Genomic DNA, 69,913 nt, shown 5'->3' on the forward strand with positions numbered 1-69,913 from the left:
TCTTCTTCTTCTTCTTCTTCTTTGGTGTTTTATGGCGGTTGGTATCCAAGTGTTACATTAACGTCACCCACTGTAGTTATCATTATTTAGATTTAGATTGTTTAAAGGTATGTACAATTTGTAGTTCAAATTTCATCATAAAGAATTCAGAATTCCAGATCCTAAACGACTAATGGTTTAAACTTGTGTGTGCTCTCTCTGCTCTTAATGGTCACTACTTAAAGCCCAGCACATACAACATTAATGAAACAGTGCACATGCATCTGGAGCTCAGTGAGGGAACCTGAAAGTTAATACAAAGACAAGGTTCAATTATGTATTTGCACAACATTTTTAGGGTAAATATGTTTTTTGCAAAGAAGAATGGTGGATATGCCTGGGCTTGTTTTTATCTCTCAGTGAACCAAGTGCGTAAAACAGTCTGGAAGCACAGTTAAAGATATACATGGGACATAAAAATTGTGACATGACAATTATGCACCAAAGAAAATAAGTTATAGTAAATACTGCTGATCACATTGTAGTTATTGTACATGTTCTGCTTTGGCCAGGTGCATCCTTTATTCTAAAGTGACTTGTGAGGCACTTTTGTTGCGCGCAGCTATTGATTTTTCACTTTTTCACTTTCAATTGTTGCACAGACTTGGGCACAAAAGGGCCCTGATGGCAGTGTCCACACAGTTCCATCTGCTGTCTGTCAGCTTTTCTCCTGAAGGGCCAAACTGCTGAACTCAGGGGATGTGAAAGGTCCATATCAGCTGATGTCACACAAACAAACAAAGCTGTGTTTTTTCCTTGTAACACAGACACAAAAGATGACTACACAAAAGTCACACAGACAAAATACACACATTTGTATCCATTGGCATATTGGCAGCATAATAGATTATTTCCTCTGTTCACAATCTTAAATAAGACATTTTACACTTGTTAATAATCCATCCCAAATGTAGAGCCATATGGCAAATGTCCATGTCAAACTCACCATTGTATTTATTCGGAAAAATTCAACTGGTTACAACCATGCAATAGATGACAATTCCATTAGGCTCAATTATTTTTAAATGCATCTATTTCTTTTGTCCCCAGTATCTCAAATAATTGTTAACCCCAGTAACCTCAACACATTCACTCAGAAGCACTTACTGTGGAATATGTTGCCTATATCCTTAAAATCCTTATAATCTTTCAGCTAATTTAAGTCTTATTTGATTTAATACCTTAAAACCACTTGCTTATGCTTCAGTTTAGATGAGCTCTCGACAATCGAATTTGCTAAAAAATGTATTTGTTTGTTATTTTTTTGTTTTTAGACAGTTCTGGGAAGTAACTCCAATAGAAAATATCTCTTTGCAGTGTGAAAATGTGTAGGGGTCTTCCCCATTCCTGTTTGTGTGTAATGGGGGAGTTTGAAATGTTTCACTTGGACAATATTTTAAAAATCATGTCTAAATGAACTTCCAGTTTGGACTATTGAAGGTCTACTACATCAACGTACATTCATATGTAACTTTGTCTAATAAACCCTGCTATACAAAGTACTCTGATGGGACGGAGAGGAATTAATGGGAGCAAGTCTGCCCTGTCTGTGTCTTATAAACTGTGTAAGTTCTGTATACTGTCGACTCTACTGTACTGTATGTGTAACAATGTGTTTTGGACCCCTCAAAAATGAGCTGGACCATCTCAAGGGGCTTTTCCACTACATAAAGTAGTAAAGCAGTAATAATTCCTAATTTGCTTCAAACGTGGCACAATTTATGTTGACACATTAAATATTAACTTAGTGATTTTTTGGTCTTGTGTGGGCAAAATCTAAAAAAAACATTATAAGCTCCTGTTTGTGGCAAAGTATGATACTATTTATCTACTTATTAACCTTTCTTGCCTTTATTACAGGGGGAAACCCGTTGAGAGGCACGCCCACTTTCACAACGGAGCCCTGTCCACACAAAAAGTAAAAAAAAAACATTTACAATTTAATTAACAATAAAAGACATATAGAAGAAAAAACATGTACATTTGTGAATAAATACATCTTTCAAAAGACATTTATAATTTGATATTTGGAGCATACACTTGGCAGCAAGGAAAACGGCCATCACAAACAAAATAGACTGAACAATGGACATAGGGAAGATTTATACTTATTTAAAACGAAAAAAGTGCATCTTCAATTCATGTCTGAAGTACAGTGGGTATAATGGTGTACAACTCTTCATGTCAATTAGATGTGATGGGAAAATGCACACACAGACTTAATGGAGATACTCATTGTAGCATTCTTCAATGTAGTGTTTTTAATTTTTCAAACATTAAACATTTTATAGGCAAAACAAGGTTTAAAATAAAATGACCAATCCAAGGACCCTTTTCCTTGGACATATTGCATCTGTTGATTCAAATTACTGTGTCACATTATAAATGTATGAAATGATCTAGCTTGAGATTTTGTTGCCTAGACTTCCTGTTCAGAACTGCACCAAGTGAATCTCCTCATCAGAATCAGAATCAGAAAAGTTGTATTGCCATTGTCAATGAACACAATTCACAACATAGGAACTTGCTTTGTGATTTGTTCTTATTATTCTTATATAGAATAAATAGGGCATGCATTGAAGAAAAACAATTTAAATTTACTATAAGACAAAATTGACCAGTAAATGTATTTTATTTATTTTTATTTTATTGTAACAAGCATCAGATTTTCATGTAAATATACAGTCTATTTTTTGAAAAGTACACATACAATGTGTGTGTCTGTCTGAATTTTCTTAATTAAGTTGAAATTTAAATGAAATTGCATACTATTTGAAACCACTGTTGCAGGTAATTATACAATTCCAGCATGGTTAATCTTCTTGAACACCAGTCAGACAGTCTGTGTTTGTCTGAGATACATGTTTCTAATCCACGGCCCAGACAGCCAAGTGAGAAGCATCTTTGTGTGTTGATGACCATCATTTATCATTCATCACATCAATACATGTATTTGTCGTGATTATTAACCATGTCTCTTAAAATTGGTTGCACAGATGGCACAGTGGGAGTTCTGGGATTAGGATTATAGATAGCAGACCATAGCCCTCCCCTCGTTCTTCTGAATGAATCATCATGAAGCATGCAAGAAAGGCTGAAAAGTTCTTTTGTACCCCATCTTATTTGACCAAATAAACAGATGACACGGATTGTCTTTGTGACGATAGTCACCTTGCTACACTGAACAGAAGGTTGCAGTGGGTGCATTTTTGTTCAGTCTTTATGAAATCCTATACACTCTCTTCAAAAGACATGTCTCGAGACCGTGTTGGGGTAAGTGTCCCGCTTGGCCGTCAGGGTGAGACCATGTCCCTGTTGGGCGTCACTGAGGGGCTATGAATAGACTCTGGCGTACGCTGCAAGCAGTCAGCTGGGCATTGGCACGTATGGCTCATGTCAGCATGGCCACGGCACAGCACTCCTCACTAGCGTCACCAAGCCGACAGCAAACCCGGGTCACCATGGAAACAAAGATGAGCACTTTAACTCTCTCTGTCCTGGCACACGCTGCATGTGTCACAAAATCAGGTCTTATCCTGGCCTCCATGTCTTTTATTGTAGTGGGATTTAAGTTCATGTTCAAGGGACTTGAAAGGTTTATATCCAGTAGGCACTTAGATGTAAAGAAGACCGCCGCACCCTTTAATCCAACAAAAAATGCATACAAAGATGCAATACATTACAATATACTCGGATGTATCACATTAGTGAATAAGACAATTTAGCTTCCATTGATAATGTATTTATTTATTTTACAAAAAACATAAAACAACTAAAACAAACAAGACAGGAGAGGAAAAAATTGGGTAAAATTGAAAGTAAGAATTTAGGATAGTAAGGAATCCAAAGAAAAACAAAGTTAAGGCACTAACCATAATCAGAGATTCCAGGTGATAATAATTATCTACTGTTTAATACTGCAAGTGTGATGTTATAAGTGACCTAAGAGATATCCAGGTCACTAGAGTTTACGGCGGTCCTATGCACACATGGGCTTCTGCTCCATTTACCACTTTGAGTTTAGGCTCATATTATTGACTGTGTCCTGGCAGGCTGTCAGGGAGCCAGATGGAAGGAGGCACCAGGTACTTAATAAAGAAAACACAACCAAGGCTGTGTGACAACTAAAGCTCTTGGTAAATGTTGTGGATCATCAGTGCTATTTTAAACTATAATCACCTTAATATGCATTAAATTGACTGGTTACTATCAGTTTGACTTAACACCTAGTTAAATTTTCTTAAATTGTTTTTCATTCCCCCTGGAAGAAAAGGAAGTGCTCAATATTATAGACTATATGAGGCCATACTTAGTATATTAGTTGCATCATTGTTGACTGACAGAACAGCTGTGGAATGTGTTTGGGTAAAGAAGTCAGCAGTATAATATATGCAACTAAATATAATCTTGGATCATCCTGACATCAACACGTGTCAACTTTTACGATCATAATACAAAACAAGAGGTGTATCAGTCAAAACATGAGGGTGGGTAAACTCAAATGTAACGTTTGAGAGAGTAAACGGACGGCTTTGCACTGCCCTGCAATTAATGTGCCATGACCCATTGCAATTCCTCACTAAACAATACAAACAACCAAAAATATATAAATCACATTAGCCAACATCTGAAGACCACAATTTCAACTGAAATAAACAAAACTTTCTTTCTTAATCCTTTCAACTCAACCATGGACGAGATCCACAGATTGAGAATGACTTTTGGATGAAAGTCGAAGCGTCTTGTCCAGATGACTACAACCGAATCTCTTTCTACGATGAACATTCCTGAACGAATGATTGCACCAACCCATAAACTAAATCTTAGTTTGAACTGAGTATATGATTTATTAAACAAATAAATACATCTAATACAGCCATTATTTAACAAAACAATTTAAATGAGTTTAGATTGAGAACTGCACCCATCATGAGCAGTGCCATCTGTGCCAATAGCCACACAGATATAAAGCGCACGTCAGTACATCCACGTCATGCAGTCCAAACAGAAGATGGATGCTAAGCAACCGTGCAATCTCAGTTGCAGATGGTAAGGTCTGATCATGTTTATTTTACACTAATGCACCTAAATCCCATTGCAGCTCCACGCCTATGAGATGATGGCACTAAGAATATGAAGACGCGTCTGGGCACCAAGTACAAACCCATACAACCTCTCCTACCTGGTGAAAACATTTGGGTAATATATCATATTACATTAATCATTACTAAAACACTGGTCTCAGCAGTCCCCGAGATCAAAGTTATTTTAAAACAGTAAGCCTAACCTTGGTAGAAATATATCAATACCAATAAACCTAACATGATTAGTACAAACTAAAGCTTGTATTATGCCCCATTCTTGTTTTTCTGTGTTAAAATGATAAAACTCCACAAAACATTTTTGATGATGTGATGAAAGGAGAAAATCATAAAACTATATTATGTACTATATCATAACTTTTCAGGAGTTGAAGACACATCTTAAAAAGGAAAAACAAATGCATGCAGCTATACCATTACCATTGATTGGACTTGTGATTTACAAACTGTGAATGTATAGAATAGTAAAGAATCTAGGTGTAATGTAAATTTTCATTTGACACCTATGGTATGTTTTTGAGGGACGCAATTAAGTCAAAGGAATTTCAAAATCCTACATCATTATTTGCATTTTCTCTCTGTAAATTGTATATAGGTAATTGTCATCATATGGATAGTGAGAGAGTCAGTCAGGCAGCTTTTCAAAAGATAACATAACATAGCACTATATAGATCTGCAATGGAACATGCTGAATATATATGAAATTGGTTGCAGGCCTACTGCGGATCCTGTGCAGAAAGGACTTGCCTTGGTTTTGATGTGCAGATTGTACTATATCATATTCATCAATCATCATTATGAATATCACACCCAATTGAAAGACTTAACCGTGCACATCCAATTCAAAAAAATAATATATAATATACCGGTAAGTATTGGAATTTTCAGTAATGGGTGTTATTTGTTCAGCAAGAATATTCAAAAATCTTGACAGACAAGATGGTACTTACAGTATGTCATGAGGGCGTTATTGCTGGTCTGCCTGTCTTGTGCCTGATTGTGCATAAGTCTGTCTCAATTTAGTTTGTAGTTGTTATAAAGTACAAAAATTTCCACCGTGTGGCTACAGACCATATAAGATTATTATCCTCATCCCACTTGGTGAGGCTGTCATAGCAAGCTTTATGTCAGACAAGCAACTGTCACTAGACTGGACAGCCTATGGATAAATTGTAGCTGACTATAACAAAACTCACATTACAGTACCAAGGCCAACCAAGGCCTACACTTACAGTCTAATGTTCTAAATTATGCTTGAATAAATCTAACAGTGTCCTTTTTGGTATAAGACCACATCCACATCCTGAGCCTTTTTCAGGCTGTACTAAAAGAACAACAGGTAGACTTTTTTAGGTTTACCTCTATTTTATTCCTTGGAGTAGATCTGGGTGCTAAATTAAACTTGGATTTAGTCCATGATACTTGTTTGTACCGTTTGAGGAATGTCCTGATTGAAAAAATCTCTGAGCGAATTACGTAATCTCATTCATACTTTTAAAATTGTAGCTACCACTAATAGTGTGTCATACCACCTTGAGAATGTCTAGACTGATTCAGAAGCTGAGCATGGTCAGGCCTGGTTAGGACTTGGAAGGGAAACTACTGGGAACACCAGGTGCCGCAATGAGGCGGCAGTGTTCTTGTGTCCTTGGGCTAAACACTTCACCCACCTTGCCTCCATTTATCTACACTGAAATTTGTGAGAGCAACATGTGGAAATTCATGTTCATAACACTGTCCCGATGAAATAAAATAATAATAACTTATCAAGTATAGGATCCGCCACCTGCTTCTTTCCGCAGGATGCTTTTCCTTTGCCTGGAATGTTCCATAGTATTTAACATTCTGTCTCCAAAGAGAAAAGCAGGTGATGCCACAATAGCCCAAGTTACAGGTCAGATCTGTAGAGAAGTTAGCCCGCTCACAGTAAGCATGATTTGGGTATTTAAAAAGGTATTTTTAGCAATAAGTTCACCTTTAATTGAATAAATGCAATATTGATAGGTTTGAGGACACACTAATTCCAGACAAATCAATAACATATCATTGACAAGCAGGTGGCAGCCTTGCCACCATGAAAGTTAGAGCAAGTTTAACTTAGGACTTCAACTTTCTTTCTTTGCGTTGCCTGGATCACAAAAAACATAAAATTAAAAAAAAAAAAACATCCTCTTTCCATGCCTGTATGGGCAAAACAACGGAATCAACCAAATTGAGATTATGCAATATGTCGTGTGTGGGCTCAAAACAGCCTTGTCAAATGATGTTATGTGATCAGTGTTGACTGCAAACCTGCAAAGCTCAGGGCCAAGGGATTTAATGCTTAGCCCCACTGATAAACAAGACGCCTCACTGACCTGGATCATCTAGCGTGTCAAAAGGTGGAGCATGATTTCACTGTTGGTAAACTTCTGAACTCATTTGACCAAGTATGAGTGGGCTGTCTACAACTGCTGAGTAAGCAGATTTATTGTTGAAGCATTTTTTTTTAAGAATCATTCTCATATCTCATGTAAGTACTTATTAACGTGGAGAGACGACCTCAGTTTTGACGTTTTGATTTTAGTACAAGGCCCGGAGAGATCATAAAACCCATTCACAAGTGACCCTGCCTTTACTGGGCCTGACATGCATCGCCATCTGGTGGCAATAAAGTAATGGGGCTTTTCAGCGCACTACTCAACTCACAAGATTTCTAGTGAAGGCTTTTAATGTGACTCTGGATTCAAGATACACATTTTGAAAATTGTATTGATAAATTAAACATTTCATAAAAGTTTTCACATTTTTGATGAATATTAACTATGCCAGCTTGATAACAAAAATAAAACATACACATTAATTCTTGATGTTACACATAATGATTAAAGGTTGAATGTATGAAGAAATCATTATGCATTGATTTAATATTATAGTTATGAACAAGTAAACATGGTTAAATAAAGTATTTTACAAAACGGAAGTAGTCAACTATCGCTAACAATACTTAGCATCATTTTGTTTTAAAGGCCAGACAGGTAAAGAGGTTTTAACAGGCCTATAAATGCCATCTTTTGCTTTTAGGACTGGTCCACACATGACTAACATGTTGTAATACAGTGAACACAAATGATCACAAGAGCTCGTTTTATGTCTGTGTGTAGCGGATAATTTCACCTAGGTCGTAGCCAGTTACTGCAAAGGCATAACCATCATCGTCACAGAACCGGGCACCACAGATTTGTGTATCTGTCACACATTCATTATGTAAGTGAGCCACCTTTAAAAGAGAAAGGTTGTGATAAAAAACACATAAAAATAAAATAATAAGACTTTTTGAAACAAGATTTACCTCAACACTGTTGGTTTCAGGAGTTAAAGACATGTGCCACACTCGCACTAGAGAATCTTCGGCAGCAGATAAAAGCTTTGCAGCAGAGGGAGCAAGTATTTAGGAATTATATTTTGAATTTAAAACAATGTTGTTATAAAAAGTATTTTGCAACTTACTAAGCCAGAAAATGGAGCAATGTCCAGAGAGTTAATCCAGCGAGCATGCGCATTAATTTCCACATGCAGTATTCCAGTCACAGCCTCATACAGACGGATTTGGCCTGTGCCATAACCTGCAGCTACAGTGCCCTTCCATAACTTCACAGATGAGCAGGTCATACTGGAATGGGGATAGAGAATAAATTATTATTATTAGAGAACAAGAACAACATTTTTCTTCTAACCACTAATAGCTACATCTGAAAAAAATCATACTCAAAACCAGGTATCTTGTTGAGTAAATGAAACTCCTCGCCAGCTTTCCACACACACATGTTGCCTCCGTCATCAGCACTGACCATGTCAGCTATGCACTCCTGGTGTAACAATATATGGTTGGATGTTAGATTTGTTTTGTTACATGTTAGATTCAAAATAAAAGATCTTTGCACTTGAGACTTACTTGGCTACCAGAGCACTCTGAAGCAATGTCAGTGATAGACTCCTTATGCTCTTCCAGGACCTCAGATAATGTGATGTTACTGCCTTTACTTGGAATGTCAAATACCAAAATAGATCCTGAAGACACACCTGGATAAGAGCAGTGTAAGTTAAGGTAATCAGGTAATAATTTTTTTGTTTTTGTTGACAGATTGACAGGCGGATCAGTGCAGTGTCTACAGTGATGACCTCGCTGTATCGGACTGTTGTGGTGAAGAAGGAGCTGAGTCGAAAGGCAAAGCTCTTGATTTACCGGTCACTCTACGTTCTGACCTCACCTATGGTCATGAGCTTTGGGTAATGACCAAAAGGACAAGATCAAGCGGTCAAAATGAGCTTCCTCCACCGTGTGGCTGGGCACTCCAATAGATAGGATGAGGAGCTCAGTCACACGGGGGGAGCTCGGAGTAGAGCCGCTGCTCCTCCACGTGGAGAGAAGCCAGCTGAGGTGGCTCGGGCATCTGTTCCGGATGCCTCCTGGGCACCTCCCTGGGGAGGTGTTTCGGGCATGTTGCACCGGAAGAGGCCCCGTGGAAGACCCAGGACATGCTGGAGAGACTATGTCTCTCGGCTGGCCTAGGAACGCCTCGGGATCCCCCCGGAGGAGTTCAGGAAGTGTCTGGGGGAGTAGGAAGTCTAGGAGTCCCTGTTAAGACTGCTGCCCCGGATAAGCGGAAGAAGGTGGATTACCTGCCTGTGCTCACGAATTACACTGTCCAAACTGTACAACAGTCAGTTTGGGTCAAATGTTATCCATCTAAATTAAAAAGCAGATTGTTGCATTTAGAGGAAGGATTAAGTCAAGCATGTTTCTACTACAGGAAAATGCAGTTCAGAACTCAATAACTTGTCTAGGCAGGTGTTTGTTTTTCCATGTGGGGCCCAGGCAGCCACGGCAGCAGCTGGCTCAGATGTCTCAGAGCATTTCAGGAGTCAGGGGCAACATGCACTGTGCTAAGATCCTCACGCTCTAGCTCGTCTCAAACGAGCTTTGACCAGGTATGTTAAAAAATACTTACCCACACAGATGTAATTATCCCACACTGCTGATATTCCTCTGGCAAAGACTGCTTGGGCTATGAAAAAATAACTATTAAGGACCGCTATTATTGTTCATTTAATATCATAGGTGGATAGAAGTTTCTTGCTTACCTGTGGGTGTTTCAGGTGTGTCAAGGGCATGCCAATATACCATTATTGAACCATCAGATTCATACATCTGAATTAATGCAGCAAAACAACAGCAGTGCACAATCAAAAACAAGAGCATGGAATAATTTAACAAAAATTAAGCCCATTACCTGAATGCCTTTTTGGGAAGTCACTACAAGCAAATCACGTGAAGGTAAACCACAGAATGAAGCCTGAAATATATTTATATATAATATAAATAGTCATAATAATGATTACAAATAAATAGTAATAACGGCTGTGTAATAATCAAACCTGCATAATGAGTGATGTGCTTGTTGCCACATTAGGCTCCTTGGACTGTAGTTGACGGTGGGAATAATTCAGTCCGTCCCAGGATGCACTCACCATGTTCACCACATTTGCATGAACCACTGTGAAATATGTCAGTTTTCGTGGAGCGATGCGCAGCACACTCAGGTTGTTGTACAACGCCGAGGCGCTGTTTTTGATTTGGATACTCTTCTCTTTGTGATACATCTGACAGGCTTCTGTGTTCCCGAATGACTTCTTTGTCTTAGTATGGCCACTAAAATATACGATTGTATAGCACGTTTAAGATCAAAACAATTATTATACACAGAGCAAACAACAGCACGAAGTTAACGCGTTATGGTTCGTGTTTTCCTAGCTGCTAACTGCTATTCTTCTGCACTGGATCGCCGCTGCTGATCAGTGACTTCACTGCAAACTAATTCACGTTCAAGCTGTACTTGTCCAACATTGGGTTCGCCCCTTCTATTAGTTAACAATGTTAACTGATACTTAACCTGCCAAAAACAAGAGTTAGCTGCAGAGTATTTCGCCCCGGATTATCAGAGCGTCCGACGCAGCCATAGAAACCAGCGTGAACGTGTACGTCCTAAACACCGAGGGTGGTTGGTTTCGGCGTCAGCCAATCAGAGTTCGCTGCTCTAAAACAGGAATCACGAATAAAAGGATTACTTTGACTTGGCGTCATGTTGCTCATGGGAACGGTTGAAGTTGCCTGTTCTAAATTTGACCACATAATAATAATGATAGTAATGTATTGATACATCCATCATGGTTTATTATCTGGGGGTTGTGTGTGCTCGCGGTCATACGTATATCGTGATTGCACATGCAACCAAACTATCAGTAATGACGAAACATGGTGACCAATCACATGGAGCTTTTCCCTTTCCAACCAATCAGGGGCTACCTTTTGTAACAGCACGTTTGATAGACCCTTTCCGCGTGTGCGAAACAGAAGAAGCAGAGCAAATGAAATGTTTTGTAAACTATGATCATAAACGCAAGTAAGACTACTACAACCATGAAAAATGAACTAAAAGACGAGAGTGCTGCACACGAGGTAAGAAGACGCGTAATTATTCTTATTTAAGCTTAGGCTGTTTTCTGTAACAAATATTGTATCGGCTACAGCACAATATTACCATTATAAACTAAAACACTTTATCTAAAACACACATGAGTAGTTATTTTATAAGTTGGTTATCTCTAAATAACTATCTGGATATGTTTTGTACATTTGAGTAAAGTCTCAATTTGACAGTAAAGTTCAGATCTGCTTCTCCATCTCTTTGCATTCGTGAACCTTTACAAAACACGAAACCATATTTTTATTATACAAAATGTATTTTTCGTAGATGTCAACACCGGTCTCATCTGACAATGAAAACGAAGACAAGGGTTTATCTAAAACCAAACGATCTGCTCCTGATGAAGACAGTGATGATGATAAGGAGGTGAAATATCATCCTGTGAAGATGTCCAGAAGTGACCTGTACAGACCTCCAACAGCAGAAGAACTCAAACAACTGAAAGAAGCTGAGAGCTTGTTTCATTGTAGTTTACTTAAAATGCAGGTAAAAAAGTGACCGCACTCTGAACAATGTTAGTGCACACTGTTTCTCCTCTCTGTAACTGTTCAATTATTTCCCGTCTGTAATCTTAATCCCCAGATGGAGGAGCTCTTGAAGGAAGTTTTCATAAGTGACCGAAAGAAACTGCAAATTGATTCATTTGTTCATACTGTCACAAGCCTGCTCCAATGTGTACCAAAAACTGAAAAAGTTGAGGTAAGTCGTTAAATATGTAGCTTACACATTTTCTTTGGTTTAACAATGGTCTTTGGTCTAAATTTGGGTGTCTTTCAGATGACTGATCTGTCATGGTTGACGGGAGCTAAGGTTCCCTTTATTCTTGTTCCTCAAACAACAAAGGGCAAGTTTCACATGGAACCTCCATCTTCTGTTGATCTCATTGGGAGCTATCCACTTGGCACCTGTACTAAACCGCATGTCATGGTTGACCTGCTGGTTATAATCCCATCTGTAAATTCAGTCTTTTGATGTCATCATAATTTCATATGTGAAGTAGCACTAAAAAAAGTAAACCAAGCAATGTCACTTCTAGGATGTCCTCCAAGAAAAAGATGCCTTAAATCAGAGGTATCCCAGGAAAAGAGCTCTGTATCTGGCAGGTCTGGCCCAGCACCTCGCAACCTCGTCTGAAATTGGAACATTACTTTACTCCTGTCTACATGGCAATCGGCTTCGCCCTGTTCTACTGATAAAACCACCAGGTTGTTTTTATAACTCTACTTCTATGTATGTATAATTTGATACCAAGTTTGACAGAATGTGTTTCTATTTCTCTACAGGCAAGGAAGTGTCTAGCTTTAGTGTACGTATTCATGCCAGTCCACCTGCTGGCTTCTTCAAACCAAGCCGTTTCCATCCTCAGAGAAACAATATTAGGACAGAGTGGTACACTGGGATCTCTCATTCTGGTAATAATATAAAAAGGATGGAGACAATGTTTAGTTTTCATGTTTGATTTTATCTTTTTGATTTTTGTTCCTATAATATGTGTGGTTATGTTATGTTATGTGTGTTTCTGCAGAGCCTAATGAACCCCCGACGCCACATTACAACAGCACCCTTCTTGGGGATCTTCTGCCCAGCGCTCATCTTCAGTTCCTGTCTGCCATCCAGTCTCAGTGCTCAGCGTTTGCAGATGCAGTAGCCTTACTTAAAGTCTGGCTTCGTCAAAGAGAACTTGACAAGGTAGTAGATCAGATACGTTATATCTACTTTCTTTTTTTACTTTGCTGTTCCATTATTTCAGTGTAAGAAGTCATTTGTCTGTTATGATTCATTCTCAGGGCCCTGGTTGCTTTAACGGATTTCTGGCCTCGATGCTTCTGGCCTATTTGCTGAACGCTCACAGAATCAGTAACAGCATGTCAGCCTATCAGTTGCTCCGTAACAGTTTAAACTTTCTTGGTAAGTTTTACCTTTTTATGTGTAATTTATATTCTAAATGTTGCAATACTCATAGTCTTATTTTTGTCTATTCACAGCATCCACAGACCTGACTGTGAATGGAATTAGCCTGGCAAAAAATACAGATTCCACAGCTGTGAGTGTTAAGGACAAAAAAAAATGTGTTTGATGCAATAATAATAATAATAATAATATGTTATATTTCTATGTAGCCATCACTTGAAGAGTTCCACAAGGCTTTTCAGGTTGTCTTTGTTGATCCATCAGGTCATCTTAACTTATGCGCCGACATGACTGCTTGCTCCTACAAACAGGTATTTAAAAATAAAATGTGTTCAGAAAAGATGTTGATCGTGTCATGTAAACAAAAAAATATTTGCTTTTGCCTAGTTGCAGCATGAAGCGTCTGTTTCAATGGAGTTTTGGGATAACGCAACTGTAGATGGATTTCAGAGCCTTCTAATGACCCCAAAACCAATGATAAGGACAAGTGATCATGTTTTTCAGTAAGTCTTTATTTATAAGCTGCAATGCTGTATATTTTGATAGCAGAATTGACAAAACAGACAATGTATAGGATTTGGTAATTGTAATAATCTTTTATTTGCAGACTATGTGAGCTAGTAAAGCTGCAGTCTAGCTGTAAGAAGCTAAATCTACTAAATGAGCTGATGGACTTCAGTGGAAACTACATCTATGCTTCACTTCCTTATATTTTATCACTGATTCAACGAGGACTGGGTCAGAGACTAATGCTTCTCACACACTCTCGGGCTCCTGACCCAGAGGTAGGTGAAATTTGAGTGACAGGTTGGACAGCTTTAATAATACAGTTCAACATGCACAACTAAATGAATACATGAATTACACTCAGTAAAATAATCAATCGTCCCATCCAGTGGTCTGTACAGAACGAACCGCCAAAGTATAGAGACCAACCACCTCTATCTTTTGGCCTGCTCTTGAACCCAGAACTAGCAGCCTCGGTTCTAGAAAGAGGCCCACCTGCAGACAGCCACAAGGTTAGTGGCATTGCTCAGATCAGAGTTTGCACTAAAAACATTAAAATTATAGTCACTTGTCTGCATTTTATTTTGTTTTAGGCTGCAGAGTTTCGTCAGCTCTGGGGTTCTCGCTCTGAGCTGCGTCGGTTTCAGGATGGTGCAATCACAGAAGCGGTTTTGTGGGATGGAGAGACCATCTGCCAGAAAAGATTGGTGCCCAAACAAATCATCACACACCTCCTACAGCTGTATGTATTAACAGACACACATCAATAACGACAACAACTTACTAGCAACTAGACAATAACTTAAAAAAAACAACAAGTACATGTACAAATATTTCTGTCACTACCAGAGACAAAAACGATAAGTTTGATTGGTATTGAAAATCCTTAATGAGTCACATTCCTGTTTAAAAAGATGAGCATATTCACATGCTCAGGATCCAATCTTGTGCGCATTGTTGCAAATGTTTGTCCACCCTCAGATGATAATGGTAGTGCTACACCAGGCACACATAGGTAGTGACGTGCCAGAACAGCCAGCTTGGGGAAGCGTGGTTCATTTGCTCTCCACCAGTTAAGAGGGTTGATGTCCAGAGAGGGGGCTATGTCTCTCAAATAGTAGTCCACCTGAGCCTCACAGTCTGTGGTATCTGGGCTACTATAGTTATCTCCCAGCAACAACATCATAGTATTTTTCCTGTCACCTTTTAATTGACTGGGTATTATTCCTTGCGAACTACTAGGTGCATCAAAAGTCTTGTGCTCTTCTTTGTTGGTGGTCACTGCTGTGCCTGTTGCATCTAACTTTGACACAAGTTCATGCAGTTTCACCTTTGCAGCTAGTCTTACTGTTGGGGACAGGAAGTTGAGGTGTTTGTGGCGAGGGTCAAGCATGGAAGAAATCAAGGCAGGTTTGGATGCGAGCTCAGCCAAGTCAACCTGTAAACAAATATTAATTGTAAGAAAAAATTTTGAACATCAGTAGCCGGTGGTAAATTATGCTTACCTCCATTCGTTTTCTTAGTGATGTTTGCACTGCTAGTTTAAATGAAACAACTTGTTCAACATCATTTTCCTTAGGCTCTAGATGTGCCTGTATGAGGCTGAAGGTTATTGGATATATGTTTGACATGGATACCTCAGTCTCGGCTGATATAGCGGTTGTTGCCCACTTTAGTGTTGCTAGCACAGTAGCAAAGTTCTCAATAATTTGCCAGTAGTCATCTTCAATCTCAAGGGCTTGGGCTTCCTGTCTGTTGAAAACTGTGCGGTCTGAGAGTACAGCTTTAATAGCCCACCGCTGCTCCAGCAGACTTTCAAACATGTCACAAATAGTGTCCCATCTGGTTTTGTTTGACTGGATTAACTTTAGTTGTGGCAAACACATCTGATGCTGCTTTTGCTCCAAAGCTTCATTTGCCAGCGAGTTACTGTTAAAGTGTTTGACAAGTTTCCCCGCAGCGGTTATAATGCAAAGGAGATCTTCAGACAGTCCATCATTAACTGCTAACTGCAATGTTGTAGCAAAGCAGGCAACATAGTCCCAAGTAATCTTGGCACAGTCCCGAGTTGGCAAGATGTCCACTGTGTTCTGGACACATGCAGTAACCTTTCGAACAAGACCCCACTCCTCAACAACTTTAAGAAGCCTCTCTGAGATACATTTTGCTGTCATGCTTTTGTCCGATGGGAGCTTTTCAGTTTGCAGTACAATCCACCTTCCCTGCCAGTCTTCAGTTATGAAAGAACATGAAACGGTCACATATTTCTGTGATGGAAGACCCGTCCAAAAATCTGCAATTATTGCCACTTTGTCCACTTTTGTCAACAGTACTTGGAGTTCTTCTACTTTCTCATGGAAACGTCCCTCAATAAGACGTGTGATATCAAATGGAGTTGGCATTTTAAAATTCTGGACTGTAAATGTAAGAAGCTCACGAAAGCCTTCCCCACATACCACGCTGACAGGAAGCAGATCTTTCTCTATCATTTTACAAATAAGTTCATTCACCTCCGCATGTGTGGGCAGCGCTTCAGAGTGCTTGTTTTTGATGTGGTAAATCATGCTGGTTGTGCTGCTTTTGTATTTCAGTTTGGTGTCGCACATGGTGCAGTAGACCTCATCCCCTGATCTAATAAACACATCCCAAACAGAACTTCGCTTTAGACGCTTTCTATCGATGTTTTGGGGCAGATCTGTTGAGGGGATGGGAGACTGCAAAAACGCTTGAGACATAATTTGTCCAGAAGTGCCTTCCTCCTCATCGGCGGAGACAACGGTGCAGATGATGGGCTTTTCGTCAACCTCTTCCGTGTTGTTGATTATCGGCTCTGTATATGGAGCCGCGGCGTGCTTCTTCATATGGTGCATCATTGTGCTCGTTGCCCCGCCACAATACTTCAGTGTGGCGTTACATCGCATGCATTGTACATAGTTCCCTACTTGCCTAAAGCAGTCCCAAACAGAGCTGCTTCTCTTTCTACCCGAGCGCCCCATCATCGCGGATACCGGAGTATGACCAGCTGCGTTTCATTTATCCAGGGTCAAAACATCGTCATGGTTTACATTACTCTACAAACAAAAACACAACAACCCGATTCGCTGCCAATGCACATCCTTAAATAAATATGTTTTTCCAGGCACGCGAATGTCCCAGAATCCTCCATCCGATATGTTGGTGCGATGGTTGATGATGTCATCATCATGCGCCGCGAGGTAAACTATATTTTTTGTCATGTTTCCTATAACTATTGTTATTCTCATTGTTTACTGTAGTACAACACTACATATATGTTGTGGATATTTCACATTATTGTTCCGTTCTACAGTGATAAATGTTCTCAATTAAAAAATATTGTATTACTTCATGTTTACCACTAAGAGGCGCCATTTCACTGTATCTCCAAAAGGAAGTCTAGTTGTTTCTGTTTTCCTGTCAGGTGCCCAGCACTGGAGAGGAGGAGAGTTTATTGGTGGTTCAATCCTTTGATGATTTGAGTAGAAAGTTATGGCAACTAGAAGGTCTGCCTTTGGCCATAACGTCAGTGCAAGGAGCCCATCCAGCACTCCGATGCACACAGGTAAAAAAGTGAACGGTGCCCTTATTGTTTACTGGTATAATGTACAGCTGTATTCTGAAATGATTTAATCATTATTTGCAGGTATTCCCCCCACAAGTCACCAAAACGGATTATTCATTTTTTGATAAGGAAAAAAATTCCAGATCTCTTTTACCAAAAGAAGACAAATCCTGCCCTAGCTATATAACTCCTATTACAGGTAAGGCATATTGTAATTATCAATGTTACACATTGGATACCTTTTGTAATAAAATAACTTTTTGGTATGCTTTATCAGTTATTTGCCACATGGAGGGAAGTGGAAAATGGCCTCATGATCGTCTTGCTATCCGTCACATCAGAGCTGCATTCCACATTCGTCTGGGAGAATTATTGAAACGGCATCATAATTATGCGTTCAGAGCCTGCCCTTCTCATTTGGACCTGTGGAAGGTGATTTTTCCAATGTGGTGTTCTAGGGATTGTTTGTTACTGTTTCGCAGTCTTTTTAAACAGTTAATGCATGCCCCCTTGAAATATCTTTGTCTTCTAGGATGGACTGGTGTTCCGCATCCAGATAGCGTACCATCGTGAGCCACAGGTTTTGAGGGAAAGTATTGGTGCAGATGGAATGTTGGTTGTAAGAGATACTGAGGAGGCTCAAGCTTTGGAAAAGGCCACTATACACAAGCCTCTTCTCACAAGCACGCTGCATGGGTAAACATATTTGCCTTTTTATTAATTCAATATACAAGCTTGTGTTCAAACCATTCACTTTTTTTTTACAGGCTTCAGCAGCAACACACTTGCTTTGGCGCAGTGTGTCGTTTGGCTAAGCGATGGCTGGCTGCCCAACTCTTTAGTTGTGAAATCACAGATGACACAGCAGACTTACTGGTAGCATGGCTGTTTCTCCAGCCAGCGCCCTTCACTTCACCAGGGTAACTAGTCCCTGTAGTCTGTAGATGTCTGACCTCCTTGTTAGTCACATATACACAGCAAGCCTCGAAAAAACGGGTCGGACACGTTCAATGACCGACGGAAAAATCAGTTTTGACCGACTCAAAAATAATGTCTCGACATACTGACCGACGCTAATTTTTCGGCGCGTGTCTGATGGCCCATTCACTCCGCGGCGTCAAAGCATTCAAATGTGGACGCATGTTTTTGCGGCTTGTATCCTGCGTTTTGAGCGTCGGACACCTCTGACTGCGCTGGAGCGCAAAGCACTTGCTCTGTGCAGCTTGCAAAGTGGAGCCCCGGAACGCGCAAGCTCAAAGGAGGAGAGGGAGGGAAAGAGAGAAGAGGAGACGGGTAGTTCCAGAGCGTAATCTTACCTGGAAATGCTTTTTTCTTCTTCACAAATCTGTTTGTTGTTGGCGTGAGCCAAAGGAAAGTCCCTCCCCCGAGAGTTACCATGGAGATCATCTCACTAATAAATTATATAATGCTTAAAAGAGCTACAGCGAGGGGCCAGTGAACATAATTTCATAATATTTAATCCATTTATGGCCATTTTATTTTTAAATTAATACGCTGTATTAAAGAGTAGGGAAGTTAATTGTTTGAATTTAAAAAAATATATATACAATATAAATGTTTCCTTACTTTTTTTCTGATAATTGTGACTAATCGTAAAATCGTGATATTTTAAAATGAATATTTTGACATCCCTTATAACGAAACAAACAAAAGTCTCCCAAAAACTAATAAGACGAGTAAATATGAGGAAGCGTATGTAACACTTGGCTTCACTGTGACTGAGGCGGTAGACGAGGAAAGACCGCCATGTCTACTGTGTCTTCAAATGTTGGCTGTGACAGCTTGCAGCCAAATAAATTACACATCAATAAAACACACACTTGTGACTGATTCAGAATTAGCCATGACAGGTACCAAATGATTGGTACCTGTCATGTTGACAGCGATGTAAAAATAATGATGTCAAGGCTTGCACAGTATACACTCCTTTGTTCATTCAGAAGGTCATGTTGCAAATAAAACTCTCTGTCAGTTCTCCTCAGGTGGGCTTCTTGCGTTTCCTTCATCTGCTTGCATCTTTTGATTGGAAGAACAACCCCTTGATAGTCAACCTTAACAACCAGCTTACAGGCAAGAACAATAATATTACTAATCGTTTGGGCGCAATCAAAATGCACACTGACCTTGCTCTATTTACACCAATACTATTATCAATTACCAATACTATTTCCTTGTATTTGTTATTTCTAACTTTTCTTGTGTGCTTCTATGTCACATGAAGTGGCCGACTATACTGAGATCAAGAACGACTTCATGGCCTCCAGAGAGTCTCTGCCTGTCATGTTCATAGCCACGCCTAAGGACAAAAAAATGTCTTTGTGGACCAAACAAGCACCAAGTGTTCAGGTCAGTATCAAGAAATAGTATAGGCAGTTGAGAGACACAACAACAAACATAATTTTAAATTAAAAATGCAAGTTGAATACAAATCAAAGCAAAATGTATTTATTGTTAGTTTTTTCAAGCTTAAACACTAAAAACAATGTTATAAGAAAGAATTACCGGTACATGTTTGTGGCATCAGGTTTCCAATCCTGGAGCCTTTTCACAATGTACACTGGTCTCCTGGCTCACACAGAAAGTAGTTTAAGTATTTAATATGAATTCTTATCTAGAGCGAAATAATAAATAAAATAGTAGTGCTTTTACAATTCACAATATAGGTAGATAACCTTGCTTTTATGGAGATGGAAATCTATTATTTTGGAGTTGTCACAGCACGTCATGTAAATAATTAATCTGCAACAAGAAAAATATTCTAGTTTTTATGACAAAAATAAACAAATCTGTAAATAGTAATTAATTCTTTTTTCGGTCTTTGTTAAATAACTGGCTTGTAATCTTTGGTTTGGTGGTCATTGTGCCACGACACCAGCTGTACACTGTACGGTAATACACAGAGAAGGTGAAGGTGTGATGCTCATGGTCCGTATTTGACCCAAATTCACTTGTTTACCGTGGTCTTGATGCTCAACTCTGTTCTGCTGAGAGATCCATTTATATCCAGCAGCAGCCAAAGACCCTACACCACTGGCCACCTGGTTACTGACTTATGCGTATTGTATAATGAAGATCTTTATTGACATATCTGTGCCATACATACATACAATACAAATATGGTCAAAACTATTTTCCTCCAGTCAGCAGCTGCTTTCTTGGCCCTTGAATACCTTTAGGAGGACACTATACTGCCACATGGTGGATGGACAGTCATAGGTCTTTTCCATCGTCCCCTAACTTGCTGGAAGACTTGTTTATCTCGAGTGGATAGGAATATTTAAAGATGACTATAAATGCTGGATAAATGGAATATTTGAAGGCGTTTTTATTGACAAATATATTTGTTAATGTCCCGTGTAAGAAAAGGTTTTGTGCAAAAATATCTTGCCACATTTTCAGAACTCTTTCTCTTTCTCAGGTGCTTCAGCGTGTTATAATGGTCGCTGCCGAAAGTCTGAAAGTACTGGAACGTCAACTGATGTGCAGTGAGGAGACACAGGACGTGAGGGTCAGTTCAGCCCTCCCTCTGTAGTTCAATAGTTTGAGTGTAACATTTAATTCTATTATAATTTTTTTCAGGTGGTCATGCGCCCCCCTTTGGAGGTCTATGATGTTTTGATTTACCTAAACCCAAAGCAGGTTCCTCTTCTGAGCCAGGCTGTGGATCCTTCTGCTGTCACCTTCACGAGGGGCACTACAGTAGGTTCTGTGGGACAGGCAGGAGGGGCCATGCCTGTGGTTGACTACAATCCTGTCTCCCTGTACCTGAATGAGCTCAGGGTAAGTCTTCACTATAGTGAGACTTGTTTGTTATTTCTTGACTCTCAAGGACACTTTATGAATGGGTTAAAGACGGACAAATACAATTGGTAACACATAAAATAGCAATACAGAAAAATGAAAAAAATCTGAGAGACAAGTTTATTCTTGATTTGAACATGGAAATATAATCTATGTAGATGGTAGGGAGTTCCAATGCTGAGGAGCAGAGCAGCTGAAAGCCCCCCATAGTGACGAGATGGACTGAGGGGACAGAAGTGGAGTAAGGAGGAGGAGGAGCGGAGGGAGTGAGGAGGAGGAGCGGAGTGAGTGAGGAGGAGTGGTTATGTAGTGCAGATCTGAGCGGTAAAGAGGAGCAAGATTGTGGATAGCCTTGAAGGTAGACAGGAGAAATTGAAGGGGAGCCAGTACAAAACCGGGGTGATGTGGAGGAGGGGGTTGTGCAAACTATGCTGGACCTGCTGAAGTTTATGAAGATTTGAGAGGGAGACCAGTATGGAGAGGGAGTTACACTAGTCGAGACGGGAATCGACAAGGCTGTTGACATGGACAGAAGTAGAGTGGGCTGTGAGAGAGGCGCTGAGGCGGTTCATGTTGGATGGAAATGGGCAGTCAGAGGGATGTCATTGATATGTGACTGAAATTATAGACCGCTGTCGGGGATGATATTGTTAGCTTTGGAAAGGGTGGATTTGGTACCAACAAGAAGAAAGAGGTGGGGGTCAGGGACAGACCCTGTATGTGAAAGGTACTGGAACATTTGCCAAAAATGTAATAGTAATGTAAAATTGTATCCCAATTGAAGTACACTTAATATCTTTTATAATCCTTCTGGAGGTAACATCACTCTTCACTGGGATTGGTTAAATCCATCTGTCACTCACTCATGAGGGGCTGATCAATCGGAGGAGTGGGTTGGTAAAACCCTGTATTAATCTGAACACCACTGAATAATTGTATGATTTTACCAAAATGCTGTAGTCTCTAGAATCAGATGTATATGTTTATATCCAAAAACATGATACGGGAAGGATCACAGTGCTCTGTGACATGAATGCCTGCTGAACAGTTTGACAAATTATATAAGTGCAATACAAGGAAAAGGGGAGTGTAGGTACATTGTTTGCGACACATCAAGGGCTATAGATGACTTCCTAGAATTCATGCTGGCCCAAGTTACGACTAGAGTGTCGTTAAGGCAATGAATCAACAGAACAGCTTATGGTGCAAAACAGTTTGGAGTTTCTTGGAACTGAATAATACTTTGTACAGACCTTTTGTTTAGAAAAGTGTTATGTTTTCTAAAACCGGTACTCTTAATTCATCCGTAGGAATCTTTTGGAGATATGGCCCTATTTTTCTGTGATCCTTTTGGTGGGACAGTGGTTGCTGTTTTGTGGAAACCAAAAGCCTTCACGCCACTTCAGTTCAAGGTGAAGTTGAATGCAATATGTAGTGATTTTATAACAATCCAGTAATGTGTTTGAAACTGAACATCTTTCTGTTTGAATATAATTCAGACCTCACAGATGTCCGCCCGAACTATTGAAGTTAATGGAGAAGACGTAAAAACAGTTCCAAATGTTGAAGCAATTCTGGAGGACTTCAAGATCATGGGATATGGTTTGGTCAAATCTATTGAGGCCAGAACAGAGAGATGGACCTTTTAGCCAGATGTATATCTTCACTCACCATTTTGATGTAATATTTGACATATTCTACAAGAGATTATAGTGTGTATCTACTTATAAGAACGTTTGCCAACAGAAATACTCTAAACATCCTTGTACCGTCACAATAAATCATTTCTCACTGCTTTTTACATGTTTTGTTGTCATCTGTACTCTCAGTTATGAAATGTTATATGTAAAATATATTTCTGAGGTGTTATTAAGGAACAAAATAGACATCTGCAATTGTTTTGATATTAAGTATATGACATGTGTAGACACGCTGGCAAATTTGGTTCGTTGTAGATTCCTGGTAGAGCACTTTCTTGGAGTTTGACTTTCAACAAAAATCTTTATCCTTGACTTGAACCTTTTTTCAAATGGAGGATGTGTTGGGCATTTAAAAAATTAGAATCCACTCTGTTGGTACTTGTTTATGTTTTCCAAATTACCTAAACTGTAGGCAAAGAATCATTTAACTGGTTACCTGGCTCAAAAAGGCAAGTTATTTATCAGATATTAGTATAAACTCTGCACTGGTCTGTTTAAAATAAAATGTATCTTGATAGTCTTTGCTACGTCAGGAAACAAATTCTGGTGTCTGTAAAGTCAATCTAATTTCATAATGCTTTGCTATACAATATACCATGGTAATTTTTAGGTGAAAGTCATATTTTTCTCATTCAGTATTGCATAGTGTTTGATGTGGCAAGGCAAGTTTATTTGTAGAGCGCAATTTGTACACGAGGCAAAAACACAACTGGAAAAAGGCTTAATATCTCAAAACGGATAAAGACTTAAAAGAGAAGAGTGTAAATAAAATGCTTCTAGTCATATGCAAAACAGTTTTTTAGCTTAGATTTGAACATTGCTAGAGTAGAGGCCTGTATCACAGATTTTAGCTGCATAAAACTGAAACGCACATTTCCCATGTTTAGTCCTGAATGGCACCAGCAGGAGGCTGGTCCATGTTAAGTCCTGACTCTGGCACCAGCAGGAGGCCGGTCCATGTTTAGTCCTGACTCTGGCACCAGCAGGAGGCCGGTCCATGTTTAGTCCTGACTCTGGCACCAGCAGGAGGCCGGTCCATGTTTAGTCCTGACTCTGGCACCAGCAGGAGGCCGGTCCATGTTTAGTCCTGACTCTGGCACCAGCAGGAGGCCGGTCCATGTTTAGTCCTGACTCTGGCACCAGCAGGAGGCCGGTCCATGTTTAGTCCTGACTCTGGGCACCAGCAGGAGGCCGGTCCATGTTTAGTCCTGACTCTGGCACCAGCAGGAGGCCGGTCCATGTTTAGTCCTGACTCTGGCACCAGCAGGAGGCCGGTCCATGTTTAGTCCTGACTCTGGCACCAGCAGGAGGCCGGTCCATGTTTAGTCCTGAATGGCACCAGCAGGAGGCTGGTCCATGTTTAGTCCTGACTCTGGGCACCAGCAGGAGGCCAGTCCATGTTTAGTCCTGACTCTGGCACCAGCAGGAGGCCGGTCCATGTTTAGTCCTGACTCTGGGCACCAGCAGGAGGCCGGTCCATGTTTAGTCCTGACTCTGGGCACCAGCAGGAGGCCGGTCCATGTTTAGTCCTGACTCTGGCACCAGCAGGAGGCCGGTCCATGTTTAGTCCTGACTCTGGCACCAGCAGGAGGCCGGTCCATGTTTAGTCCTGACTCTGGGCACCAGCAGGAGGCCGGTCCATGTTTAGTCCTGACTCTGGGCACCAGCAGGAGGCCGGTCCATGTTTAGTCCTGACTCTGGCACCAGCAGGAGGCCGGTCCATGTTTAGTCCTGACTCTGGCACCAGCAGGAGGCCGGTCCATGTTTAGTCCTGACTCTGGCACCAGCAGGAGGCCGGTCCATGTTTAGTCCTGACTCTGGCACCAGCAGGAGGCCGGTCCATGTTTAGTCCTGACTCTGGCACCAGCAGGAGGCCGGTCCATGTTTAGTCCTGACTCTGGCACCAGCAGGAGGCCGGTCCATGTTTAGTCCTGACTCTGGCACCAGCAGGAGGCCGGTCCATGTTTAGCCCTGACTCTGGGCACCAGCAGGAGGCTGGTCCATGTTAAGTCCTGACTCTGGCACCAGCAGGAGGCCGGTCTGTTCACTCTGTCACTGCATCTGTTGGATGAGTGAATCCACTGATCCATATTTACCTGCCGACAGTGAAACATAGACCTGTGTCGTCTGCATAATTGTGGTAGAATACATTTTCGCTGCGTATCAATTGACCTAAAGGCAGCATGTAAAGGTTGAACAGAAGGAGACCCAGGATTGACCCTGCTTGAGGCCTACCCAGTCGTCTAGTCTCTTTAAGAGGATCCCATGATCGACAGTATCAAAAGCAGCACTCAGATCTAACATAATTAAGACTGAGGCTTTGCCTGTGTCTGTGTTCAGGCGGATGTCATTTGTCACCTTGACAAGAGCAGTCTCAGTGCTGTGATGAGGTCTAAAACCTGACTGAAAAATCATCAGTCTGAAAAATTCAGACTGATGATGATCTCATGGACAGTTTTGTCAGTTACAGGTGCAAAGCAAGTCAGTACTAAGTGTCCAGCTGGTTTTAGGGTTATTACTTAAGTTGTGGAATTGAAAATAATTTGTCATTAAAGAATAACGTGTGGCAATTATCGAGTTAATATCTACATTTCTGTTCATTACCGGCCTACTACTTTATCCAGAGTATTAAGTATTGGCAGAACACCTTCATTCATGTAGTAGTAGATCCAATGAAAATGGTAATATCCTGTTTTAACGAGAAAGATTTGAAAGATTCTAAGGGCCCAGAAGGATCAGAGCACTTTTCTGCAGGTGGGAAGCTGGTCTAGTCCTGTCATGTTGTAGGATGCACTTAAAACTAACAAACTAACAGATGCTGGATCCGAGATGTATTTAGTTTAGTTTGTAATTTAATGAAAGTAAAGCGGTGGTCACAGAAAGGATGTGGACACAGATGACAGAATAGAAAAAATAGCGGTCAACAAAAGTTACATGGCTACCCAGAACTGACCTCTCTCTACTCTGCGTCTCGGGTGAGTTCCACACCCATGCCCACTTATACACACAGGGCCGAATTCCACAAACTGTTTCCTATAATGAGTTATTATTACATGGCATAAAGCAAATACAAAGAGCATGGTTTTAAAACGATATTTCTATCAAATATGAATGAATGAATGTTTAGAAGTGTTTGCTCACACAATAAAGGAATATCTTATCTTATCTTATCTTATCTTATTACAGAACCAGTGCTACTCTGGTGTAATGACTTTAGGCACCACCAGATGGCACTTCATTGTCTTAAAGTTTGTTGATGTTCTGGACTCTGGACTCTAGCATCATCTGTGGGACAAAAGCATCATCTGTGGGACAAAAGCATCATCTGTGGGACAAAAGCATCAACTGTGGGACAAAAGCATCATCTGTGGGACAAAAGCATCATCTGTGGGACAAAAGCATCATATGTGGGACAAAAGCATCATCTGTGGGACAAAAGCATCAACTGTGGGACAAAAGCATCAACTGTGGGACAAAAGCATCAACTGTGGGACAAAAGCATCATCTGTGGTGCAAAGCAAAGAGAAGATGGATCCGTTTGGGCTGTGAACCTTTCATTTGGACTAATGATGGGATTTATTTCCAAAGAGGAGCAGTTTGTGTTGGCTCATGTTGTCCTGAAACTTGGGCCACTACAAAGAACTGGGCTAATGCAAATACCAAATGATTTATTTTGAGCTCACGGAGAACAGGATGAATGGACAATTGGACAACACACGACACGAAACACGATGGCCTGCCTGACATGTGCCAGAAGTGTAGATACACTTCTCATTTGGTGAGACTGAAGTGTAATCACGGATGTGCATTTGGCTATGATGTATGTGCAGTGGTTACTAAGATTAAGCTGATGACCATTCATTCATTCATTTTCTACCGTTAGGGGTCCCGGGAAACTGGAGCCTATCCCAGGGACTTTGGGCCTTAGGCGGGGTTCACCCTGGACAGCTCTTTGCTAGTGAGTAATGGCATACAGACTACACACTACAGCTGTGTGTGACTGCGCTCCCTGGCTTGTGTGTGTGGTTGTATCATCTGCAGATGGATGCTGTGGTTGGTGGAGACAAGCGGAGCATCTGACTCTAATCTGTGGCCAGTGTTGGACTTCGGCCCAAGGCGAAATGGAATTGTTTTTGATTCATCCTTTGTTCTGCATTCATTTATAAGGTAAGAGTTTTTAGCAGTGGCCCTGATCCGCCTGTGATCTGCTCGTAAAGGGGTGCACCCCGCAGGCCCAAAGTTTCTGGGATAGGCTCCAGTCACCCGCGACCCCCAACAAGTGGTAGAAAAGGAATGAATGTTAATTTAGTATTAAAAGCACCTGTGGACACGGTGTCCGTACTTCGCACACTGCAAATAAATCAAAAAATGAATGAGTTTGCTGTATAGAATCTTGCTGATCTGCCAGTGACGTACTGTAAATGTAAGGATTCTACCCAGGGCCGCTGCACGCCATTTGGGTTTTATGTCTGTAATACAAGTTATTATTATTCATTTTTTTATTTAATAAATATGGCATAAATCAATCCTAAGTGGGATCTGGGGGGCTCCCAACCCAGAAGTTTTCAACAAAAATCAAAACATTTTCTGTATTTTGTTGCATTTTAGTCATTACTCATTACATTTTAGTCATTAGTCATTACGTTCTGCAGATCAGTTCTAGGCTCTAGAGAACACTTTCTGTTGCATTTATAAAAACATGATTTAGACATTTGTCAGAAGTTGAACCACTTCGGCTTTGTGTCAGCTGCAGCCAGCAGCACCAGCTGACGCATCACATGTCTTGTTTCATTCACTTTTCTAATTGAATGTGACTAATTTTCATCATCCAAAAACATTATTTGTCGACACTTGACTCCTACTTTGAATCAACACAAATTAAAGACAGACTATGCCCACTGAAGGCTCCTTGTTTAATTGTAAATTAACAGTGCAGCTGCAGCACAAATAACCTATTGTGTTAGTCCAAATTGCCTGGTCAGGTTGGTGTCCTTCAGAGCGCTCGATGTGCGTTATGTGCGTAATGCGTGCACGTCCCCACCAGTCTTACATAAGTTCCGCTTGAAACTAGAGCAGCCTCGGCAGGTTGCCTCCCACTCAGTACTCTGAAACTATTTTTTTTGGGACTATGCTTTTTCATTTACTGTGAAACTGAGAGAATAGCAAGTGTTTCGGCCTTTGTTCCAATGATAACTAGGGGGCTCAAGGCTAAATCAGTTGCTGCCCAGAGGTAATGCCACTGTCTGTTGCACAAGTTTTAAAGGTCTGACCGTGACGTTTATCTTCTGTTAAACCTGTGCTGCAATTTAAGCATGACTAATTACACCAACATTTCACCAGGATCGGTTATTACACCTACTGATTAATCAAAATTCCTGCTGCACAAAAACTGCAGTACTTGCCAAAAATATTGGCTAATGCTAAAGGAGAAATTCTTAAAAGTATGACGTGGTTTCAACCAAAGGCCAAGTCTGCGGCTGTGCAGCGTTATACACCAGAGCTAATGGAGAGTTGCCATCATCGCCACGGTAACACCAGAGCAGAGAGTGTATGGGTCTCATTGACTTTTGATCGGATGTGTCAGCAATTTTCGAGAAATAAAATGTTTGCTTAATGTTTTAAAGTTTACAATTTGTAAAATCTTGGGCAAATTTTGTGGCTTTGCTGCACAAAGACCATAGAACTTGTGCAAAAAAGTTTGATAACTTTTAATGCCCCCACATTGTTTGGGCAAACACCCAAGGAGAAGTTTGTAAAAGTAAGAGAGGTAAACTATCTACACATTTCAGAGATTTGGCTATCCCCCATAGACATAACATTGGGGGTTTATGTCATTGCTATGGCTACACAGTGGGAAATATGACCTGGGTCTCATTTACTTTTTTGCTCAGGATGCAAAAATAAAATGTTGTACAAAAATATATATTTTTTAAAAACAAGCCAAATTCCATTGTTTCCCCCGAATGTAGCTTTAGGGCAAGAATATTAAAACAACATAACAATATTTGACATAATCTGGACTTCGTATATGCAAATTACAGCAAAATTTGAAATAAAAAAATGTCTGAAACTCTTGGTAAATTAATGCAAAAAATATATATAACTTTTGATGCCACACTACATTACAACATTTCAGCTTGTTCGGTCAAATGCGCAAATCTAGTTGGGTTGACGGGTTTCTTCACAATGATAGGAAGAGCCGACACCGAAGGATCAAAAAGCGACGTCGCTATGAATGTGTAGTCTGTCAAATGCATGTTAAACCGTAGCAAACAGAATTCAGCAGAGATTTATATGTGGTATCTCTCCTTTCATCTGTGGGTGTATTGGCCATAAGTGATTTTGATTAGTAATAAATTCACCTTTCAAATTTCAGCAGCAATCCCACAAAAAGAGGCCTGTAGGCATTATTCGACAGGAAAGGACAATGTGCAATGGGGGATGAGAGAGGGGAGGACATGCAGTAAATTGTGGGAGTTGGGATTCAAACTAAAAATATAATATAAACATTAGTTGTGGGCCAATTTGTGATTGGGCTTCATTCACCTTTAAGCCTAAGCTGGACAATTTGAAAAAAAGGGTTTGATTCTTCATCTGCTCTTTACCTGAGTGAAAGCACATTCAGGCTGGCACACAGCTGCAGATACACATCTTGTGCACATCTGGACAGACAGCATCAAGCAATCTGAGATTCTTTTTTGTGGTACAATATATGATGATATGATGACTGACTTTTTGAAATAAAAAAAAACTGCATAGTTCCTCATAAATGTAATAATTCCCATTAAGTTGTGCAATATTTACGTCGAACTGTGATGTGCACAACATGAGTCAAATTGCTTCTGGCAGTGAAGATTACTGTTCGGTGCCAATAACTGGTTGAACCATTCTTTTCCCATGTTCATATTGCAATAAAACCTAAGCTGAGAAGATGGAAGATTTTGGTTACTCTTCAAAGTGCATGTTAGAAACAACATTCAGCGCTGAGTTGACTGCTTCACTTGACTGTACTTGCAAATGTAAAAACTGGTGCTCTGATTCTGACAAATAAAGCCGCGGCTGTGGGAATTAAGTGGTGTAAAATGTTCTCACATCTCTTTTGAAACCGGACACAAACGGCACAATACAAAGTGATGAAGTTTCACACAAGGCACAAAAGAACAGGTCAGCAAAAGTGAGGCGAGTACAGGCAGATAATCTGTACACCTGATAGCAGTGGTAAGATGTAACCAGATATTATGTGCTACTTCATGCATTTGCAGTACATTTCAAAAGGATTATGTGCTGTATATACAAATAGGTTCACTAAACTAGCTGGACATTTATTTTAACTTTTTTTTTACTACCTTATATACATATTTAAACGTTTGCTTTATATTGTTTACACCTCTGATTTGTCTTGTAATATCATTGTAAAGACTTTATTGAAACAGAGATTAACTTTCGAGTCCTCATCTTTGAACAGAATCATGACACTTTCATCTATTTATGTTTTACTTTAAATCATTCATAGCTACTTCTGCTTGACTCCTACATACCAAGTATTATATAATATTATTTGTATTATTGTCAACCTTTTACTTGTCATTAAACGTTCAAAACCCCACTGTACACGCTATTGGAAAATCTCAAATACTCAAATGAAATCCAGGAATGCATTTCTAATAGAATGAGCTTTGTATTTTACTAGCCCATAGCATTGGTCAATTATTAGCAGTGAAATTGTTTTTTTGGAGAGTTGTGTAGCAAGATTTTAATAAAAAAACACTTTTATTATTCAAGGACTGTTTGTGTTCTTCTTTAAACAGCCATAAAATCATTATAATTCATAGTTTTCTGTAAAAACTGTAAACATATTTTAACCATTTATTGGACAGTACGTTTTGACATTTTCTCTAAATAAATCGTTCATGCTAAAAGATTTTTTTTCTCAAATGCCGAATTATTTTAGCTTAGTCCTTATGAGTTGTCAATGTTTGGCAGTGAAATTATGTGAGTTTATTTTATATTATGAGTTTTTTGTGTCCTCTACTTTAAACTGCCAAAAAAATTCCAATAGTTCTATTTTGAAAATTCATATTCATAGAACTACTTTGTCTTGAAACAAACACACAAGCATAAAAATCACCTCACCCTCTGTGGGCGGTCTCTTTTTCTCCCCTTTCAAGCTCGGGTCCTTAACAGTGAGCAGGCAATAGTCAACCCTTTTTCTGCAAAAAAACACTATTCATACCAAAATAAATCCTATTAAATATATGCCATGTGCAATGAGTTGACTATTTTTAGCAGGTTCTGGGATTGGCCAGGGATTCATAGTTTAGTTCATAGTAATTTAGTAGACTAAAATGAGGGGCGGTTAGATCCATCATAAGCCTCTTCTTGAAGCATCTTTTCTTTTCTTTTATAGAAACTAAATTTTAAAATATACTGGCCAAAAAAGGCCTAAAATATTTGAGATATTAAGTATGCATCAAGAAGAACTAGTGCTATGATTTTAGCTTTTAAATGAGCATCTTCAACAATGATTAGCCTGGGACCAATTTGAGCAACATCCATTAAACACAGGAAAGGTTGATGACAATGAGAAACAAAAAGTCCTGAGGGTCAATCAGTTCCAGATGATGCCTTGATAGTTTGAGGTTACGGAGGTGAAACTTGCGGCGTGTAGCCACATATTTCAAGGTTGTGTCATGTAAACTACACACAAAAACATCTTATAAAAGCAGTGACAGTAATCCACTGTCATAATAGGCGTGCAAATCATGACATGCCAGCAGGGCTATGGTGTGTGGGAGTGGCTAAAGTGCACTGGCAATGGCCCAGCCCCAAGCCCATGTGTAAAAGGCAGCCTGGATCCTCCCTGTTCAACAGCCTCACACAAAAACTTCATCCATCCACCAGTCAACCACCTGGCTCTCCTCTCTGCTCCTTCTGCCTGAGAAAAGAAACAACAACATGGGTGTACAAAAGGTGTACCTGGAGAAACTATCTTACTTCTTCCAGATCCGTAACCTCTTGCTTCGGCAGGCGCTGGCCGAGTGTCTGGGCACCCTCATCCTTGTGGTAAGTCCCATTCAGGGAAATAATGCTGGGGTAGGTTCAGTATAAGTTCAGTCATTGTCGTAGAAGTGTACAACCCTCTTCACACCTTTTCAAAGCCCCTCTATTCAGCGCTTATCTTTGTTAAAATATCATCTGTCATGTTACTGAAAGGAATGAATGTTGACAGAAATTGTACTCAAACTTCAAAGCAAGTACTGCAAATCGCATTTTTTGTTGTTGCTCTTATTAATTGTGCCATATAACTCACCGACAAGTCAACTTTATTTGCAATGTATAGACTATAATTTGCTGTCGTCAACTCATCATATGAGGTGTGATTGATGGACGTAAAGGTAAGGTGTGGTACAATGACACATGCACATGGCACTGAAGAGGCTCAGCGCAGAAATAAGTTGATGGTGTCTTATAAAAATAGGGGTGGAAAATACAAATACAAATAGTTATTCTCGTGTGATTTCCTGTGAGTTTGTGATCTTGAGAGTGAATTTTAGGACAGATATTTACTTCAGAGCCAGTCAGCCTTTCGATGCACATGACATGTCTTTAATCAAATACAGAAGTGACATGTGAGCGTACTGTGTTTGTTGTTGCTTTGGAACACACCTATTTGTTCATCTTACATATTTAAGAGGAGTCCTTTTGTGTTTAGACAGAGTAGACAAACTAGGACTATGTTGGATGAGGATGTATTTTTCAGCTCATCCTAATATTTGTTTTGTTCATAAAGCAATGTCAAATTAAGGAAATTACAGTGCAGAAAACACACTTTGAACCAATAGACTTACAATGCTGGTAGCTTTGAAAAACAACAACATCCAGTAAATTAAACCAGGGCTTGGCCAGAAAATCCTTTTTGCCTTTAGCCAACAACAGGATAATGCGGTTTTAGATTCTAAGTACTTTGCTGTTGAGGTTGACTGATGTTCATCTAGAGAGAAATTCTGGTCAGATAATTAATTATGAAACCATGTGCTACGAGGTGTTCTGAAGGCTTCTGAAATGGGATAATCCTATATAGTCCTGTAAAGTGGATTCAAATGAGACATTTATAGTGGAAGTTGATCACTCTAAGCCACTAAGCCAAGTGCTTAGTGGCAAGATGATATCTCTGACATTTAGTATTTAGTGAAACAGCATGTTTCCACATTTATTTTACCATAAATTAAGTCCATTAGTATAAGCCACACATAGTTGACACAAACCCAAAAATAAAGTGTACGTATACACTGTAGACTGTTGTATTTTGTTTTAATGGTGTCTGGTGAGTTTAGACTGGGCCAAATGATGATGAACATCCTTGAGGCGCCGGGTCCAAAATGTGTGGTTCCCTCGGGCTAACCTCAACCTCACAGTCCTGTGGTGTGATGGAAAAGCATTCTCATCAGACCACTTCGCCAGCTGCAGCCTAAGCACAGACCACACACACTTCTCTCACCAGACATTTAAAAGGAAAATGTTCTGAAGGCTCAGCAGTACCTAGATCCAAAAGCAGAAAAAAAACAGTTCATCATATGTTTATTTAACATATATTACATGATTACGTCTGTATTATCTCTGTGCCTCTTCCGTAATATAGTCAGGTGGAAGTGACTGTGACCAATTGCACATTCAGCACAGTACACGGTGTCATTCTAAACACAATGGCACTGTTTTAGTTCCTAGATAAGCAATTTTTAATGAGTTGTTGTTTCCTGGTCTCGATGATGACAATCACAGCACCCCGCCTCAAGTTTTACCTTGACCAAGACTAAATGACAAAGCAACGTATTGTATGTACTCATGAAATCACATTTTGTTTTATCATTTCAAAATCTTTCATTTTCCCTTCAGATGTTTGGCACGGGTGCAGTTGCCCAGTTGGTGTTGAGTGGTGGTACCCATGGAATGTTTCTCACTGTCAACTTTGCCTTTGGGTTTGCTGCTACCTTAGGCATCCTGGTCTGTGGTCAAATATCAGGTAGATTTACTCCCTTGCTCCACATTTAACACAATAGTGAAGATGATAAAAGGTAACGTAACACAAATCTCTGACATAGGTGGACATCTTAATCCTGCCGTGACCTTTGCCCTCTGCCTCCTTGGACGAGAGCGCTGGAGAAAGTTCCCCATGTTCTTTCTCTTCCAGACGATCGGTGCCTTTTTTGGTGCTGCCATTATTTTTGCCATGTACTATGGTAAGTCGGGACAAATGAACTGAATTGTACACGAGTTGTTGTTGATCCAGAGCTAACGGTGTGTTTTGGTCTCTTCATGTTTAGATGCACTGTGGGATTTCCCTGGATGTTTCAACATGACTGGCACCTCGGCTACAGCTGGTATCTTTGCCACTTACCCCGGCAAACACCTGACAATCTTGAACGGCTTTTTTGACCAGGTAATAATGAACAATCTATAAAGCAATGAGCACAGTTTATAGCTCTAGATGGACCATTCTAAGGGTTCTTTCCTCTGGTGTATGACAGGTCATTGGGACAGCCACCCTCATAGTCTGTGTACTGGCTATTGTGGATCCGTACAACAACCCCATTCCTCAGGGGTTGGAGGCCTTCACCGTGGGCTTTGTGGTTCTGGTCATTGGACTTTCTATGGGCTTCAACTCCGGTTATGCTGTCAACCCCGCCAGAGACCTTGGACCTCGTGTTTTCTCTGCAATGGCCGGTTGGGGTTTTGACGTTTTCAGGTAAGTTGGTCATGGCAACATCTCATTCTTTCACTCTGCTTCTCGCCCGTAAACAACCACGTTTCTCTCTGTCTACAGTTTTAGGAATGGGTGGTTTCTGGTGCCCACATTTGCCCCATTTGTTGGCACTGTCATTGGTGTCATTGTGTATCAGATGATGGTGGGCTTCCACGTGGAGGGCGAAGTACGTGATCGCAAAGTTGCCGACCAAGAGAATGAGAGGGTCAGGCTCACAAACGTAGCTACCAACAACGACCACAACAAAGAGAGTAACAAAGAATTGCATTGAATGTTGTGACCTGTATATCATATTGAAATCAACTTGTTTTCATAAATGAATTATAAGGGGGAAAACATTTTAAAACCAAGAATTACATTAATTCTTATATCTTTTTTTGTTTTTTTGTATTTTGATAAATTGTTACACAGTATTGTAGGTTCTTCACACCAAAGTAGTATACTCATAGCTTTGTGCATTTTCTTTCATTTTGTAATATTTTTTTTTAGATGTACATAGATTTTGTTCAATATTACTTGTACCGTTATGTGTTAGTATGTGTCTATTTAATCTATGCTTAATCAAGGCTTGAACTGCTTTCCAATACTTTTCAATTATAACTTTGTGGTCCAAACAAAAATAGTTACACTAAAAACATTCGACCATTTTGTGAAACTCAGAAGGGTTTGATTTACTTGATTGTCATAAGTGGTTATAAACTTTGGCTACACATTTGTGTCAGACTTTAATCAAGTTACAACAGGATGCTTGTTCTGTGCATGCCTTTATGGCTGGTGAAAAGCGATGTGACAAAAGCTGTGTCTGTAGAAAGTTCAAGTAGATTATAAATAAACACATTTAATGTCTTAAATGTTGTGCTTGTTGAATAACTGAACATCTTTACAGACAGCTACTTCAAAACATAATAGACAGTGTTGGCTTTTGACAGAGTTGCCTTGGTCTTGGCTGTCAACACATTTCAAACTACCGGCAGTTTACATTCCACCAAATGTCACACAAGCAATTTCAATTCTTTTGGTCTGGTAAGGTATGAAAATTGTGATTCTTATGACCCAACTCAAGGAGTCATCATGTCTCCACCGAGCCAATACCGGCATCAAAATATGGACATGTGGTTTCTATGTGCTATGGCGAGAGCCAACAACTGGTTTCTTATCAACAAAAACTATAGACAGCTGTATAAACATCTCAGATACCAAATACGTTCCCTTTCATATGTGTGGCAAGTGAGTCTTATCAAATCTATATCGCTATAAAATCTCCATTAAAATCCTAAAGCCAGATTGCTCATGCCAAAGATGCATCTTCTCTTTTTTATCTTGGTGTAACACATTCACAGAAACTAAGTAACAGGTGTGTACAAGGGCCAAAATGTTGTTCTTTAGTTGTCGTTTATAGTGTATTTTAATACGTCGAGTGTGTCAACATTATTACTTCAAAATAAGAGATAAAGATGAAAATTGCTTTAATACAGCTTCATCTAGAATGACTTTTGTAAACATAATAAATACTGTGTTTAAAAGGTTGGATCAAGATGCCACACTTTATCATCTGGTTCATTCTTTGGCTGAAGCCCCAGAGGGACAGACTGGTACCATGTGTTGGCCATGTGTGATTGGTGCCCTGTTTACTCAGACATTGAATTCAAACCAAATACACATACAAGTCATCCATGTGAAAACAACAACTTTAAATTCAAGAGCTTCAGAAAAAATACACATTCCTTACTCAACCTAAATATGAATCGGGATTCTTGAAATACCTAAGAAGTCTGCATGTACACACAAACGTATACAATCATGTTTTCCTCACATTGGACGCTGCAATGACACATATTCATTTCCTGAAGACCTATGATAACAAAGCATCAATATCCACCACAATATCCTTCAGTGAGACGAAATCCTGAAAAGGCTCAAATCTGGCCCGTTCAGATCACATCTGCTTTTTTTGGAAGCTATCTTTTCCTTGAGCTGTATCCAAGTTTTAGACAACAAATTTAGAAGAGGAATTTATATTTCTAGCAGCCCGGTTTTTACTCCAAAAACAAACTCACTCTTATTCTAGGTTAAAGGTAAAGAACCAGTTCGCCTGGGAGAATGTGAAATAACATCTGCCATGTTTTTAGTTCTTAGCCAGGATTATAGTCATAGTTATCTTTTTATGATTGTCTCAAAATCTAAATCCAAGACTTTTCATTGTAAATCGAATTGTAACAGGTGCATTTAAGGAAGGATTGTCAAATACGAACATTTTAACTCTTGTCATTTCAAGCAGTGTTCGTAACATTTTTTTAAATGTAAAACAATTCCTCACAGTTTATAGTGTGCTAAACCAGAATGATCACCTTCATAAGAGTGTTGAGTCAGAGTTAAACAACACACCCATTTTATTAAAAGGTGTGTAGATCCCATCTTGCCTGCAAAAACATGCACAAAAGAAACTTGTTTTTTTAAGTATCGGAGTAAACGTTTTTTCTGTTGCTGAATGTTGTGTAAGAGAACTGAAGTAGTTCTACTGAACTATTGAAGTAAAATGCCACCCTTTCTCTTAAAAATGTTTATTGTAAAGTGGGAAGCGATTTGGGAGGATAATGAGGGGATTTTAACTTGCTCACTCTAAACATAGTACCTACAGTATGTTTTATACAATGTTTGTTGTTTTTAACTGTTTTTATTTTTTGGGATAAAGTGTGTCTGGGACAGGATGTTAGTGGCATGCAGCTTTTCACAGTGCAATGTGCATTAAACGTTGTTCCCTCTCATTAGAATAAATGCTCCAGAGCAAAGAATCAACCTTAAACAATTAACAAAATTAACAACTCCAGGTTTTGGATGAAGTTATGTTGTGTTAATTCTTTAAAAAAAGAAAATCTCTCTTTCTTATTGCTCATTACCAACTTAAAGATCAAATCAGATGCCAGGCAACAGCAGCCTCTCCTTTAAACAGTAAAACACCCTCTGTTTTACTGCTGTAAACAGACTCCTGCCAGGAAGTTTCCGTGCTATGGGCAAAACCTCCATCAGGACCACCGTAATTTAACATGTATGTGATTATAACATTCCTTCAGCCAGCAACCTCTCTACACTCCTACAGCCCTGCTAAGACTAATGACAGCGGAAATCCCAAAACAACAAAAATACAATTCTGACATATTGATGGACAACTCAAATTGATCTCAGAAAGTACTTGTATTTATATTTTATTATTCTAAATGTAGCAATTCATCCAATTTAATTTTCTAGTATTTAAAAAATGTACAACAATCAAACACAGATTAAGTACTTTTATTACCAAATGCTGTAGAAAAAAAAACTAAACACAATATTCCATTAGTAATCAAATCAACTACTACAATCAAGATTGCCAGTACTAGGCAATTATGTCACATTTGTAAGGGATACAATACATTCCTGAAGTTCATAGTTAGTTTAAAAGAAATATATATATACTCCCGGCAACCAACACTATGAAGTAGTGTTACATTGCTATTATTTTAACTACTTTTATGCAATAACTACAAGTGCTTCAACTGTTCTAAAATGGCCCATCATCTCACACACTTTACGCCTCATACAGAGGAGTGACTGTGCCATCCTTCCATTCGATCAGGACCTCTCCTCTTTGCAGAGTTGGGGTGGACTGTGGGAGGCGCATGGCGTGCTCAGTCAGGGGCGCTCTTTCACTGGGCATCGGGGAGCCAGGGACGCTTGGTGAATATGACTTCAAAACACACACCACCTTTTTCCTTCTGATGGGCAACATTGAAAGCCATTGTAAGTGGTATTCAGTACGTATAGATACAGATATTGAGATGTTCTGATCACTTACCTGTTGGAGTAAACGTTAAGGATCAGAATAATAGTCCCCAAGACTAAAGCCAAGGAGCTTAATACAAGCATGGTTATCTTCCAGCCCATACCTGAGCAATAGTATATAGAAGGAACAAATATATAACATTACAAAGTGCAAGACTATGAGCACTTGCAAATGCAGCACAAACAGCTCCACCTAGTGATAAACTACCACTTCTACAAGACCTACTGCACCACCAATACATTGCGCAAGAGGCAAAACATGTCAAGACGAAGAATGTAATGTCATCGGTTCACATTTCTAAAATTAAAACCATTATCATGATGGTAGTCAAAAATCTATTCTAGTTCATTTGCTAATATGACCCAATAATGGCTAACATTCTCTTTACATTTTAACTGTTTTACAACTTACCATAGTCCACATTAAAGAATATCATGCTGGGATCAGCAGATTTAGAGTTCACCGTCGGAAGAGACACATTATTCATGAGGTATTTGTCTGTGACCTCAGAAGCTTTTAAACCTTCATCTACAAAAACAGACACAATTTACTTTATTCCTCCAAGTCCAAAGAAGAAAACACTTTACTTGTTTTAAGCAAGGTTAAAGTGGACCTAAAATATGTACTGTCCAATCATTAGCTGTGCTGGTATTTAAAATACAATCTAAAGCTTTATAGCACATGCAGAATGACGATGGAAATGTAGTAATATTTCTTACATGACAGTATTTCCCCATCCACACCAGGATCCACTGGTTTTCCAGGATACGGAATATGTTGCACTCGCTCTTCACACAACGTCTGGTTATCCAGAGCTCTCCACCTGCTTCCCTGCATGCAACAGAATCAAGCCAATGGATCATTTGTGACACTGTTGTTTACCACTAACACATGGAATAGCCAGACCTTATTCATATGTGCATTTTATTCTTCTTTGTACAGTTTATGTATTCATGTAAACTCAGATTTTTTTTTTTTAAAGTTCTAGATGTGGCAGTATATGTCAAGTGACTCTACCCAAACTAAACACTTGAAACACTAAATATATCTGTTATTACGTGTTATTTTTACATAGTAGCACAAAGTTCTGCTCACTTGCTTGTGTTCTCTGGAAACAAAAACCAAAGTGGACTCTTGCATGGCACTGAGATGCAGCCCTTTCCCGCTCAAGGTGAGGTGGCCTTTCTTGGAGCAGGACCATGACTGTCTGACCATCACGTCCTCCTGGTATTCTCCAGACGGCTCACTGAAGACACAGGGCTGCAGCTGAACACCTTCATACAGCTCTGCGGGCGCAGTTAGACACAGAGCCGTGTACTGGCTCTGCAGACCGGAGTTCTCCTGGAGCCAACGCCAGAGCTGTGAGGACTCGTGCAAGCTGCAGTCCCCCAGGGACACTCTCCCATCAGACTCCCCCTGCAGACACTTCCCCAAAAGCTTGTTCTTGACCCTAACGCTCAGGGAGGTGCCTAGGAAAAAGAGAGGACACAGTTCAACAGCAGATCAATATTAGATACATAAATGAACAGCTCAAATGATTGTTTGTCAACTCCATCTCGAATAGACCTTAGGATTTACAGTAACTCCAAGCAAGGTAACGCACACTACACTTAAATATGTAATTGTAATCTTGTACTGTACATTTGAATGCAACGCATGTACACATCTATGCTGCGTAGCGTACTACATTAGTATAAGCGACTAATACGCCGAAAAAAGTTGTTGATCCCGTTTCTTTTCGGGAGTTTCCTTTGATAATCTCACAGGAAGCGTCTATTCTAATTCCTCACAATTTACCAATGCAAACGATGAGCAGGACAAGCCGCGGATGGAGCTGTGCCCTCGCCATGGCGCGCACAGGACACACTTTGGAGAGTCTTGCTGTTTGTTACATCTTTGTAGCCACAAGTGTCAGTGGGCGTGGCTACAGTCCCCCGGATCCCGTTAGTCACGTGCCACAGCAAATAGTGTGAGATGAACGTGGACACGGGCAAAGATGACAATGTGGGAGCTGTAGATGAAGAAGCCACATTGCAGATTCTTAAAATATATTCTCTGTGGCCTCCTATGAACGACGATTAAAGCTTTGTCTGAATCCAGAGACTGATTCTGTGTCAAAGATGAGCACAGCTAAAATGTCAGTTATTTTTGCACATATTTGCCTTCACAATTTAAAGTAAATAAATGGGTCTTAACCAGGATAGACCGTTGATATTCTAGGAATGCGAGGACGTCTGTTTACAGCCACTGAGCTGCAAAGTGCATGGACTACTAATTAGATGTGAAGATCATAAATCCGTTAAAAGACCTGTTCACTCTGCAAACTTGAATGGGGTGCCCTCCCTGTACTGTGAGATATGGGACAGCTTTTACAGCCCAACTGGTCACATGATGTTTTTCCTGTATAATGATGCACACTCAAGAATGTGACCGGTGTTGGACAACATTTTTATTTAGGAACTTCATTTAAAGATGACAAATGTTTCATACCCTATATACATGTGTGTGTAATAATATGACGTCCAAATTAAATAAAGTGTATCAGTGACGCAGTCAAACCGTTTGATGTCTTATTGTGGAACATTAGGGGCAAGCGCGAAGCATAATGTCCACCAGAAAAATACATAGTTAATATATGCTTAAATCGTCCTAAATGTACAGTATCTTCTAGTGCTGTAGTGGTCTTTGTCAGTGGTGAAAAGAGTACTGAAAATTAGAGCATTTAGTAAAAAGGACAAATGAAACATAATCTTCAAAGTAGTCAGAGTTACATTTAATGCTATTTTAGATTAGTTACAAAACTTGATTAATTTAAATATGAAATGTATTGATAAATTAAGTTGTTCTAAACGTAAATCCACTTTGGAGCAGGCAATGCAGTGTGTTGAGGTAGTAGTCCAGGCAAAGTAGCATTTTATGACCGACTAATTGTAAAAGATTTTTTTTTTGCATAAATAATTTCTATGAGGTGTCCAGAACAACATACTAAAAGTCCTAAGAAATCCTAGTTGAGGAAATATGTTAAATTCTCATCAATCCGATGTGTGCCAATAGGCGAGGCAACAATACACCCCCTTTGGCCCAATCTTCATCCAATCATCTACTGCCAATGGGTGATGGTAATGCTGCTTTTGGACTGGCCTCTAATCTGAAAACTACCTGGCTTGGTAGCACCTGTCAGGAGTATAACCCCCGCCGGTATAGTCTTCAGGGTCACAGAGGCACACAAGCCTCCCGACCACGACAAGGTAGAAAGGCAAGGCAAGGCAAGGCAAGTTTATTTGTAGAGCACATTTCATACACAAGGCAATTCAACGTGCTTCACACAGCAGGAAAAAATGCATTCAAATCACAAAGAAATTACAGAAACAGAAATACAATAAAATTAACTAAATTAAAAATTATCAATCCAACTGATTTTCTAAACTAATAAAATCACAAACAAAAGAGAAGAGTGCAAAGAAAAAATCCTTTCAGTCATATGCGCAGCTAAACAAAACTGTTTTTAGCTTAGATTTGAACATTGTCAGAGTAGAAGCCTGTCTCACATCTTCAGGAAGACTGTTCCAGATTTTAGCTGCATAAAACTGAAACGCAGATTCCCCATGTTTTGTCCTGACTCTGGGCACCAGCAGGAGGCCGGTCCCTGAGGTCCTCAGAGTCCGAGATGGTTCATATGGCACTAACATATCCAAGATGTACTTTGGTGCTAGGCCATGGAGAGACTTGTACACAAGCAGAGCTGCTTTAAAGTCTCTTCTCTGAGCCACAGGAGTCAGTGCAGAGACCTGAGAACAGGACTAATGTGATCATACTTCCTGGTTCTAGTCAGGACCCGAGCAGCAGCGTTCTGGATGTACTGCAGCTGTTTTACAGCTCGTTTGGAGAGGCCAGTGAGCAGGCCGTTACAGTAGTCTGATCTACTGGAGACAAACGCATGGATAAGTCTTTCTAAATCTGGTTTTGACACTATATTTTTGATTTTGGCAATGTTTTTTAGATGGTAAAAAGCTGCTGATGTTATTGATTTGACGTGGCTATTAAAGTTCAAGTCTGATTCCATTATTACCCCCAGATTTCTAATTTGGTTTGTAGAAACAACAGGGGAGGTTTTTTTGGGGTGTATTTTATTTTATTATCAGTTCCTGGTTTGTTATTTGCTTAGTTCTTCCAATCTGGGTCTTCACTAGCAAGGACCACGCCACAACAATTGAATACGAAAGAATGTTTATTGATAATAGTGATGATGGGTCGATGAGACATCGATGATGGGTCGATGAGAGATCGATGATGGATGGATGAGAGATCGAGATCGATATGAGAGAGATTGATGCGAGAGATCGATGAGAGTTGGCTGGGTGGAGACTCAGGATGGGGGCTCTGTCTCGGGTAATCAGCCCAGCCGATTCAGAACCCTCCCTCCATGGATGGTTATTTGATAAGGTGAAGATGATAAGAGACATGGGGTGGGAGGGTGGGGTCGAGAGAGCAGAGACAACAAGAGATGCTGGGATTGGCCTGTGCATATATAGGTCTTCTGGGTAATTAGAGGCGTGGTTAAAGAGTGGAGGTGTGGTTGCTGGCTAAGTAAGAGGTTGAGGCGTGGTCCTGCTCCCGAACCCAAGTTAGCGATTAACATCTCCAACTACACTTATTCAACTGATAAATCACACAACTGTGAGTTTGTGCAGCTAGTGCCACCACATTCTGGCAGTACAAGGGAGTCCATGTTTTTTGCATCTCGGGATCCCCCGGAGGAGTTGGAGGAAGTGTCTGGGGAGAAGGAAGTCTTGGAGTCCCTGCTCAGACTGCTGCCCCCGCGACCCGGCCCCAGATAAAGCGGCAGAAAATGAACAGATGGATGGATCTCTTTGTGCTGCAGTCTTTTTTGCAACAACAGCGGACTATATCAAGTAATTCTGGTGGTGCCGCAGGCTGATCGGTCATTATTGGCATCAGTCTCCCATCCAAAACATGCCACCCCCAGTCTTTTGGGTCCATATCTTCTCTTCCCCCTTTCCACTCCATCATTTGATAAAAGACCTGAAGACTATGGAACTTTGCAGCAGTTGATGTCGGAGGGAGAGTTTGAGGTTCCACTGGACATGAGATGGAGTTTTGAGTGACTTTGTCACAGAATCGCCTGTATCTCAGCATATGCAGGGACTCTTTTTCACCTCCATACAGTGATACTATGACTGTCTCACCTGCTGCAATGAACGGGTCTTTTCCCACATTTTCCTGGCTGAACACCTTAGCTTGCTCAAAAAAGCTTGTGTCATTCTTCACTCTTTTCCCTTTCCTGTGCCAAATAGACGTGACGTAGAATCACAGCCTAAAATGGCATGGATAAAGAGGAGATTGTCACACACCTTGTGCACAGAGAGCTTTATGCACCATATCCGTCTCATTTGTGTTGCTTTCTTTGGTTCTGGTGCCAGAAACAGCTCATGTGCATTCCGATCATGATGCAACCAGAGTACTAACAAATCTGTGTCATCACCTACTAAGACTGTGTATTTTGTTCTGACAGAGGCAATGGCAATTTGGACAATGAGCACATCTGCATCGTGCTTTGCATGGTCTATGATACACCCAGCCCTCTCAAGTTTATCACTGAGATAAAACAAGAACCGTTGTTTGTTTTCCTTATTGTTAAGGAACTGGTCTTTTTGGATTGGATGATCATGTCACCGGAGAAGTGTACAGTTACACCAGATTAGAGGCCAGTCCAAAAGCAGCATTACCATCACCCATTGGCAGTAGATGATTGGATGAAGATTGGGCCGATGTATTTGTCATAGTATGCATGGTGTTTCTGCCTATGCAAATTAAGACATATTCAATAAATGTGGAGCTCATGTGCACATTCAAATTAATTTCAAAAGAAACTTCTAATACAAAATGTTTTACTTTTCATGTATACTTTCATCGTGTAAAGTTTTATTGTGGTAGGAGTAAAGGAAAAATCGGCCTATTTGGGTGTATTTTGAGCATATTCGATTTGTGTATAGCTCATTTGCATAGCAAAAGGTATTTTTAAAGAAACTTGTAATACAAAAAATGTTACTTTCCATGGGTACTTTCATTGTGTGAAGTTTCATTTTGATAGGAGTAAAGGAAAAAAATAGCCTCATTGGGGTGTATTGTTGCCTCGCCTATTGGCACACATCGGATTGATGAGAATTTAACATATTTCCTCAACTAGGATTTCTTAGGACTTTTAGTATGTTGTTCTGGACACCTCATAGAAATTATTTATGCAAAAAAAAAATCTTTTACAATTAGTTCTATTTTGGGCTAAAAAAATAGTTACTTTGCTTGGACTATAGAGAGAGGAGCAGAGACTGCACTGACACTGAGCATTAGAACGTTTGGGTCTCAGGATGATCAGTGATCTTACAACCACGGTATGCAATTACATTTACATGGCTTAAAATACACTCAATTGGAAGCACATGACACAACATAATTTCACACAATCACAAATAAAAAACACACAAAACCCAGCTAACTGATTACATTTTTTTGTAATCATCTCCGTCTTAAGTACGCTTTCAGTAAATTGGCAAAAGTAGCAACCATCAGGCCATAGTTATACCTTGAACTGCAACTTCCCAGACACATGTTTACTGCTATTTTGCTACTTGGAATGAATGACAAGTAAAGCTCTTTTGGATGAAATGCACTAAAGCGGTGTCTTTTTGTCCATGTCTGTTCCACTTTGTGAAGGAGGGTAGATAGACATGTAAGATGGCGGCGCCTGAGCATTCATTGCACTGCCTGGAGGCTGACATGGGTTCAGCATCACAGGCGCTGCAGGATACCCATATGGAACAGGGGCCAGGGGCATTTGATTGTTGTACCCTGGTGTAGGATTGTAGTAGCCTCCCGCAAGGATATTTGGATACTGATTAGGACCTGGTGGAGGGTATGCACATGCATTTGGTGGGACCGTAGGATAAGGACCATAGAAAGGAGGAGGAAAATCACTAGAGCTCGGCCCACATATTGCTCCAGGGACATTTGGGAAACCATGTTGACCATGTTGACCATGTTGACTATGTTGACTATGTTGACCATGTTGACCAGGAGAAGCAATGATCAGTGGAAGCGCCACTTCAGGGTCAAGACCAAAGCTGATGTCCAAATATGCCTGCAAAAAACACAACACGGAAAAATAGTAAAACAAACCCAATTGCTCTAAAGTGGACAAAATATACAAATACATTACATTTGAATCATGGGATGAAACAAGTGAAATTATTCATTACAACTGATTATGGAAACAATCATCAACTAATTTGGTAATCAAATATTGGTTTCCTGGACTCCAGACTAAAACACATGCTATGAGCTGAGCTAAAGAGTTTTTTGACTTAGACAAGGCAAGAATGACATCAAAATGGCACAGAAACATACACTTGTTTCTTATAGTCTATTCCATCAATATGTCCTCAAGCTACATCACTTAAGCTTCATCTGGGTTTTCATTCAGGGGCTTTTGGGATCTAAACTTCTAATTGGTAATCAAAATAATAATCACTAGACCAAAAGGTCCCCTATCTTTTTTACTTGGAGGGCCAAAATGAAAACATAGTATCATGCCAAGGGCCAATTATGTGTTGTATTTAAATCATTTAAATGTATGAGCTTTATGAATAGTTGGGCTCCTTTGAATCTACTGACTGTCTTTTCAGCACCAAGTTTGGCCCGTGGCCCCCACTTTGGGCGAATTGGGCACCCATATTCTAACCGCTGGACTAAGTGATTAGCAAAAATAATTGTTAGTTGCAATAGCTTTAGATGAGGATAAAGTGTTTTCCGGATTTGAAATGACAAAACAGTAAACTTCCTACCTTCAGATATAACTCCACGTTGATGATTTCACAGTTGTGGATGCTGAGCTGGACATCTACAGGAATTGTGACAGAGCAGGAGACATCACCCTCAAAGTCAGGTCCAATAGTCTCTCCAGCTAATTTGCACACAACTCCATTTACAATCTTTGCATGGTGGTATGCACGGTACACAGTTTTGTGATATAGACTGTACTTGATCTGCATTTTCTTAGAAGATTTGTTCTTGATTTTGGCAGTAACATGTACAGTTTCCCCTGTGAACAAAATATTTTGTAATCAGAATACGTACAAACAGAAATACATGATGAATACCCTGAAAATGGGGTTACCACGGTAATATGAGTGGGATTAGCCCTGATACAATATATCACAAACTGTATTTTACACAAAAAATATACCATTAGACTAGTCCATATGTACCTGGTGAGTAAACCCGTTTGTTTACTGTTGCAGTCAAGTTAACTTGACCTTTGGAGAATGTCCCCACCTTTTTTTCTACTGAACCAGCCTGGGGAGACTATGAATGATAGAAACATAATGTAAAAAGTTTAAAAGACAATGAACATGCATCACACACAGAAACGCGACTTAAGAAACCGGTTTTGCCTGTTTTGTGTGTGTACATTGTGACATACACATGTGTTCACTCACTGTAGAGAACAAAAGAACTTCTGATATTATGTAATGTTTCCACTAGATGTATTATAGACTTGATTTATAACTTTTATCTGCTGCAAGAGTTGCACTTATACAACAGTTGACCAAACATATTGTGTAAAGATGAGATTAAGCAGTGGAAACACATTTGATCATTGGTAAATTGTGTGAGGAAAGAGGAAGTAGAGCTAAGAAAATCTACATGCAGCATATGTGGTATTAAAGTGACATTCATTAGAGTAATTACATGTCAAACTAGATTTCACATATTACCTGGTCAGAGGGTAAAAACGTTCTAGTCACAAAATGTAGTTCCTTTTTGTCTGAAGTAGATGTGTGCCAGCTTCTTTTCAGCTTTGCCTGAAGCACGTGGAGAATTCTGCCATGATAACCCTTGAATGATGGTGGTATGTTTCTGCAAGACAAGTTCACAACTCTCATTTTGACATACACTCCACATACAGTCTAATATATGCACAGACAGCAGATGTCACATGTTGATCAGAGGTTTTTGCCTCTTACCCCTCTGGGATTTTAAGGTTGAACTGATAGCTATGATCTCCCGTTGGAAGAACCGTTTCTACAATAAAATCCAGAACGAAACAAAACAAGTCAAACAAGAAGTCTGCTTTATACGTCACTAGGAGAGTACATCACATTCAGTTTTTATGTGTTAATGAGTTGGCTAAAGCTTGTTGCTTTAGAGCTACTTACCATCTTTGTTTTCAGGAATTAGAAACTCTTTGGCTTTGTAAAACCTCATGTGCCTCGAGTGCGTCCTCCGGTGATCACCAGTTCCTTCACTCCAGAGCACGTTTGCGTCTCCTTTAGCCTTTACGTACAGAGCTTTTAGTTTGATTTCTTCAGTCAAAGTGAAAGTAAGCGTGCCTTTGATCCAATCCCCCGCCGTGAAAGTATTTTCCTTGTTGACAGCTTCATATTTCAATTTAAAATCCTTGATAGGAGACATTGCGCATCGAAGCACCTCACGATGAATAAGCAAGTAAAGGGCCAGCGCAGGGCAGTGTCCGGATACGCCCCATATCCAGAGACAGGTGTCAGGTGCTCTAGAGGCAGCAGCCAGTACTCACTCCGTCCAATTCTGGTTGAGAATGAATTATTCTGACTACATTTGAAACATAAATATATGTATAACATTCTTTCTCCACAGTTATTCTATTCTAATCATATTCTTGCTATTGTTTTTGATATATTAAATATAGCTCACAAAATTAAGGCTAATTGACACAAAGGAAATGAATGAATTCTTGTTTCAGACGTCGTTCTCTCTTGTCGTTCTAATCTCTTAGGCCACAGGGTGGATAAGACCAAAATATAACTTGCATCAAAGACAGCAGAGGCTGGGAGCCTGCATTATATTATTTTTAGTTATCATTCACTTAGGCCATTTAAAATGATTTCAATAGACCTCAAGTATTTCCTAGCAAATACCTCAGTACTTTAGCGTAAGTATAATTTCACTGAGCAACCTTTACTCCTACTATTGGAGTAAAATTTGAGCAGGTGTAACTCAGAATTCTAACCTGCTCTCCGGCTCAATTTTAAACTATATATTTGAAGATTGTGATGTCGTGTGAATTTGATTAGCAAAGATTGGTACTTAACTCCTTAACTGATATGTTTATTGAAGTAAATCTACTTCTGACAAAATCTTTGTTAATATGAAATTATATAAACATTTGGGTTTCTTGCACTGCTCATTAAGGATATAAATATATATCTACATATCTATCTATATATAGAGATGGATATATACACGTATATACAGTATATGAGATACATATACATACATACAGTATGTATATGTGTGTAAATATATATATATATATGGACAGATATATCTGTAGAACATCTATCTAAACATATAGACAGAGTCAGTGATGTAGAGCCAGGAAGCTTGTTTACTTGCACAAGGAGACACCTTCATACACAGATTTACAGAGCTGTCTGAAAAGTGTAGACCTGTATTTATAGTTTAGGTCCACCTTCCTGAGCCGCACAGTTGATCAGAATAGCACCAGAATGTGGCCTTTGACATAGGTGTATGGTGCAGCCTGCAGTGTACGCTGAACCCGGTTAGAGTAACACCTATTTACAACATATAATCAAACAAGGATAATTTATGTAACAATTAGTAGGGTTACAGATGAACATGCACACTAATTTAAAACATTAATGTTCAATACTAGGCACGTTTGTGTTTAGCTGCGGCTCGCCTTGATGATCAACGCCAGTTGAAGTGTCCAATGAGAACGTGGAAAAAAACGCCAGACTAGAGAGGAAAAGAAACAGTAAACTATTGAGCTGAGGCTGCAAAGATTAATGAAGGTGAGAAAGATAAAAAGAGACAAACAGAGAAGTGTGGTATATAATATTTCAGTGGACAAGATATGTTTCCTGTGGATTATGTTGGGAAAAGCTTGTGGAAAGCCTGAAAGAATTGAGATTGTTGTTGATGCAGCAAAGTGTGAGTGGAGAGGACATGGTTCAAATGTGAAGAGAAGGAACTGGGCATGGAATAAAGGACACTGAAGAATGATACGAAGACGCACCTCATTGTGTTTTTAAACACTCTCATTTACCACTTTTTCCTCATGTATTTGGTTCTGTATTCCATCATTCTGGATCCCACACTCCAGAGCAGCAGAAGCAGGAGAAGTCAGTTTGTCGTATTGGACATTTTAATTTTTATAGGACCCAAACTAACACTGTCTAGACTTGCGTGTGTGTCAATACAGCGCAGTGTGGAGTGCATATACAGTTAAATATCACAACAGTACACAGTTTGTTAGATTTAGTCCAGTTTAAGCCTGTAGAAATTCCACAGCAAACATCTCTAATGAAGAGACAGCACAAATTGGCGAAATTCTAGAATTACTTAGACTTTTTACTTTCACTTCCTCCTGTAAGTTCCTCCAAAACCAATCAACTTCCTCCACTCCACATACACAGCAAATCTGTTTTCAGGCAGACTTGAATTACTTCCTCCTCAAAACTTTGCATGTTTAAAAACTACATTTGTGTGTTTTACATACATAATATTTGCATGTTTTAAAACGCGCAACATTGCTATTTTATTCCTATTTTATGCAAATTTGTACGTTTAAAATATCAAATTTGCAAAAATCTTTCAACTTTTTTTGCAGGAGGGAGATACAAATTGTCTTATATATAATGTTATTGTTTTTGCTGGAAAATACCACTAAACATTGATACTGGCGACACAGCAGCCATGGATGCAGAAGTCGGTGAATATTTTAATTAAATCCCGAGGGATGGAGGAGTGTCAAACAAATTACCCTGGGATTTAATGATTTAGTTGTAGATGTGGAGATACAACACTTCCGGCCAATGTGTGGAGTCGTTTAGCCAAAAAGATTCTGGTACACTAAACGAACGACTCTTGACACATATTTCTTAGTTTGTTCTTAAACATCGGGATCGAATTCAAATATTCACCAACTTCACCATCTATGTTTGCTGTGTTGCCAGTATTAATATTTTGTTTTATTTTAAAGCAAAACTAAATCTATGTGCAATTACTGTCGTGATCACATGCAATGGTATTTATTTATTTGTCTATGGGAGTTTTTGTTTATAGGAGATCTTCTACTGAAAGTGTTTTTCAGACTTCCTATAAGCGATGTGATCTGTTCTTTTCTTCTGTACCTGCCTCTGCATCTACCTCTGTATCTTCCTGCGTTGCACCAATAAAATTTCCCCATGTGGGACAATAAAGGAATATCTTATCTTAAAACATTTTTTATCTCCCGCCTCTCTGTTAACACTTGGTTTTCACCCTACAGGAGGTGAGGCCATAGCGCCAGCCCAAAAGTCCCCATATGACCGGAGATGTCTATGGTTTGGCACTTCCGATGGCACTTGTGGTAAGTGGGGGGAAAAGTCTTGCAGCTTAAACATGCTATAAAGTGAATAGATTTGTATAAAATGTCCAATGTTAACGTGACCACCGAGTCAACAATGCATCGATTCCTTGAGCGGCCTGAAAACGACTTTTTGTCTGTCAGAAGAGGTCGTAAAGCTCTGTGTTAACTGATACAACCGGAAGGAGGACATTGTCGCGTGGCAACGCTCATGGCAACTTGAATTACAAGGCTCGAGCATTTAATATGCAAATACAGCATTTGATCAAAGGCAACAATGAATTATTTTGCGCCACCATTAGAACTAGATGAAGGGAAGAGAATTTCATACGATGGAGGCTCCTCAGCCGAATGGGAGAGGAAGTTTTCTGTCATCATGGGGGCAGAAGGCACTGTTGTTACAGAGTGGAGCGGGGCAGAGGGGTAACATGGCGGAGGATCCAGTGTACTGTAACATGGCGGCCCTGAAGAAAATGGAGGGTGTGCTGGGCTTGGGGAAGGTGGACGCATCGACGTTGCTGCTGGAGGAGGAGGGTGAAGAACAGCAGCCGACGAGGAGGAGGAGAACGGCGTCCCGTACGCGTTGGGCTGCGCGGGAACAGGGTTGTGGTAGCCTCCTGCGGCGCGCCCGGGTGACACGGGACACACGCCCGCGCCACCGGCATACATTGTGGTCGGGTATTGAGACGTTGTGGGATACAAAGATGCGCCTGAATATGGAGCTGGAGAATAAGGGCTGGGAGACGGTAGTTGAGGGGGAAAGTCACTGGTGCTCGGGCCTCCAATGGCGCCACCTGCTGCATGAGTACTGACGCAGACAATCACCACTGGAAACACGATTTCGGGGTCAAAAGAAAAACTGATGTCCAGAGAAGCCTGTAAATGACAATGACCTCTAAATGAGTACACGTTGACCTCGGCGGACTGCTCAAATGCGATAAATCATGTTGACAATATCAGTGGTTTTACCTTAATGCGGTATTCCACGGACAGTATGTCGCAGTTCTGAATGGACAGCGGCGTGTCAGAGGGAATCTTGAATGACCCTCGGAGTTCCGTGCGATTTTGAGGTTTAACGCACTCTTGAACATCTTTATGAATGACACGTTTTTCCCATTTAGTGTTTCCACTCGCCCGGTACACCACGTCCTGAATGAGGCTGAACTTGGGCGTCACGTTTTTGGATGAGGAATTGCTGACGTTTGCGGTGATGGATACGGTGTCACCTAGAAGGACAAGAACGTATCACTGCATTTAACAAAACATTTATTTCAAGACAAACAAAGACAAACTAAGACTTACCAGGGGCGTAACCTCTCCTGTCAACCGTAGCGTCCATTTGCACAGTCCCTTTACTGAAGACGCCGACATCCTTGTTTGTTGAGCCTGTCTGTGGGAACTGTGGCACAAAAAGTAAATAATTCAGTTGCATACTCTTTAATTATACAGGCAGAAGTAATAGTAACCACACGAGAAGATGTCACCCACCTTAAGTAGATCAATATTAGAAAATGACTTGGACCAAAAACAAATGTGTTTTTCATCCGTGCGGTCCATCCTCCAGCTTCTGCACAGCTTGGCTTCAAGATTGTAAACAACCTTCCCATAGTTTCCTCGAAAGGATGATGGCATACTTCTGTTAATACATATCAGAAAAACAATAACACGTTCACTTGACTTGACAGCTTTAGAGAAAGGATGGTTTAGTATCCTACTTACCCAAGTGGTATGCGGAGGCTGAAATTGAAAATATGGACCCCCGCAGGGATTTTGGTGCCTGTAAAAGTAATGAACACTGTATTAAGCATGTATTGTTTTCAACACTACTTAAGGTGTATGGACTTATTGTAGATATGATGACATTTGACACCCCTAAAAGGCAAAGTGTACCGTTGTCCTCTTGAACGATAAGAAAATGCTTCTGCTTGAACAGTCTGGTCTGCGCACTGTAGTTTCTCGAGTGGTCTCCGTGCTTTTCGGACCAGTGAACTCGGACGTCGCCTTTAGCTTTCACGGAGAGGCTCTCGATCTTGGTTTCTTTTTCCAATTCCAGTGTCACTTTCCCGGCTATCGTGTCCCCCTCCGAGAATGTCCCGTGCGCGTTTAATGCATCGTAAGTTATCACAAAGTTTCTGACAGAAGGCATTTTGGAAACAGAAAAGAAAAAGGAATCACGGTTGTGACAGTTGTTGCAGGCTAGTTAGCAAACAAACCATGGCGCAGATTGGGCGCAGGCTCAGGCGGCGAGGGGGATAGAGTTACCCAGGCGTGGTCTAGGCCCCGTTCACTCAGCCTCACGGTGCGGAGTGGTGGTCTCTGCTGCCCCCCGCTGTCCACTCACGAAGGCCCTGGACCATGCCCTGGACCCATGACTTCTCTGTGGTCAAAAACAGAGGAAAAGGCACCGGAATCTTCAATTCACAGCATTTCACACATATTAGCGAATGTTTTCACGAAGTAAAAAACAACGCGCATGCGCACACCCTGCTGTCGGCGGCAGACCCTCGCGCCTCCCCGGAAGCCCTCATGTTGACTTTAACGTTCATTTATGTAAGTTTACTTTTCTTTGTCTTTCATTAATATATTTATTGTGGTCTAATATAATTAACCACATTGTATTAATTAGCTGCCCAGGAAATTATTCATATTATTTTCTGTTTAGTGTAATTTCATAAAATAGCAGCTAACAGGTGGACTAGTAGTGTGAAAATGTAGAAAAGTGGTTTTCAACGTTATTCGTACAGTTATACAATAATAGGCTACTTCAGGCATTGGTTGGGGATAAACCGACGGACAATTCAACTCCATAGCTCACGACACCTGCCCAAAACAGTCAAAACACATGATTAACTTGTGTTCACGTGACATCATAACTTTTTTTAACCTAAGCTGCTAACTGTCACACTGATGTTTTGCCTGGTTTATGGTTAAAATTATCTGTACTGGTCCTAACCACATGAAACAAAAACTGGCACAAAGTTCAACATATTCTCTTGTAAACAAATGGCCTCATTAAGTGTGGCAATTCAACTCCAAAGATGTGATTGTTGTCAGTTGAAAGGACTTTAAGTCAGTGGTTCTCACGCATTTTGCCAAGTACCACCTGACCTTAGAAAATCTTTGATCCACCAGATCTAAACTGTGTCTATAACACTATTCTAGGTCTGAACTATGGCTGTAAGAGAGGTCTAAAAGGACTATAGAACTACTTTACTACTTTTGAACCAGGTCAAACTCAAAAGGAAAAGAAAATGTGAATTACCGTAAACTGACTTGATCTTGAGCAAATATTTAGAGGGATCTGTGTCCCACCTGAAGGAGCCGGTGTACCACCAGGTACAGTTACCACAGTTTGAGAACCACTTCATCACCATGGTGCATTTGTTGAGCCAATCCCAAACATATAATTGAGTGTCTGCGTGATGTCACGCAGGCACTATATGTTCTTGTATTTCACGTATTTTTTTATTATTATATTTTCCATGATTTTCCATTTAGCCAGTTTCAACTCCTTAACGCTTCAACCGATTTCAACATGTTATACCTCATTACGATCGCTTTCGCAGTAGTACGTGTGCTAATACTTTTGACATTTGAACAACTTGTACTTTTTGCAGAATTGTCGAATTTTCAAAAGTATTTGTTTTCCCCATTTAAATGAATTTGGGCATTGAGTGTCTGCGGAATTCTTTAGACTTTATTCTTTAGAATTTTGTGACGGAGCCAGTCGAGCGAGAGAGAGAGAGAGAGAGAGAGAGAGGGGGGAGGGGGAGGGAGATGGGGAGAGGGAGAGAGAGAGGGAGGGAGAGAGAGAGAGAGAGAGAGAGGGAGGGAGGGAGGGAGAGGTAGGTAGGGAGGGAGAGAGAGAGGGAGGGAGGGGGAGAGGTAGACTTTATTCTTTAGGCTTTATTCTTAAGTAGTTTGGATCTCTGTCAACAACAGGTAAGATTATCTTGTGTTTTATATACATCGATGCAATATATACTCTAATTATATAATTGTATACTAAACGTGATTATGTAAAAAAATCATGTTTATTCGTGATTATAAATAAAGAGACTTTATTCTTCGCCTGTCCAGAGGCAGGACTCAGGTCTTTTGGAGTGACAGGGCACTCCTGAAGACCTTCTATGACTCTGTGGTGGCATCAGCTCCTGTACGGTGTGGCCTGCTGGAGCAGCAGCATCACAGAGAGGGAGAGGAAGAGGCTGGACAAAGTCAATCAGCTCCGTCCTGGGCTGTGCTCTGGACTCGGTGCAGGAGGTGGGGGACAGAAGGGTCCTGGCTAGATTCACATCTATGCTGGACCATGAGTGTCACCCCCTGCAGGACACTGTCCACTCTGGAGAGCAGCTTCAGTGAGAGACTGATCCACCCTCGCTGTGTGAAGGAGAGGTTTCGTAGGTCTTTCCTTCCTGCTGCTGTCAGACTTTATAACAAACACTGTTAGTCCTGAACACTCGCAATACTGACCTAACCTAATACTGATGTGCAATTCCGTCATATGTGCAATTACTGTTGTGATTCATCTGCAATTACTGTGAAATTTATGTGCAATCTAGGTGCCGTCGTGACACATATTCATGTGCAATTACTGTCGTGATCACATGCAATGGTATTTATGTATTTATTTGTCTATGGGAGTTTTTGTTTATAGGAGATCTTCTACTGAAAGTGTTTTTCAGACTTCCTATAAGCGATGTGATCTGTTCTTTTCTTCTGTATCTGCCTCTGTATCTTCCTGCGTTGCACCAATGAAATTTCCCCATGTGGGACAATAAAGGATTATCTTATCTTATCTTATCTTATCCAGAGGCAGGAAAATAAAGAGGAGGAAATACAAAATGGAGTGAGACTACAAGAATAAAGCCTAAAGAATAAAGTCTAAAGAATAATAATTCTAAGCGGCACTTGTCCAGAGGACGTATATTACTTTTGCCTTTACAATTTTTCGAAACAGACACAAACATGTTTTCACCAAATGTGTTTTATTTTCTGCTTTTTGACATGAGAGGGAGAGATGCAGACACTCCAGCAATGGCTTCCATTGCTGGATTTTCTAGTTTATAAATGTTATTTGGGCTACCCATTAAAGTCTTAAACGTGAACGCAGAATGGAGGCAAAGTGAAGTGGAACATAAAGAAAGTTCAATGGAGAAATTGGAATTAACCTCAGAATATCACAAACTACAACAACTCTGCTTGTCAAATGAAAACCTCTCAGATACAGGTATGTGATGTCAGAGCACGGCTGCAAAGCGCGGTAGAACATCAGACGTTCCACACAGTGAATAGGCATTGTGTAGAATGGCTGAAATGGACAGGCAAAGGTAGTTTGCCTAAAAGACTTCAGGCATGCTTAAGATTGCCTCTGCATTCTGTAAACTGCCTAGGCATTAGATGACCTCACAGGGACCATGAACAGGAGCATTAAAGTTTATATGACAGATACTACTGTTTTTCTTATTATGACTTAGTTTGGTAGGATAGCCCCTGTGATAATTATGTATCATAGTGTTACTTCCGTCAAGTTGCAGTTTGTGAAGAAAATTAGACAAATAAAAGTTTAAAAAGACAGGAAGTAGTGCTGAGTTCTAATACAGAATCCCTGTGATGTCATCAATGTGCGACGTGCCATTGAAAACACGATGGGAGAGACAATTTACACTTCAATCCTTCAATTAAATAAAGGTGTTATTTTGTATTATTGTTTGTCAAATCATAAATTTTGTGTAATTTATATGATTTTTTGGCCCTTATGGTTGCTAGGTAACAGTTATGGAATGACCTCTACCTGTGTCATATTTACTGCCTGTCAGGGTATTAGACATACACCAATGCTATTCCTTAACACACAGAGAACACAATTCAACTTAGAATATGAAACGACACAGAAATATCAGACGTTTGTGTAGCATGCATGGGAGAAACCACCGGGCTGGGTCACTCAGGCTGTTGTAAGCAGCCTATGTGACCCTCCTGCGTCTCACAACGTTTTTTCTCATGCAGGTTGGTTTTATTAGATATTATGGAATAGGCGGGTCACATTTCTCATTGGTCAGCTTCACATCAAGGCACTTGTCTTTTACAACAGTTGGTATTTTTCGTTAGCGATAAGCCTTGGGTAAACATTACCCAAACTCCCCTGGGGTGTTACCCCCCTCCCTAGGCTAAACATTCTTTGCTCCATCTTTACGGTACCTTCACAAACAAATGCAGTTTTCACACACACGTTTTTCTCTTAGACTAATGATGCAGATAATATATCACTATTATGCAGATAAAATACATCACAGAAATATAATCATATATTTACATTTTATCACACTGCCCATGTCCAACCAGGAAGTAACAACATAAACTTTATCAAACTGGGGACAAACTGACAAAATGTTTTTGTAAAATTTGAAATATAATTGTGTTCACTACATTTTAGTGAAATGTGTGTCTAACCTGTCATATGCACTCAAAGAAAACATTGAAACATTGAAGAGATGCTTTGTGCCACACTATTGCTCTCAGAGCTCACTTCTAGATGCAGTTCCTGAGACCTACATACATACAAACATCTACATACATAAATGCACGTGCGTAAATAGATAAACACATGTTAAGAATTGTTGTTTTGCAGTTGATCCATTAATGGCAAAGCCTTAAATCAGGCCCCTTGGTTGAAGCTCATTAATTGTGCAGCATGTGTGTGCACTTACTGGAGAGATTGTATTGGGGAAAGGGTGCCTTGGTCAAGTCCAGTCTTTATTAAGATTAATGAACAGCTTGACATTTTTAGTCCTCTGTCTCAATCGATAATTTTAATACTCATGAGGGCCAATGGGGATCTGAGCTTGTGGAACACACATTGTGGCCACAGGGCACATGTTAAATGTCCAAGTGGTAATCAATGCAAAGAAATTAGCTATTGATCGCTTATAGTTTTGTAATAGGTTATCTATTGGTTTGCTCTTTTAGAAAATTCCAATATCAGTCGGATGGAATTGTGCTGGTATATTGCTTATGGGAGTGTTTGTTCAGAGCACTCACTCTCCTGCGAGTGTGTGGTCTTGTGCAGGACCACGTTGTAATTAGCATAGAGGGCAGATTGTAAATAAACATGTGGAGAAATGGTGATGTATGTTGACTCCCTGCCTCTGGATGACAAAAGTAAAAGCAGGGTTGCCAGTAACATCTATAGATTTCTTTGGGTTGATTGGATAAATATTGTGGACTAAAACGGACCTTATGATAAAATTAGGCGCCTAAATCTGTAGGTTTTCTCTTTAGATATTTCTTAATATATTACAATTAGGACCTGACAATCATCAGAGAGGAAAATATCAGCAGATAAAAGTACAGCTATTAAAATTTGCATGTTCACTGTTATTCTGGCGCCGGCTAGCTTAGTTAAATGTTTTGAATGTGGTGTGTGAGTGATTGGTGATGAATTAATACTATTGTTTTATCTTGTCCTGTTCACTCTGTGTATAGCACATCTTAATAAACTGATCCGGACGTGCTTCGCTGCAGTAGTGGTGAGCTCAGCCAAATCAACCAGGGCATAACAAATGAAGTCCAGAGGAAGACCTTCTGACAGAGAGGACTGATCTGACTGCCTCTGCAACGCGGGGACCGGTAGGCTGCTATTTTCATTATTACACTTCAGTGTACTGAGAGTATAAGGATTCTCTTGATCTTACTTATAATATTACACAATTTATTTTATTTATTTGTAAATTCTGCCTCTCTGATTCTATTAATAATATTGTTGAATGGCCAGTAGAGGGCAGTAACTGCAGTGTTCAGTGAGCGATTACGTTTCCATTTTAAAAGTCGAAAAATAATTTTCTGCTTCTCTAAACATTTTGAATGACCCGTTTCTTCATAAAATTTACCATTTTTATAAATATATAAATAACAGCAGATACGATTTAGAGGATTTTTGACTGGTCTGTTCTAGAAGTACTGTATTACTTCTCAAGATAATTGTACTATGCGCATTTGCCAGTTGATAGAAATCATGACAACAGGAAAAAGGAGGTCCCTCCAGTACATTAGCTGACAGTAGTCATAAATCAGTAGCAGAGATAAGTCTAATAGATCGCCCCAACATAGGAATCCTATACCAGTGCCATCATTACAGGAAAAAGGTGACGCTTGTGATTGATTAAAATGGTGCCGGCTAGCTTAGGTTAAATCATGTTAAGTGATGTGACTTTGCAGTTTCACATATCATATTTCTGTCAAGACAATGATGGTGGAACGCATTGTCAAGGCATGAGATCTGACAACAGCAGACATCTGTGGGGAGCAGGCTGGATTTATGGGAACGTTTTAGTGGTCTGAGGGAGATGAGGGAGAGTAGAAAGTGCTCCTTTTTTGTGCATTGTCACTTCCCGAGTGATTGTAAATTTTTCTCCAGTGCTGTTGGGAATTCGAGACATTTACACATGCTGACAAATTGCCTACTGTAAAAGTATTTACGGCTCTTGTTCTCTCTTTAACTTATCACCTCGCAGACACAAACTCAAAATGTACTTGCTGCAAATGTGAATGACACATCACTGTGTGTGTCTAAGCCCGTGGTTATTATCCAGAGTGTTAACAACATGAATATCCCATGTATGTTCATTAACATCCACCTTCTTGACCAAATAAAGGAATAATTATAATCATTACATTGTGTCTCAACTGTGTGAGGGTGAACATGAAAACATTTGTGCCAATGAAGGTTTTGGTGTTTTGCATAAGAAAGAAAAGTGTGAAATATATAAAATCTTAAATGTGTTATTTATTTTATTTATTTTCCCTGAAGATAAAGAGCAGTAGTTTCCATATGTTGTGATCATAGCGGTGAATTCAATTTATATTTTTGTCTTGCAAAGAAAACCTGCTTTTTTTTACCCCTGCTACTGAGGAAAAACAAGCCCCTGATTTTGCCACAGGGTGGCACTATGAGACTGTGAATGTCAAGAACATGTTGGACGACTCTGATGTGGGGGTAGCAGGGACACTGGCCTCTCCAACAGAGCTATAATTTACTAATAGTGCAGGCCTGCCATTGTTGTTATCTTTTAATAGATTTGTATGAGGAAAAGCAGGTGTCTGTTGTTAATGTGTCCAATTGCCCAAGTTGCCTACAGAATTTGGGGCATCCATCACTCTCGCAGCAGTGACACCCTGTCGTTCTACTTCATGCAGTGGGCCAGTCGGGCTCAGCTAGTAACAGATGAGGCTGCTCTCTCCTCCAGACGCCCACATTCACACTGTTATGTGCTGCATGCATTATATACACACCACTCACACCTATAGCCCATTTTTTATGTAAATTACTTCTCGTAGTTGTTTTTTTGTGATTTATGTATTTATTTTATAAAATAACTTTTGGTGAACTAATGGTTCACTAAATAAACTAATAAGTCAGAGACATTACACTGTCTGACCTTCAACTTGCAGCTGTAGCCACGGTCAGCCCTGTTGCTGTGAGATTGCCCCCTGCCCTCAAAAACTGCCCGCGCAGCTGTGAGGAGGGTGGACGGAGTTGCCTGATAATACTCAGCAGTTAGAACAGCTTCAGTCAATGCCAGAACCACTATAGTTCAAGGCCCTTGATCTTTTGGGTAAAAGAAAACAGAGGCCATTAAAAAGCAGGAGAAACTGTGAAAAAACATTCAAACATATTTCTCCAAGCTTTATTTGTGACTGCTCAATATGTTACAATAAATATTCTGTTTGTTAAATAATTGAAATAAGATTACAATTTAAATTAAAATGTATTCTAAAGCATATAGTTTAGAGGGAACCAGATTTAATTTATGATGATTTCTTGATGATAGTAAGGCAATCGGTATCTTAATTTCATTGTTAATAGGGTTCGGTCAGTGCAACACACACAAAAACTGTTGTAATATGTCCTTTGTAAGTTATGACTGAAGAAAGCAATAAACTGCAAACTACATTTGTAGTGATATGGCTCAAATAATGCATTTTTGTATTTTGACACTTTGAAAAATATAATAATAAACAACCATTAATCTTCTATCTATTACTTTATTGTTTATAGCACACCTCCGCACACACTTCCTGCGTTGAGGACCAGGGTCATGCAGACCTAAGTGGCCACTTTAGTGGAGGTATAATTCACTTGAGCTGTCAAAAATATAGCTGATAATATGTGGGCAATTTTTGTTCTTTTCCTTGTGCCTTTGTGTAGAACCATCTGAGCCCATGGACATTTCAGCGATGCTCACGTGTTTCATTGTCTTCTTTAATATCTGTCAAGGAGAGCAATACACATAATAATTCTAGGATTGCTTTGGCCATCCCTCTGTATGACAACTTCAATATTCTGCTGTACGTAGCACAGTCCTAAGCTCAGCTTTGGTAACAATTTGCCATTTAGCTGTGTTGTTGTTTTTTCTACAATTTTCCATTTGGAAAAAGGTGAGAGAGCAAATAAGTGTGTGAAAATAGCCCCTCGGCCTCTTTCTTTTGTGACCCCCAAACTTTAATTTAATTGGGCGGGTTGAGCTTTCAGTTTTGCACTCTTAAACTTTTTAAGTTTAATCACAGAACAGAACTGTTTATGTTAGTATATTACATACTTAAGCGTAAGCGTACCACACTTGAAATATGGCGCTTACCTCTTGTCTTCCCCTCTCCGTGGCCCCAGCCCCCCAAAAAGACAAACGGTATTCAGAACAAAAGAAGGAGGGAAGCCTTGCCAATTAGCCACTAATGAGACAAGCTTGTGAGGATTTCCAAATCCTCAACGTGTTAACATTTACAACACATCCCTCCCACCACCTCCTGCCCATTCCCAACTCTCCCAACCTGCGCCTCCCTCGTGTGCCCTTGCATCCCGCCTGTAGTAGGGCACCTCTGAGGCCCTCTGTGATTATTCACACATGGCCCTGGTGCTGCCAAAGAAAGAAACTCCTATGTGCGGTTAATGGGAGAAACTCTGCTCCCACACATGCTTTAGTTCTTATCTCATTGTTTTTAAAAGTTATTATATGATCCTTTTTACCTCCTTGTAGCCCTGCGCACATTCCTAAATGCTGCCCTGTCTTCTGTAGCGTTGGACATTGGTCCGATGAGACATTGTCCCTCACCATCCGTTCTCAATTTCCCCTAATATAGCGAAGCCAAGAATTGGGTGGGTCAGTTGCGGTTGGGTGGCTGGTGAGGGAAACACATTTGATAAGTGAAAAATAATATGCCAGGAGAAAAGCCAGTCTCGTCGGTCGCCTTTGATATGCTTTTTTATCAGAGATGTCGGTGTTGGAAGTGAAAATAAAATCTGCTTTTGTAATCAGGATCCTTGGACAGTCTTGAAGGATTCACCGATACTCTTTTCCGGCCTCATTTTCTCTTGAGTGTGTGTTGCGCGCTGGGAATCTCCGCAGGGAAAATCAAATATGAGTTGGCCTGGAAGTGTTGCAGTAAACATTGAGAAAACGCAAACACAGGCCAGATCAGGGAATATCGTGCATCGTAATGTTTGGAGCAAAAGAAGAAATGCGTAATGGAACAGCACAAACCCCACTCTCGCCTTCCACCTGGGACGTCTAATTGACTCTGCGTTGTGTTACTGTACTGTGTCTTATGGCGACATGAACACTTTATTATGGAACAAATCATACGTGTTAATAAGCCATTGTGATATATTGTTGTTTTTTGTTTTTTTTTGCTATACTCTTGGCCACATATTGCTTTATTTCAGAAATTGGCTTTTTCTGAAATAATTTGAGGACAGGAGGGAGTAGCACTTTGAATGAAGCTTAGCACTGACTGAAACAATTAAGTAAAACACAATTGAAAAAAGCAGTTTGGGAGCGCAAATAAATCTAGGGCTCAACTGGGTATGTTGTGTGTCAGGAGCGTCTGTGCGTGTTAAGTAAGTGTGCCACTGGACTTGGTCTGCTCATAATGTGTTTCTATATAAACACATTCTCTATTATTAATTCCGTCTGAACACATCCATAAATTAATAATGAAATAAATAATAAAAGCATTTCTTCTTTTGACAGTTGGGTCATTTCTCGTTTCCTGCTTCTTTTTTTTTTCTCGACTGATTTTCCCTGCTAATTAACTTAACAAGGAGTTTTCCCCTTTGAAAAGATAAATAAGTAATTGGATCTGCGCACCAGGACAGTATGTGTGGCTCAGGTCTAAATAGATGAAAACATATTTGTGTGACTTTATTGCATTGTCTAAAAGATACAAATGAAATGTATTTAGTCAGAATCCTGCCCCCAGACCAACACAATGCTGGGATTGATTTTAAATGTAGCGGTCATAATTACTTATTTAATAGTTCTCTTTCCCGGCGTTATACGATATTGATGATGCTTTTCTTAGTTGCTCCTCATTAGAGCCTTTACAAACCTGTTCAAAGGGCTCCCTCGTTTTTGTTGCATTTTACTGTTAATTAGTTTGCTTTGTAAGGTTAGACACACGGACGGAGCAACTTTGGGAGTGTTGGGCTACCATCTGTGTGCATACGGTCTAACTACGTACAGATGGTGTGTGTGCACGGAGACAGGTTTCTTCATGTGTCTTCTCTGTAAAGTGTCTGCAGAGAGCAACAGACTGCTTTGGTTAAACAAATATATGCCTCCTCACAGGTAAGTATTAGACTGAAATGCTCTGCATTTGTCAGTCACAAAACAAGCAGCAATTTTATTTTATCAGTCTTTTGAAGATTAATCTTTAGTTGTTGCAGTTGTAGTTCTAATTGTGTGCTGAATGAAGGGGTGGGCATAAGGACAGAAATTAATATCTTGATACACTATATTTTCTATTAGCTCAATATTGTCAGAATGTTTATTAATGGCCTCAAAAACAATTCGCTTTTGGTGCAACATTTGAAAGAAGCTCACAACAGTGCATTTTTCAAATAGATGGATTAATTAAAGACATGCAATATTACAATACAAATTATAATTAGTCCAGAGCTTCATTAGGTGTTAGAGCTCTGTGGTGCCTCCCTGAGGGCATGAGAGTGAACAAGTGATGTAGAGGATGGGAGGAGTCAGAGGTGATGCGCCGGTGCGAGTGAGTCATAATGGGGGCGTTTTTTGTGCCTTTAGTAACTTGCTGTTCTAATTTACAATATTTTAAATGTTTCTCTTTCCTCCTGCTGCATGTGCTTTATGTGTTTTCTGTGTTTTTTGTCGTACCTTTCTCTTATGGGAAAGCTGTCCTCAGATCGGTTACAGTTCAGTGCCTGATGCATTGCTACTGGACATTTAAAATTACCCTTCTACAATTAAAACAGGGTTAGCAAAATGATTATTGGCCACCTGCCACATACTTTGTAAAACTGTGCAGTGGTCAGATGCAGACTAACTATGTGACTTTTCAGCTCAGGTCCACAAAATGACTGCTTGTAATTAGCAATTAGAAGTACTGAGGGAAATGTCTTCCATCCTATTACACTTCTGGTAACTGAATACTAACTGAGTAGGCTTTGGAAAACAGCCATATGTCTGAGGTTACCAACATGTTTATTTCTCTTACGCAATTTAAATGCCTTTATTAGTAGCATTTATCTTGATTTGTTGTCGCTCTTTTGAGTGTGTTGTAAGTTTATTGTATTTTTATTTATATTTATGAAAGCTACCAAGAGACTTAGTTTTATACTTTTCAACTAAGACCATAATAATTAAATTATTATGGTCTTAGTTGAAAAGTACAACATTTTTGTAACAACAAGCCTGTCACGATAGTCCTTAAAAGTCTGAAAAAACAGTCCAAAACACAGACAAAAAGATTGCTTTGTTCATTAGTTCCCCTCCTTCTCTCGTTCCAACTCTCCCCAAGGTTCTATTAGGAAATAGATCCCAGGTGTTCGATAAGCCTGTAGTGGACATGACAGCAGTGCAATCAAGTGTATAAATTTAATTGCAGGCTCATTTTGTGCCGTTTATTAGCCGTTTAGGGGCACAACGCTCCACTTGAACCCTGTTATTGCCAGACAGAACAGCTGTTTGGTTCCTTACAGCAATGAAAAAGTAGCCACATGCTTATAAAAACAGTATTTCTATTTTGGAATTCAAATTGATTAGTATTTAACTAAGCCAAGAAATGCATATGTGATATTGTTTATGAACGCTCAATTTGAGACCGCAAAATTCTCTTCAGGGATTTATTAAATTTTCTCTCTTTTAAATTGGATAAGTTTGTTCTTTCTGATGCTTGTCTACTTGCAACTATTGACGCAGACTTATTATTGTCTCATTGGTCTTTTTCTGCCATTCTGTTCAATCAACATTATACACAGATTCGCTTTGTTTGTCGCTGTTTTTGCGTACATTTTTTTTTCTTGACAGTGAATTTGTAATACATTTTCTCACAATGGTTCATTCACTCGGAGAAGAAAAGACTTGAGCGCAGCAGCCTATTGGTGACTTGTCCCGTTCATAACTGTGGCGCACACGGTGGGGTTTGCAGATGTACGCCGCCGGTTGAAACCTTCTCCTGCTATGACACCCCATTAATAAAAAGCCCAGAGAAAGCCCTGTTAATTGTTACCATGCACTTGGCCCCGGCATTCCTATAAATCAACCGACTAATTGCAACAAATTGTGGGCCGACATTAAGCTATGATTCCGAAACGGCAAATATTCATCAACATTGCAACTAGCGCCATAAAACACTGGGCGGCTATTTCCCAGGCCAAACATATATCTCCAAGCCTCCCACCAGCCCCAACAGCTATTAATTATGGATCTTTCTTGTCTTGAGCATTTAAGTGCTGTGTGGAGGGTGAATGAGATACTTGTAGACTCTACAGGCATTTATGCTTTGCCATTAAGCTCACTGTACAATGTGAATACTTTCTAATGGGATATTTTTATTTAGCAAAAACATGGCCGGCTTTTTTTTTTTTTTCATCTGATGCTCTTAATTTGTCTTTGAGCAGTCAATCTGAATGTAGTGAGCATTTAACCTTCTGCGCTGTGTTTATTGCGCGCAGACAAAAGGCTAGTTAAATCACTGTGTGCGCGGTGTGACAGCAGCCATAACTGTCACTGCAGGTGATCTATCCCGCGGCCCGATGCATTACTACTACTAATGTTTCACCGTCCCACCACTGCCTCCTCGTGCGGCTGGAAACACCTACAGTATGTCGGAGCACTGCTTAAGAGCCCGTCCCGCAGCTGTGCATCAGACTCTTAAGATGTCGGAGCCAAAGGTCACCATCTGATTTGTTATGTAGGAGTTCACAGAGAATTTTGATGTTCGCTGATCAATTCCACATCCAGTGCGTATATAAATCAATTTTCGCACCCTGGAAGTTGCGCTATTCACAAATTGCCTCAAACCAAGGATTTACCATGTACTTTAAATCATTTCCTGTATTTTAGGCACTGAAATTTGAACCACGAACAGCAGTACAGTACTATGGGCAATGTACGTACACATGGTAATATCGGAATACAATACGGAAGAAAACACTTGCAGAAACTTGCACGGTCGTGTTTAATTTCACTGACCATCCACTTTTTGTGCGATACTTGAACCTGAACCGAGACATTTTGGCACATTCTTATTATAGCTTGCAAAAATATTATCCAATCGTTGTTTTCCGGACGATCTATAACTATTTCTTGATACTACTTTTTGTCAATATTACCCCACCTCTCCACACTACCATAGGAGGTTGACTTACCAAAGAAAAAAAAAGAAAAAATCCTTCCTTTGACACTGTTAAACATTTGACGGCCTTATTACTGCATTCTCTGATTCAGCTGGATGTGTTCAAGGATCTCCTCGGCGGTGAAAAAGGTCAGCTGCTCTTAGTTGTGCTCAGCTAGAATACTAATACTGTCCTTATTCAAATGATCTGCTCCAGCGCTTATTAAATTGATGGCCCGGCGTTCTAATTTAATAGTGTTGCAGTCCAGAAAAGGGACACAGCTGCAGTCACCGGTGAATTACGTGCGTCTGAGGCAAAGTTCAATCAGGAGCCCCCTTTTTTTTTTACTTTTGGGATGCATTTTCCCCTGCAAATTAGCAGTCAACGGCAGTGCGCAATTAATTAGCACAAACCAGGAAAAGCTTGCCATTTAATAAGGTGCTTTTTTTCCTCTTACACCTCTCCCGCACAGAAATATCTTCCCCTATCTAACCATAACTCATTCTCCCATCGAAGCCCTCACCGCCTTTTTGTGCGCGCTTCGTTCTCCCTTTGTTCGCGCCTCTTGAACGCAATGAATTGATCCGTTAAATTAGTCTGCTATTAATACCAGTTAATGTATATCTGTTTTTATGAGCAAACAGGGGCTGGGAATTTCTCTTTGGCGTCAGAGTTATAGAGCTCCCTCTGGGTTAGCTGCCGAGGATGAAGATGGGCAACTGGCTTATTCCATCCACTAGCGGTAATTGGATGATAGATTTAAAGGGTGTGTAGACGGGAACCACGTACATGTTTGTATGTGTAATTATGCCTCTGTTGCTTAGTTCATGTATGTGAACAGAGCTTCTACTATTGGTTTTCTAGATGGTAATTTTGGGAACGAGGGAATGTGTATATTTTTGTATTTTACAACAGAGGAAACTGAAGAACTATAATTTGTTGTAAGATTTTTATTATCTTTATACATCATACATTCTTGATTTATTTTTCTGATTAGTGCCCGAAACTGCTACCATATGCTTCCTTTACATGGGAGCTTTTCTGCCCCTGTGTCAGTACAGGCTGAGTGCTGAGCGCGGCGTACAAAGGCTCATAAATAAGAGCACAGGGCTCTATCAGTGCTGATGGAGGTCTCTTCCCTGCTACACACACAGGTCCTGCCCAGTGCTGGCCCACTGCAGTCCTCAGCTAATAGACTAGTGAAACCAGTCAGCATTGTTGTTGTTAGATTGATGTGACCTTGGTGCCATTTAGTACAGTGATTTGTGTATTGGCACTTATTTTGATGCATGTGAAAGAGAGCCTTAAGAGCACTTTCACCAAACACCCACACACGAGTCGAGGAAGATAAAGATGAAATGAAGAACAGCTCGGAAGATGGAAGAAAAGGAAAAGTGACGTAGATGAAGTAGAAGAGATTTACTCCTGGGACACATTACATAATACATCATTCACAAAGCATTGTTGCCAATATGTCTTTTATATGGCTTAAATTGCTGTTGCCATCCCAGGGCCCCTCAGCGTTTTGACAAACACATCACAACAACACACACAAACATATTGTATTCTTTTTCTGTACAGTTGTGTACAGTTACTGGAGTGTATCACAGGCCTCCTGGGACGCCACAGTGTGCGTAGAGGAACTTGTGCTGGGGACTACTCTACTGTATTGATGGGGCTGCGTTTCTGTTAGGCAGTGAAAACAAAGTCTCCCTGATGCACAGTGTAGTGTAGGGGATCAATGCACACGGAGCGCTTCATTTCCTCAGGCTTCCACCAAAGAAACACTCACTGAAGTGTCAGAGCTGCTGCACTGGTTGTTTGACAACGACGGGTTACCAAACCAGCAGCTGAGCTGTGCAGGGAGGCATACTGTATTCACACACAGTGATGAGAGGAGACCCAAATACAGGCGTGATGTCCCCTGTGCCGCATGATTTATACAAAACTTTATTATTATCAGCATCATTACTGCTATTTGGGCACTCGGTAGCCCTTGATGGTATGTTGTTCCATGCCCCAGCAAGACATTTACATTTTACATGTCAAATGGAATGAGCCAAGTGGAGCTAACTTGGCTTAACTACATAACAAAAACAAACTGTAAAATTATTTGTTATTAAAGACAAGACATTTAACATTTTGTATTGTCTGTTAAAATGTTTAAAACTAAATAGTTAGTGATTAGGGCTACGTTATCACACATTAGTTTGTCTATAGGGAAGGGCTTGGCTACTGTGCAGGATGTAACTAGACATGAGAGTGTGCGCAGGGAAAGGTTTGGCTGGCACTGGGGATGACACAGGGCCAGAGCCCGGGGCAGCCAGGGAGAGTGAAGAGCCCAGCTGTCACCTCAGTCAGCCCCTTCTCTGGGGGCAACTGTCAATCAGCAGACCCTCATATCGCTCCGTCATTGAAGCTAATTGCTATTGTCAACCCCAGAGACCCAGTGGATGCTAATGCTAGTGCAAATGCCCTTTTGGAGCGGGAATACTGCCTCAAAACATGAGATAAAGAAACTGCTGAAGAGCTAAACGAGTGAATCAAAGGTGGTTCTGTTGATGCGTTAATAAGACATTAGTCAAATTAAAGATGAGATCACAAAACATTACCTCAAACAGCATACAGCCAGATTCCTTGTGCCAAACTGCTTTCAAGGCAAAATGGCATTGACAACATAAGCATGTAGTTTAAACGCAGAAATCCACACCAACTTTACCATAAGTGCACACGTATGCACACAGCAATAGACCTAATGAAAATAAGATGGATGCTCTTTGAGAGACGAGTGGCTGTGTTATTAATTGCTGTCTGTCCCCTCCTCCTGATAATGATGGGCTGTATCCGGGAGAATTTGCAGGAAATAGATTTTATTTGGACGGATTATTTATTGTCCTTCGCATTGGAGGGGTGGTGTGTTTAGAATAGTAGGGTTTAAATAATGGCCTGAGAGAGATAAGTCCTCATGTTAATTCTTCTTGTGTGGCTGCCTTCTTAACTACGCCTTCCCCGTTGCATAGATTTATCCTTACAGACGCTGGGAATTCAAGTGGGATATTTACTGCGTCAAATGCGTTTT

At 40.1% G+C, this 69,913-nt stretch overlaps 7 protein-coding genes across 8 annotated transcripts; 2 read left to right on the top strand and 5 right to left on the bottom strand.

Annotated features, from left to right (window-relative positions):
- Positions 1-8,125: 8,125 nt before the first annotated feature.
- Positions 8,126-11,293, bottom strand: wdr54 (WD repeat domain 54). The gene is made up of 9 exons (XM_072432484.1): positions 10,561-11,293; positions 10,416-10,478; positions 10,267-10,333; positions 10,134-10,190; positions 9,077-9,204; positions 8,890-8,990; positions 8,632-8,794; positions 8,474-8,548; positions 8,126-8,401 (listed from the first exon to the last, which is right to left on the bottom strand). Exons 1-9 carry the CDS (start codon positions 10,783-10,785, stop codon positions 8,270-8,272), a joined length of 1,011 nt encoding a protein of 336 aa, XP_072288585.1. The 5' UTR covers positions 10,786-11,293; the 3' UTR covers positions 8,126-8,269.
- Positions 11,294-11,487: 194 nt separating this feature from the next.
- Positions 11,488-23,270, top strand: nol6 (nucleolar protein 6 (RNA-associated)). Its single transcript, XM_072432465.1, has 26 exons — positions 11,488-11,641; positions 11,937-12,155; positions 12,252-12,368; positions 12,447-12,623; positions 12,706-12,874; positions 12,953-13,081; positions 13,195-13,358; positions 13,457-13,577; positions 13,655-13,713; positions 13,790-13,891; positions 13,968-14,083; positions 14,188-14,365; positions 14,477-14,599; positions 14,681-14,829; positions 17,227-17,302; positions 17,527-17,667; positions 17,749-17,866; positions 17,945-18,099; positions 18,200-18,363; positions 18,435-18,587; positions 19,661-19,758; positions 19,910-20,034; positions 21,107-21,196; positions 21,268-21,468; positions 22,800-22,901; positions 22,989-23,270. The coding sequence occupies exons 1-26, from the start codon at positions 11,570-11,572 to the stop codon at positions 23,136-23,138; spliced, it is 3,468 nt and encodes a 1,155-aa protein (XP_072288566.1). The 5' UTR covers positions 11,488-11,569; the 3' UTR covers positions 23,139-23,270.
- LOC140346420 (zinc finger BED domain-containing protein 4-like) lies at positions 14,652-17,269 on the bottom strand. The gene is made up of 2 exons (XM_072432466.1): positions 15,593-17,269; positions 14,652-15,525 (listed from the first exon to the last, which is right to left on the bottom strand). Exons 1-2 carry the CDS (start codon positions 17,084-17,086, stop codon positions 14,974-14,976), a joined length of 2,046 nt encoding a protein of 681 aa, XP_072288567.1. The 5' UTR covers positions 17,087-17,269; the 3' UTR covers positions 14,652-14,973.
- Positions 23,271-32,042: 8,772 nt separating the features above from the next.
- On the top strand, positions 32,043-35,288 carry aqp3a (aquaporin 3a). Its single transcript, XM_072433285.1, has 6 exons — positions 32,043-32,252; positions 34,083-34,209; positions 34,289-34,426; positions 34,511-34,626; positions 34,715-34,932; positions 35,011-35,288. Exons 1-6 carry the CDS (start codon positions 32,145-32,147, stop codon positions 35,219-35,221), a joined length of 918 nt encoding a protein of 305 aa, XP_072289386.1. The 5' UTR covers positions 32,043-32,144; the 3' UTR covers positions 35,222-35,288.
- A 2,937-nt stretch (positions 35,289-38,225) lies between these two features.
- Positions 38,226-40,650, bottom strand: LOC140347371 (uncharacterized). Of its 2 annotated transcripts, none has more exons than XM_072433796.1 (6): positions 40,568-40,650; positions 39,866-40,239; positions 39,490-39,601; positions 39,182-39,298; positions 38,783-38,873; positions 38,226-38,699 (listed from the first exon to the last, which is right to left on the bottom strand). In XM_072433796.1, exons 1-6 carry the CDS (start codon positions 40,617-40,619, stop codon positions 38,516-38,518), a joined length of 930 nt encoding a protein of 309 aa, XP_072289897.1. In that variant the 5' UTR covers positions 40,620-40,650; the 3' UTR covers positions 38,226-38,515. The 2 variants fall into 2 exon arrangements, with proteins under 2 accessions (XP_072289897.1, XP_072289896.1); XM_072433795.1 differs by having other exon boundaries at positions 38,226-38,702.
- A 4,711-nt stretch (positions 40,651-45,361) lies between these two features.
- Positions 45,362-48,282, bottom strand: LOC140346865 (arrestin domain-containing protein 3-like). The gene is made up of 6 exons (XM_072433085.1): positions 48,004-48,282; positions 47,812-47,869; positions 47,563-47,704; positions 47,053-47,149; positions 46,630-46,886; positions 45,362-45,926 (listed from the first exon to the last, which is right to left on the bottom strand). Exons 1-6 carry the CDS (start codon positions 48,257-48,259, stop codon positions 45,459-45,461), a joined length of 1,278 nt encoding a protein of 425 aa, XP_072289186.1. The 5' UTR covers positions 48,260-48,282; the 3' UTR covers positions 45,362-45,458.
- A 930-nt stretch (positions 48,283-49,212) lies between these two features.
- Positions 49,213-53,402, bottom strand: LOC140347515 (arrestin domain-containing protein 3-like). The gene is made up of 6 exons (XM_072433995.1): positions 53,085-53,402; positions 52,914-52,971; positions 52,683-52,830; positions 52,497-52,593; positions 52,164-52,420; positions 49,213-52,070 (listed from the first exon to the last, which is right to left on the bottom strand). Exons 1-6 carry the CDS (start codon positions 53,338-53,340, stop codon positions 51,477-51,479), a joined length of 1,410 nt encoding a protein of 469 aa, XP_072290096.1. The 5' UTR covers positions 53,341-53,402; the 3' UTR covers positions 49,213-51,476.
- Positions 53,403-69,913: the final 16,511 nt, after the last annotated feature.

Source organism: Eucyclogobius newberryi, unplaced genomic scaffold (assembly GCF_026437365.1).
Source record: "Eucyclogobius newberryi isolate DKJ021-1_F unplaced genomic scaffold, fEucNew1.0.hap1 SCAF_6, whole genome shotgun sequence".
NCBI lineage: Eukaryota > Metazoa > Chordata > Actinopteri > Gobiiformes > Gobiidae > Eucyclogobius > Eucyclogobius newberryi.

Excerpts from the sequence above, each read along its gene's own strand:
- LOC140347371 (XM_072433795.1), bottom strand. The coding sequence starts at position 40,619 with ATGGCGAGGGCACAGCTCCATCCGCGGCTTGTCCTGCTCATCGTTTGC. Across the intron at positions 39,602-39,865 it reads TTTCCAGAGAACACAAGCAA|GGAAGCAGGTGGAGAGCTCT; the intron begins GTGAGCAGAACT and ends TGTTGCATGCAG. Across the intron at positions 38,874-39,181 it reads ATTCTTTAATGTGGACTATG|GTATGGGCTGGAAGATAACC; the intron begins GTAAGTTGTAAA and ends ACTATTGCTCAG.
- aqp3a (XM_072433285.1), top strand. The coding sequence starts at position 32,145 with ATGGGTGTACAAAAGGTGTACCTGGAGAAACTATCTTACTTCTTCCAG. Across the intron at positions 34,210-34,288 it reads GGTCTGTGGTCAAATATCAG|GTGGACATCTTAATCCTGCC; the intron begins GTAGATTTACTC and ends TCTCTGACATAG. Across the intron at positions 34,627-34,714 it reads TGAACGGCTTTTTTGACCAG|GTCATTGGGACAGCCACCCT; the intron begins GTAATAATGAAC and ends GGTGTATGACAG.
- LOC140347515 (XM_072433995.1), bottom strand. The coding sequence starts at position 53,340 with ATGCCTTCTGTCAGAAACTTTGTGATAACTTACGATGCATTAAACGCG. Across the intron at positions 52,972-53,084 it reads TATCGTTCAAGAGGACAACG|GCACCAAAATCCCTGCGGGG; the intron begins GTACACTTTGCC and ends TTACTTTTACAG. Across the intron at positions 52,421-52,496 it reads CAGGAGAGGTTACGCCCCTG|GTGACACCGTATCCATCACC; the intron begins GTAAGTCTTAGT and ends TTGTCCTTCTAG.
- nol6 (XM_072432465.1), top strand. The coding sequence starts at position 11,570 with ATGATCATAAACGCAAGTAAGACTACTACAACCATGAAAAATGAACTA. Across the intron at positions 12,624-12,705 it reads TGCTGGTTATAATCCCATCT|GATGTCCTCCAAGAAAAAGA; the intron begins GTAAATTCAGTC and ends TGTCACTTCTAG. Across the intron at positions 21,197-21,267 it reads AGGAGACACAGGACGTGAGG|GTGGTCATGCGCCCCCCTTT; the intron begins GTCAGTTCAGCC and ends AATTTTTTTCAG.
- wdr54 (XM_072432484.1), bottom strand. The coding sequence starts at position 10,785 with ATGTATCACAAAGAGAAGAGTATCCAAATCAAAAACAGCGCCTCGGCG. Across the intron at positions 8,795-8,889 it reads AACAAGATACCTGGTTTTGA|TATGACCTGCTCATCTGTGA; the intron begins GTATGATTTTTT and ends TCCCCATTCCAG. Across the intron at positions 8,402-8,473 it reads CTGAAACCAACAGTGTTGAG|GTGGCTCACTTACATAATGA; the intron begins GTAAATCTTGTT and ends TCTCTTTTAAAG.
- LOC140346420 (XM_072432466.1), bottom strand. The coding sequence starts at position 17,086 with ATGATGGGGCGCTCGGGTAGAAAGAGAAGCAGCTCTGTTTGGGACTGC. Across the intron at positions 15,526-15,592 it reads CACTAAGAAAACGAATGGAG|GTTGACTTGGCTGAGCTCGC; the intron begins GTAAGCATAATT and ends ATTTGTTTACAG.
- LOC140346865 (XM_072433085.1), bottom strand. The coding sequence starts at position 48,259 with ATGTCTCCTATCAAGGATTTTAAATTGAAATATGAAGCTGTCAACAAG. Across the intron at positions 47,705-47,811 it reads AACCTTAAAATCCCAGAGGG|AAACATACCACCATCATTCA; the intron begins GTAAGAGGCAAA and ends CTTGTCTTGCAG. Across the intron at positions 46,887-47,052 it reads CAAACGGGTTTACTCACCAG|GGGAAACTGTACATGTTACT; the intron begins GTACATATGGAC and ends TTTTGTTCACAG.